Source organism: Anabas testudineus, chromosome 10 (assembly GCF_900324465.2).
Source record: "Anabas testudineus chromosome 10, fAnaTes1.2, whole genome shotgun sequence".
NCBI classification, from domain to species: Eukaryota; Metazoa; Chordata; class Actinopteri; order Anabantiformes; family Anabantidae; genus Anabas; species Anabas testudineus.
In genome coordinates, this window is record NC_046619.1 from 16887946 (window position 1) to 16938738 (window position 50793).

Below are 50793 nucleotides of genomic sequence, written 5' to 3' on the forward strand. Positions count from 1 at the left end.
GCTGAACTCCAAACAGACCAGAGCTGCACAGGTTAGGAAACAAGAAAAGGAATGAATAGAATTGTTATTATAGCAGTCATGGTGTTATTGATGTTTTTATTTTAGTACATATGCATATTTATAGTTTATCCAAGAATATTAGTTGTATTTTCTGCATCATTGTTAGTGATCATGTCATTTTGCAGCTGCAGTTTCACTTTTGTCCAGTGTTACCTCACATATTTTATGGTCATACTACAACGATTTGTTCCGCAAACTCTTTGTGCACCCCGTATTGCAAATATAAAATTATTTTATCTATTATAAAGAATTGGTGAGGATGTGTGAACAGACAGTATTGACAGTGCTCACTTAAGTTATGTTCAGGCACACTATGTTTCACCTCATCTCCTTACTAAATAGGAAAGTGCTGCCATGCAGTCAGTGTCACTATGAAATGTACTAACAATGTCTTGTCTAATGGACAAACTGTATTATCTTATGTTATCTTATCTGCCTGCTGTGATGGCTGTAGTCACCCTGTTACTTTCTAGCACCACACAAGATTTTAGTTAGACACCAGCCATGAATTTTTATCACATTTAAAATCCTTCAACCAACGGGTTGCTGCTTTATCTGCTCTTTTTGAAAAAGAGGTCTTTCTGCATGTCACGTGACCCCAGCTTATGATTTTTTATTTTATCTCCATCCTGCAGCTTCTTCTGCACAGATCTCTCTTTGTGAATTTCCAGCCGTATATTCCCTCTTCACAAAGCTCATTTAAAACACCAGCCACCGCAATAATACCCCCTGCATTATTTAACGTGTGTGTGCCTGGGTTTGTGTGTGTCTGTGTGTGATTTCATCTGCCTGTCCCCTACAGAAACACTGCAGCTATAAGTCCATATATTAACCACACGACAGGCCTGTGTCGCTTTCCCATAAATACTACTTTCCACACACACGTGTACACAGATTCACATCATTGCAGCCACAGCGCACCAAGGTCTCCTTTTATGCAATATTGAAGCAAACCCGGAGCTTTAAGCAGGGAGAGCAGACTTGAGAACCAGCATTTTTCTGCATACACTCATACCTGATGTTATCCCCTTCTGGGTGCACTCACATGTATTTGGCAGGAGGGCTGGACCGGGGTTTTCTGAGGTTATTTGCTAATGATTTCGACTGCACACTGTTCTGTAAACTTTCCAGCCTTTTGCAGACCACCCACCCGATCGATTACAAAACAAGTGTGACTGCGCACACATTTCACACCTAGAAAGACATTTCCGAATGAGCATTGTGTGTCAGGCGAGAGGTAGAGGAGGGGTGATAGCGGGCTATCGCTTAATTAGTGTTTCTCACTCTTGTACATACTGTATAAAAAGCTCTGCTGCAAAAACAGGACACCCAGTGAGAACAAAGTGGACGAGAAGATCAGGTTGTTCTTTCTATCCAGGTAAAAATTAGGACACAGTGTGTGTCTGTACTTTTTTTTATTCTGCGTGTACTTATCTCTGTCAACTGTACATCTGAATCTAAGTATTAAACTTGTGACATTAATTTTAAAACTTGCGGCTCTGAATCAATCAGTAAAAGGATTTCTAACATCTCTACAGTCCATCTTTTTCTGCCACACACACTGTATCTTTGTCTCATCTCTTTCCTCTCCAGTTGTTAGTACATGTACACACAGTACGTGATAAGTGGATAAACTGACACAAACAACAAACTGCATGGATACAAACAAAACGAATGACTATTGACAGTGAATCCTAATGACGTTGATGATCCACTCACTTTTGAATTGTGGTTTTCACAAGTTTAAAATGTAACCTCTCAGTTGAGGGATAGAAACAAGTACAGGCTGATTATAAATTCGTTTAGCGCCAGCAGCGACAATAATCGAAATAGTGTTGGGACTTGAACAAGTGTTCCATAATGCAGACCTTTTCTCATTTGAGTGCCTTGTACTTCTGCTGCCGACTGAGAATTCAAAGAGACTTGATACTTGTTAATCATTTTTCTTGACTGAAAGGAGTTGAACTATAATTTGAAATATTAAAATGCGCTGTGTATCGTGCTGCTCAGAGCACATATAGGGCTCTGTTTTAAGGAAAGGGAGGCCAAGAGGGGCTCCTGGGATGCCAGGACATCTTGTCAGGCTTTATGGATTCTTAATGCAATCAAACATCTGTGGCAGGAGACTTCATGTTGATCCCCAGTGACATTCTTGTCCTTACCCTCCGCTCTTTACTTTATATCAGCGTGGCACTTCAGATCGAGTGCATATGTGGTGGCACAAGAGATGCACTCGATCTGAAGTGTCACAAAGGTTTTGGTAGATACATACAGAGCACTTTTTTTATTCAAGTGGTTGTTCTATCTGACAATTGACCATTTAACAACTATGATTTTCATCTATTTGTCAGATTTTTGGAAGAAAATCACTTTGTTCCTGAACGTCACCTATTTTCCAGTGATTTGGCCAAATCTTATTTGATAGTTCAAAGAAGACAAGCATTTTGGATTCAGTACAGAAATAAATGTTATATATGATATATATTTATAATAAAAAGAGAAAAGAAAGGGATTATTACTTAAAGGCAGCACAATTTACTGAGACGTTTCAAAGATTTACAGCGTGTTGTTTTTTTTTATTATTTTATTATATGTTATTGCAAAGTTTGGGGTTGACTACATATACTAAACATCACTAAATGGCACTTAGTATATGCTATATTCTGCAGGTTTAAAGTAACTATCCCATCTGTTCAATGCTAGAAAAGATAGGACATAAAGATAAAGAGAATCACAGAGAAGCAAAGACTTGATTGTGTATTTATTGTAGATAAATCAGGGTAATTCATTCTTGTATTTGAATGTGTATATGGTTTCAGTTTATGCTTCAGCAGAAGATGTTTTAAATGATAATCCAAATCTCTTTGGCCTCTGGCCGTTGGCAGTGATGAAATGCTGTTAATATTCCTCCAGATTGTCTTTTAATAATTCCTGCAGGGTGCCATGTATTATGATATCTGAGTCTGCCTATAAATAAACAGGAACACCTCAGGGATTCATGAGCTAGAACCTTGATTCAATATTTGTAGCTGTGATAGATCATCACTCATGCAAGCCATCTGATGGACCCCACTTTGAGTTGGTGTGTGTGTGTGGTTTGGAATGACAGGGAGAAACCTGGCTTAAATAAACATAAACCTCCTCGGCTGCTCAATCTGTAAAGACACTAAGTAATGTTTATGTGCGGGTACATAATGCATGCTGCTGTTGTGTTGTGCACTGACCTATGTGTGTGAGAGCGTGTTCCCTCCTGTGCTCCTCTGACTTGTGTGCAACACAGCGAGGTAGGACAACCACAGCAGAATAACAACAATAGGAATCAATAAAGTCTCTTGGCATCATCTGATTATTCACCAGACAAAGCACGAGTACTGCTAAACAACCTGCGCTTTGTAAACAACAGCTGTAAAACACTGTGCTCACCTTTTCTGCAGACACTTGGCGAGTGTTGTTTACTTTATTTATAGGAAAAATGCCAGCTGGTTGATTTTATCCTAAACGGTTCCTATTTAACCTCTTGCTGTCTCATTTCCAGCCTATAGATATGATAATATTTCTTCTCTCTTCTCCTATTCATTTCCTCCCAAGATAAACTCTTGAAGTTATTTTCATCTTGTCGCCTTCATGTCCTTCTTCTCTCCTCCCAGAAACTTGGTGCTCATGACCGACAGACGACCCAGCAAGCAATTTGAATAGATGTCACCAAGTCAGAGTGCACCATCAAGAAACAATGCACAAACATTAATTAAATGTAACTTTTATTTATTTAGCTTTATTTATTACAGAGCTTTGGTTTGAGCAGAACATTCAAAGGGTTTTTTCTGCTCTTCTTGTGAAATATTTTTTATCTTGGGAACATTGTGAAATGTTCTGCTCATTTGACTTGATGTTGTACTTGTTGCCTTCTACGTGTCCCTGACCGTCAAATAGTTTCAGAGAAAATTTGCTGATGCAACTTTTCCTTGCTCCTGGTGACCCTAAATCTTTCCATCTATTTTTGAAGAGAGACAAATCTTAGCTGTTCTGTTATTGTACGTCTGTGGTATCGTAGCTTCTTATTTCTCTATTTCCTGTCCCGGATTTTTACTTTTAACATTTATCTGGTCCTGACCAGATTGGAAAGAGGTGAAGTCGAACACAAGACAACCAACAACGTTCATCTGCAGATTAGTAAGTAAGAAGAGTCTGCGTGAGGGGGAGACAGAAAAGGCAGAGTTCAAGATGCTGCATGTAAAGGGTATTTACTGTAGTTTGGCAGCATCAGGGTCAGGAGCTTCGTCTGAGTCTAGTCAGAAGTCATATAACATCAACGCCAACTTATAACAACACTGACAATATAAAGTGCAAATCAACATCTTACATTTTCTCTGTAATCTGAATAAACCTTTCAAGGTTTACAAGGTTGAGCAGGGTGCTTTACAGAACATAAGTAAAATGCAATAGATGTCTCAATAAATGGAATTTTTAAAACTGGTATATAGCAGCATATAAAAAATATCTAGTATTAAATTCAAATTATAGGGTCTAATACAACTGTTAGTTCTACCTCTGCATTGGATGCTTATGTAAAAGGGGAAACTCAGGACAAGTGTCGTGATGAATGCTCTGACCTGCATGCCAAACAGTGAGTCAAGTGAGTGTGTTGAACGCCTGCTGATTCCCCATCTGGAGTCGAGTGTGAAATAAATATATTCATAAATGTTTTAAAAAGGGTTGGGATTTACTTTATATCCTCTTTCTGATTTCCAGGAATGTTTAATCCTGCTGTATCTGCAGATGTCGTAAGTGTTTGGCCCCAAAGATTCGGCTGCTTTTTTTCCGAACATGGCCTGTGACAAAGCTTTGACTGAAATCGTGCATGGCCCTGAGGTGGCAAATTGTGTCCACATAGAAAATTGTCTCTGGCCCCTCAACGCCAGTCATTGGAACAGGAAATTACTGGAGAATCCACAGGTTCAGGAGCATGCAGACTCCTTGAGTGTGTGTCTCTCTCAATCACACTTACATACACAATTTATCCTATGTCCCAGCCTCCAGAGGAAAGAACTCGATCCTGCAGAATTTACCTTTCACTTAGTGCTGTGCTGCAATCGACCACGCTGTGCTGCAGTAATTCCCAGGACTCTCAGCAGTCTGCAGTTTCATCACGGGTCAAAGTTATATACAGGATATATCAAATGGTCAAATACAATAACATGAAGATGCATTACAGTATGCTCTAACCAAGTCATTGTCACATGTAGTACAACAGATAGGAGCTTTTATTTAACATTAATGAAAAAGACTTTTTGCAACTCATGCTGTGTGTGTTCTTGGACCAACTTGTGTATGAGATAAAAAACTAACTTTTGATTCTATACTATTCAAAAGGGCAGTTTGCATTTCTGTACCTTTGTCTCTGTCTCCTCAGTCTTCCTCTTCCTTTGCCTCTGTTGAGTTGTATGTCTCTATTTCTCTCCGTCAGGTCTTTCTGTCTGTTTCCCCCTCATTAAAGGCCATCCACATCCAACACAATAATCCATACAAACACTTATTTCTATTCATGAGTTTGTCTTCTGCTCACAGTAGTTCCACCCATGCAAATGTCAACACTGAGACTGGTCTCCCATGAGGTGGATTTACACACCACACCTGTGAACAAAAGACACATCCATATTTACCAGGAGCTCCAGACTGATATCCAAGGACGTACTGTTATAGGAATTCACACTTCTGTCACCTGAAATAGATGTACCTTCTCTGAAAAGCTCTGGACATTGTTTAGATTTTTTTTTTTTTTTTACATTTACTTGATGCTATATAACAATAACATTTTGCAGGAATTCCTGTAAGCAGCCGTCAGCTCATCTTTTTGTTTGCACAGCGCATTTCAGAACAGCTATAACTAATGTTGCCTCCAGATGTTATGTTGCACGAGCGAGGTTGAACCCCTCTTTGAGTTGCAGCTGATGATACCTACATGTAAGGGTAAATAATGTGTTTTTTCAAGCAGCATCACAATTCACATTTCTAAGACTATTTTACAAGTTACTGAACTTTACAATTGAATTTATTTCCCTGTAAAAAAATGCCTTACGAAGTAACAAAGCCTAAGTTGTGAATTATATAAATAATCAGGCTGTTAGCATACTCTTTCCTCCTCCATGTTCATCCTGGTACCTGTATGCTGCCAAATAGGTAATGTGAGGTTCGTCAGGTTAGACAGATTGTAGATACACTGTAATCGTTCATGATCCAATATCATCTTATCGCTCAGCCCTACTTACTTTGCTACAGAGCGAGTGGACATCTGGAATGACAGGCTGTTGTGTAATGTACCGATGACAACCACACTCTGTGCATTGGATAAACCGTTTTTAAGATGGATAAAGTTGGATTCTCATCCTGTCTTGATTCATTAACATTTCTTATCTGACGAGAACAACAAGCAAGTACAGGAACTCTATTCTCACGAACCACATTTGAATGCTCCTGCCACTGAAGCATTCCCCCAGGTAATGAAGTGCTGACTGCCCATTTTGCACATGGTTGTGCTAACTGGCCAGGAAGCCTCATGGTTGTGTCCCTTTTAGCAGGGAAAATGAAAAAGTGTGCTTCGACCACAGGCTGTGTCTTGGCCACAGCTAGTTTTCTGACATGTCGTGCTAAGCATGACTGCCTTCCATCAAAAAGATAGGGGATATCTACAGGGTGCTTCATTCTCACCAGAGGGATTGTTTTACCTCTCTGTGTTTCCAGAGAGGAGGAGAAAAATGCCCAGTTAAAGCATCATTTTTCTGTGTTGTTTGAGTTTCCCTTCCATCTGTCTATGTTAGAGGGGAAAGTGCTCTGTATTGGGTTTGGCTTGTACTGAGGCTAAAGTATAAACATGTGAAGCATCTGCAATTTGTTCAGTTTGTTGGATTTATATTTTTTTCTGCCAGTGTTTTGGCCACTTTGAGTCCTCTAATAAAATAGTTTTAATTGATGTCTCTTCCTACTAACACAATTATTTCTGGCCTCTTACAATTAGTCAAGAGTGTTTCTGAAATCATTTCACCAGTTCTGATTTGTAAATGGACAAGTTACCTGGGTTCATGGTCTCTTTCCATGCTTACTAATTGATTTGTTATAGATTAGTTTGGGACTTGATTTGAAGTGAAAGCTGTGAGATGTTGCTTTCAGTACGTTCTACTTGGTAATGCTTACTATTAAGCTGTTCTGGGACTTTATAATAGCACAGGATTTATTAAATTAGTCTGAGCTTCGGTTTTACCCTTTACAATTACATAATTTTTAAACACAAAACATAGAAAACCTAGTTTCTGTTCTTGTACCACTGCAGATAATGGTGCAGGTCCTGCTCCAAATGTGGTGGTAGTACAGTGGTTGTAGTCAGAGCAGACTGCAAATACTGCTCTGTCCATCCATTCTCCATTGGCCAATGCAATGTAAGTATTATTAGTAGTGACACCACACCTATATGTACACGCTTTTCCAAGGCTAAACTGTATTGTCCAATAAAAGAGCCTCTACTTACAACCATAACATGAAAGCAGGGACCCTGGAGGGAAATGGCAATATCAATGGGACATAATGTAGCCCTGGGCTGATGCAGCCTTAACCCGGAGTATACAGGAATAGATGTAATATGTGAGGGTGGTAAGACTCTGCAGCCAATGTGTTTTACAGTGGTTTTGTATCGAGTGGTGGAGGGGATCTATTCAAATAAAATGCTGAGTTCACTGTCTTCAACCTACATGTTGTCCTGGTGGTCTCTTTAGAGAGGGCGAGGAGGCAGACAATAAATCATAACAGAGTTTCTCATGGCATCTTACTTGATGAGTATTTATGATTCTAAATTAAAGCCCACTGGTCTGAACAGGCATCAGAGAACTATGTGTTGGCATTTGAGTAGATAAAAAGTGTTTTTTCTTTGTAGTTTTACAGTTTTGTTTATACAAAACAGGCTCTCACAAAGGAAAAACATATAACATGTACACACGTTAGTGTGCACAATTAATACATGAATAATCGGGTATCAGACGTAAAAACAAACCAAACTGTATAATATTCAGTGACATGCAATAAGTTACCTGTGGAAATATTTAATAATGTTCTTTAACAATGATGTGTAACAGTTCTTGGATGTTGGCTGCCATTTTTTATTTAGTGATCAAGTATTTTTAGAGCGTAGTAGCATATGGAGCTGATGCGTCACACCTCATATGATGTATCTGTGTAAAATTACTACGACTAAGTTTCTCTTGTGCAATAATGTACATGGTTAAATACTAAAAACTATTAAATACTTCAGGATATTTCTGTCTGACTTTTAATATCTAAACAACTAAATCAGAATATATTGTATAAAATGTAAAGGACGGAGCCATTTTTAAGTCTTGTGACGTTTTCTAAGCAATGGAGAATCATCTGTACTAATATTAGCACAAATGACAATGAGAAAATAACAATTTTTATGTCTATATCTATTTCTATGTCTCCAATAATTACATCCTTCTAAGATCTAAAGTCTTTGAGTTAATCAGCTGCATGTGGAAGATGCATGGATCCAAATCACAGTGAAACATGTCGGCTCCTGGCTCTGTTGGCAACACCTGGAACTTTCTTGACATCTTCCTCCGTCTTGATCTATAATTTTGTCCTCCTGATTGTCCACAGCATAAATATATTGCTTGTCTCCATTCCAGAAGAAGGATCCCTCCTTTTTGCTTTTCCTGAGATTTCTTAAAAAGGGTTATTTTAGGGACAACCCAGTGGGTGTTGTACAGTGTAAGTTAAGATGAGGGATTGGATTTAAAGGCCTCAGTGGAGTCAGCTTGTCTGATGTCAGCGGGGAGGTTATTCCAGAGGAATAGGCCATTAAAAGCCTATGCTTACTTCTTCTTAGCTGTGGGATGTGCATTTAAATTTTTATACATGTTATGAATAAAACCACCTTATCTGATCTGACATGAAGTCAAAAGAACGGACAATGAAATCAGTACGATGTGAATGTTTAGATTTAATTTAAACTCTGCATCATTCTGAAGTAGTATTTTATTATGTAGTATTATCTTTTCTTTTTTTTTTATTTTGCTCATCTCATCTACACATCTCTTCCTCACCAGTTGAACAGATTGTGTCTGTTTTCCACACAGGTTTCAAACAAAAGCTACGGGACCATTTATCTAAAGCAGCAAGAACCTGGACATATGGCAGAAGTAGGTTGATGTTGTGTTTTAATCCCTATTAATTAATGAATCTACTACACCTGCATGTACAGGTTTGTACTCTATCTGTATGTAGTTTTATTAAGATGCTGATTTGATGAGCACTTTGAATAAAGTGAAATATTCTTCTTTATTTGCTCTTAATTCTAATACATCAAATTCAACAAGGGACATTAGGCAAAGTTATAGACACTGTAGACACGGGATCATCATTACTGTGATAACTGTTGCTGAGCTACTGAGCTGCAGATAAATCATTATTTCTTGATCACACCTTTAGTAAAATAAATTTTAAAAAATAGTAATGACACAAGTTGGGATCAGTATTTTTGGCATAAAATGACTGAATGTGAATAAAAGTCAGAAGCAGCAAAATGTTGTTTGCAACTACAAAGCATCTGTTGCCACGTTTTGCTGCAAGTCGTGTCTGTTTATGCTTGTAAATCACAAGAAATAACAGCAAAACAACCTTAAACTGTATTATAGAAATGGTGATGCTAAAGAACAAATGCTCCGCTTTTAAAATTTTCCAGTGGGTTGAAGTCCTTGGTGCAGGCAGAATGTGACACAAGCTGATGCTGTGGATATTCAGCGTATCCCGATTTACAGCCAGTATTGAAATTGGATGTTAAATGAGGTGTAAAAGCATGAAATACATATCGCATTGGAAATGCAGATAATGATCTTTACAACAGGCGTAAATGGACGAGTGCTCATAATTAGATTATTCAGATAAAATATCCAGATAACGATCACGTTTTAATACCAGGTGTAAATGCGGTCTTAACGTCATGATGTTCTCACTGAGATTATGGTCTGTGAGGGCTTCAACAAGCAGGTAATTGTAAGTTGTCCTCTGCTTGTCTACTGCTCGGATCTGCTTCATCCTTCGGTGCCTGGAACCATAAACAGTATGGATAGAAAAGGAGGAGAAGGAAATCAAGGTTATCCATCTTATAATATTTTCAGAAACGTTTTGCTTTTTTCATTATTATTTACTGTCAGACAAATGCCACATAAATTATGATGAGGACGGCGTTTAATGGAGCGTTGTGAGTCGAGAGCGTAGCATTGCAGTAGGTGTAGATCTGATTGGCAGGTTTTGATCCACTGAGAGTCCCCTAATGTTTGCACAAACAATATGTATAATGGTGGTATATCGCTGCATGTCAGGCTTAGTCACAGCGTGTTTCTGAAACATTTTCTCTGCTGAATGTCAATGAGGCTTTTTTTTGTTGTCTTTGTGAATATTCATGTACAGTATCAAAAGAGAAAAGTGCTCATTCTCTTTGTCCCCTGCAGAACTATGGAAATGCTAATGAGCTTCCATAAATAGATCTATTACATTAACAAGTTTTCAGAACCGCTGCTGGGAGCCGTCCACCTTAGAGTGTTGAGACATTAATCACACTTCACACTTGAACCCAGAAATATTGATTTGCTGTTAGACAGAGCACCATGCCGCCACACGTGGTTGTTAAGTCCCCCGTGTAATGACAGTAGCCTTTGTATCAGAGATGGAAGCTCACAGGGTGAGTGTACGTTCACATACAGATGTTTAGTCACTGCTGCTGTGAAGCCTTTCTGTGTTCAGCTCCTTTGAGTTATTGTCACATCTCAGTGAGACTGGCTGTTGTTTCAGTCACTATCTGTAATAAGACAAACTGTCTGTGCTCAACACACATCATGGTAGAAGTATGTTTATAACTACATTACAAAATTATGGATGATACGATCTAGACTTGATGTTTGTTTTAGTTGCCTGAAGCAATTCAAAATCCAATAAGTCGCTCTTTATCTCTGATTTGCTTTTCTTGAAAAAAATATTTTATGTATGTTTCTTTTTTTTAATTATCTCTACAGCGGCTGTTTATTCTCCATATCAAAGAACTGCACAATACTTTAACAGCCCTTAATAACTTTACCTTTCATAGCACACTTTTATGAATCCCTGACACTTTTTTAAAAACACTAATGGTGAAAGATCATGGCTGAAGGATTATCAAGCTTTAAATGACTCTGTTAGAGAACAGGCTTATGCTACAGGAGGAAAATCATCTGCACAGGCAAAATGTTGTGTCTCCTTGTGCTCCCACTGATGTGAAGCCTGTTATATCTCTGAAAAGCTTCTCCTGCCCTTTGACCTGGAGCAGGAGTTAAAGAGGACACCACAGTTGGCCTCGTTGTTTTGTGATGCTGCAGTTGAGTTTGTTTAGAAAAGGCCTGAATTATCATTCAGTCATTGTGAGTCACATATGTAAGGAACAAACCTAAGTAAGGTTGGTTTTGTGATGTTTTATTCACTTTGAAACTCTGCAGGATGTCTGGTATTTGAGGGGGGTTCTCTGTGTCGTGAACATTAAACCGTTGGACTCATGAAAGATACATTGCTGTCTCATCTTTAGTTATTTAACATTTTCAGTAGCCTGTTTTAATCTCACTGTCATTTATCTGTAATATATAGTTTCACAGTGCATTAGACAGAGAAGAAGGTCTCTGTGCTCTCCAAAGTGCTAACAGAGTAGATGTGCACTCATTTTGTGTGTGTTTATCAGCCAGAACAAACCAACTGCATCCAGAATGAAGGTCAAAGTATTCTCACATTATTGAAAATGATTTTTATCCTCCTCATAGTGTCAAAGAAGGTCAGTTTACCACATCATTTGTCAGCTACAGCCAGGTGTAATAACCACCAGCTTTTTGGTTTGCTTCCATAAAGGTTACATAGAACAGAGGATTTTGATTATTCAAATGCTTTGACCTCACTTTGTGAGATTAGTAATCGCCATTGATCTACTTGAGAGCATCATTCATACAGTCTGATTAACCTGTGCCACAGTTACTCTCTACAGCCTAGGCATGTATGATTTAATTAGAAAGGTGCCTCTATTTCTACATCCGACAACACTCACAACAAATGAATAAGGTGATAAACAAATACACTGTTGGAAATAATTAAGGGAACACTTAAATCACACAACTTGTTTACTTCTTATACTAAATATGGCTGGTAAGTAAAACTATTTAACATGAACAGACTTTCTAACCTTGTAACTCTTGTTCACTGACAAGCTGTTTTCCTTACAAATATACTTCTGCTCCACAGTGTGCACATTTAACTGCTGATATAGTTGCACTTTTTGGTGCTTGTCAGCAAACAAACAAACACTGCAGGCGTCGTTGTTTTTTAATCCTTAATAGCCCAAATGCATTTTGTGTCCTTTACTCCACCTATTTACACATGGTATCGGTTGTTAAAAACCCATAGGATGGGTGCAGTTACATTACAGTCTACATGACATAGATACGCAGAACACTCTAAATCGAATATTTTAGTTTCTTCAATATGTGAAAGAACTATATACTCTGTTTTATTTTTTGTAACTAGTCTGGAGGTGTAGGAGCAGTAGGTGACTGTAGAAAAATCCTAAAACGCTGTAGCTGTAGACAAGGTTTGGTCGATCAAATCAAACAGTTTCTTACAACACACACACACAGAGCTGGACGTGTAGTACTCCTAAAAGAACCTGTAATCTGATTATAGAAACTCTCAACACAATATGGGTTAAATAAGCTGTGCAGGAACAAAACATGGAGCTAATCTTTGGAAATCTCTTTCCTAACAGGAAGTTGTGCCCTTTAACCATCATATTAGGAGACGGTTTGTTATTATCAATACAGTGGAGCTCTGTAGTGATAAATCTGGTATGTGACAAACAAATAACGCTAAAAATATAAAGTAACAGTAAAACAGCTGAAGCTTGATTTGAAGTTACAGCTGAGGGTCACAGCACACAGATTAATGGGATAATAACCCGTTCTCCTAGCCTTTGTTTGTGTGTGTGCATGCTTGCATGGCGTCTGGGTACATGTTTGTTACTGCTGATAACACTTCTCGCTGGGGAAATTTTGAGAGTCTGGCTAAACTGTTGGCTTTCCTTGGGCACCAAGTTAATAAGACTTGATAATCAATACTGTGCTTCCTGCTCTACTGCCTCACTGAAAACACACGAGCTGGGACTATACAGTATTTTCATAAACCAGTATTTTATTTATGTTTTCGAACGGAGCTTGACTAAAAATAAAGTATGAATTTCAATGGATTTCTAACATAACGTGGAAATGTATATGACATTACTACACACGCTATAATGTGATTCACATATTTGTACAGTAGGTGGGAAATTGACTGTAACTGCATATTGGTACCCTCTATATCATAATTTCAAATTGTCTGTATGGTTATTCCTTCTTAGCATTAATGTTATTGGGTGTCTCTGACTCGACTGTCACTGTAACAGCAGGTTCACGTTACAAATTATTAGATTAATAACAGGTCATGTAGATTATGCTGTTACACCCTTCTCTGTACCATCACAATCAAATTGTTCAGTTTTACTGCAGGTTTGCAGAGAATGAGCCTTTTTTCACACAATGTTTTCAAAAACATTTTTATTTTTATGCTAATGGTGTAGCTTTCTACAACCCCATAAGGCAGTACTTAAAAAAAGGTTTGTCTAAATTGCCATTAAAATAAAACAATTTTCTGTACAAATACCAACTGTTTGTGTTACCAACTGCTTTTCATTTAATTTTCAAGTTATTATATGACTTGAAATGAGCGTGGTATGTGTGCCCTGTTTCCTTAACATAACTTAAAATATTCTTAATTGCTTTCCCAATCATGCTGTGCTAAAAACTCCTACATTACCATGTACCATTACGCCTGTGTCACTTGTTAATTAAACACTTTTCTCATTATTTTAAGAGAGAGCATAATCTGTGAAGATTCTCACTCATGGTTTCAAAGGTGCTGTTCAGTGGTAAATGATTACAATCCAATTATAATTACTGCTTCAAAATGGTTGGATATAAACATAAGGTACAGGGGCACAGAGTTGGACAGTGGGTGTATCAAACATGTGGTGCCAGCGACATGATCATGTCTGATTAGAAAACAACATCACTTTGGTTAAGATTAGGGAAAGATTCTGGTGTCTGTGAGTGTGCAGACATAACCATAGAACAATCTTATGACATTCACATTACATTATGTACTTAAGGAGCACATAAGTTGGCAGAAAACAAATTAAATACAGCCTGTTGTCTGTGACTTATGAGATATTTTAATTACTGTAATACATCTAATATATGTAATGATGACAGGGCACCCTTAAGCCATGAAATGAGATTAAGGAACAACAGAGATGAGTGAATGGTCAAAAATCTGTAGATCATTATTAATAGTTATCAGATTGTAATGTGGTGACTTTTATTGAGTATTAGTTCTTCTAATTTAATTAGTTATCTTGTAAAATGTGTTACATACCCTGTGCACATTTTGTGGGCTAAAAGATAGCCATAGAAAATATTAGCCATATTAGACCTCTGTTGGTGAGTTCACCAAAAAACTTGATTTATTAATATATTAGCTGCGGATTTCAGACCAAATCGAGTTGCACTGAGGTCAAAGTAAATTAAACTTCTTCTGCAAAGTTAATAGGAAAAAAAGAAGAATGCTATTGAAGTCAAAAGCCTATTTAGAGATAAAAGGCACTTTTGCCATTTTTCAAAAGGGATTGTATTTCAGTGCCTGCATGGGAACATCATTTCTTAAAGGCTCTCATACTCTGCATTTTGTTCAGAAATGTAAAAGGAGGAGAATGCTTCTTTGTTTAAAAGTCTCTTGGGGGTTTCTAAACACTTTTTTTCTGTTATTGAGATTAAACCATTATTTTTGCACCAGTGTTATGAAATAATTCATGGTGTTTTAATGCTTCAGTATGAGGTAAAGGAACACACACTTTCACTGATGGAGCTCCCAACAGCAATTTGCAAATATAGTAGTAATGAAAAAAACATGCAGCACTAACTCCAAAACATTCAGGTCTGTGATAATGACAGTACAGTTTTCTGAGGACAAACTAGTAGACTGGATTTAAAAATGGATTCTCATATTCATTTGCATTTTCATTTAGGCAGCTTCAGTGTTGATATTCCTGTTGTGTACATTACACATTGTAAATTCACAGGACTTAAAGAGACTTTCTGGTGTAAACCATCGCAGCTTTGGCTTATCACAGCTGATAATAATCTGTGATTCAATCAAAGATCAGCTCTACTTCACTGATCTGAGAAATTACAGATGCTCCAAGGTCATGACGCTGCAAGTTTTCAGAATATGAAAAAAAAAACAGGGCTGTTGTTTTCAGAGACACTGTCACATTTGTCAGTGGACTACGTTGGAAATACAAATACTGCTGTTAGAACGAATATATGACCTCCTGCACCTTTCTGTAAAGCAGATCGGAAGGTTTAAGTTTAGATTTAAATTAGATTCGCCTGAAAATGTGTAAATGGGAACATGTTGTCTTTACAGGAACGATCTCTGAGCTCTGAGATTCCAGGGGTAAGAGGTCACGCTAGGGACAGTATTTAAGTAAAAGCATGTACAGACTTGGTGAAACGTGCAACATTGCACCAGTGTGTTTTTCCAGGAACCTCTCTGGGAAGTGGGATGGATCATTAGTGCTCTTGCTGCCCCCCTGTTTTGACTGACGGCTTAGAAAACAGATGTTTTCACTTATTCTGGCTGATTAGACCACAGCTCAGGTTGGTGCATGGCTGAGGTCACCCAATTTCACGTGCCAGTTAGGATGATAAAGGTATTTGCAGTCCTGGCTAAACAGACACAGAAAAGCCAACAAGACAATCAGGGAGATGTCAATCATGCACAGTTTGAACACATCCACACAGTCACTCTAATCAGTTTGATTAAGTGAAAGCATCTGTGTGGGTGGACAGTGACTCCAGGGGCTTTAGGATTGATCATGTACTGTAGATCTAGACTGTAAATATGTTTAATGCAGATCAGGATTAAGATGAGTTTAAACTCACATTATCTATAACATGAAGCTTCTAAAACCTGATTATTCTGTTGTTAGAAAGTCAGAAAATGGGGTTAATGTTGGTGTTAATTAAGGATAAATCAGTCATTTAATGCTTTTTTACATACAGTCCCTTAGAGAAGAATTGGAGCCGCAAAGCTAAGGTTGTATCTGTACACAGAGACTTTTTTTTTTTTTAGATGCAATGTACATCTGAATATATTAAATATAAAATCCAGCAGCTTTTGAACCAGATGACCCAAATTTTAATTGAGCAAAAGTACTGGAAGAGATCCCCTTTGCAGTAACTGTGTCAAGCCTGTGACTCACTGACGTCACCAAAAGTTATAATTATTTTCTTGATGTGATTGTCCAGGCTTTTACTGCAGCCTCATGTTTGTTTCCTTTCTTTAATCTCCTGTTTAGCAGGTGAAAAACTTGTTGAGCTAAGGTTTGGTGACTGACTTTCGTCCGTCTGATAAGATCAACCTAGGTTGTGTTTTGGATCTTTCCGCAAGATGAATCTCCTCCCTTAGTTTTGATACATCTCTTAATTATTTACAGGCAAACCTTGACCTTTATTTTGTTAATGTCTGAGCAAAGAAAGTGGTCATTGCATTAATCAGTGATGAAAATAATCTTTTGTCCAACTTTGGTATATTTACTGTTGTTGCCTTGTATTGCACCTTTAATACTGAATTCTTTGCAGCATCTACTCACATTATTACACTTGTTTTACAGACATTTACAACATGAACTGATGTTTGATCACTGCTGGCATGTGTTGATGCAAATCATTTTTTTGTTTTTCAAATGAACAATAAATTTGGCATTTAGAAATAAATTACACCGTTAAAATGGCTAAAGTGAAAAAGAAGTCCCATTGTACTGGGCACCAACATCGAAAGCTGCAGCTTTAGGCCATATTTAATAGAATAATACCCTTAGGAACATTTAGCAATTCACTTGAAAAAAGAAAACACTTCCTCAGGCGGCAATCCACTTTCTGATCACCTGCTGTGTTGTCAAATAGCCCCAGCTTGCAGTTAGTCTTCCTTAAGAAAATAGATATTGTCTTGTCAAGGCACTGGAGCTTTTCACCACTTCCATCTCATTTGACAAAGTGCATTTTAATTGCCTTTATAAAATGTGTCTCCTGCACATATAAAAACATGAGTTGACAGTTTGAGCACTTAGCTTTTTTCCCAGTGTGAAATCCAGTCGTTCTATTACTACAGATACATTTATGCTGTCTGCACCTCCATGACACCTCTCGAATGATCTCTAGGAGAGAATTGATGTTCACCTTGAAAACTAAAAGACATTTATATTGTCTTTATTTCAGCCTTTTCCCTAGTTACACCTTATAAAGGTAATTTCTCTTTCCTCAAACCTTTTTCACACTTGATAAAATATATAGCACATGTCATGGCAGTAAGCTACTGTATACATAACAAGCTGAGGGTATATCCAAAAACCCATGTAATGGTGGGGAGTGAAAGGCATTTTAGCATAAAGAAAAACATCTTTAACCTCTTTGGCTGCAAAATATTACCATCAGCAACAGTTTTCTGTCAACTAAACAATGCTGAGTCTTACAAATTTTCCTTTTTAAGATTTACCAGTGAGAGGTCGACTGGGCACATCTGTTGTTTTTTCCAACCCTGCAGATTCCCATATACACATTAAGATGAGGGGGCTGCAAGCAACAAACTTCTGCTTCTCACCTCGTCTGATACTCCTCAGACTCAGGGTTCAGGAATCTTGTAGAGATTTACCTCCTTTTTTGTCAGTACAACATTCAGCACCAAGTGCAGCAGTGATTGTTCTGATTTTAGTGCGCAGTGCATCTTCCACTTGTAGACTTACGTTTAAATAATTGTCACTGAATACATACCTAAAGAGGTATTAATCATGTTTACTAGATCAGGAAAGTGTTTTGTATTTTTGTTTCCTACTTTCTCTCTTGATAGGAAATATGGTTGGGCAGGTTTAGGAAAATCAGACCTAGGCTGCTATAATGGTTACATTTACACTTATCTAAGACACAGCAGCGTGATCAACACGGAGTTCACATTTTTCATTAGATTTTCAAATAGAGAGCACCTTATCACCAAGTGTAAACTCCAACTTGATTACATCTGGCCAATTTTCAATTTCAGTTTTCCACTTGTTATCCAACTACACACACACCAAGCACCAAATTCTTACTGTTAACACGTCTTTGTGTGTGTACGTATTCAGTCTGTTGATTAGCAACTAAAGTAAAAACCTACCTGTCATATTTACAACTCAAATATGATGGGGTTACCTGCATGACCTTCTCTGTTTCTATTCCAGTTTGTGATCGTGTTTTCTCACTCGACCACCATCACATTGTGAGATATGAAAACTGGATTGTGATATTGGCTACCTGGTGTTAGCTGTGCTACCTCCTCTGCAAAGTGCATGCTAAAAATAACACTTAATGCAGATCAAATACACTAATTGGATCATTTAATATCTAGGTAACACACACTGAAAACATATTCTTACAGCTCCATGTGAATAAGGCCCCAGATATGCAGCCAGGAGCTAATTATGTGCAGGTCTGCCTTACTGACCAGCTGAATCACTCTGGGCTGTGTCTCCACACAAGTGCTCGGTCTTCACCTCGCTTGACACACACTGCACAGCACCACACTGTAACTGATGAATTGTTCAGCATAAATCAAGGCAGTGTGGGAACCATTATTTTAGTGTTTTCCCCAACAAGAATCTTACCTTTTGATTTGCTCTAGTTGAGTTCGGAGCCTCTCTCTTGCTACGTTTCATCAGTCGAACATACTCTGCCTCTGTACAAGCTGTTGCACTGGTGAACCACGAACAGTGAACCACTCGTGTTCTTCTCTTCATGTTTAGCAACTGCAGAGAATGAGATGGGAGTTGAAGGAGCAGGAAGCGGAGCTGGAGAAGAGAGTTGAAGACAATCAGCAGCAAGAACTAAATCCATAACCTCGAAGCAGAAAGGCACTTACTGCAGATGGTGCACACACACACACACACACACACACACACACACACAGGTCAGAAGAAAAAACAAACACCCATGTTAAGTCAAGGAAAACTTCTGTGCTTTTGTGAGTTAGAGCCTCATCTGTGATCAACTTATTAGTCATTACTTCATAATGGGTTTCACTGCATGACGAAAGGAGCATTTTGGGAAAATGATCAGAAACACCACTGCCTGAATTTTAGAGATTAGATTTAGATTGTTGTGCATTTGAATTAGTGTCTATCGATTTGTTCGTGCATCAGCCTGTGAATTAAAGATGGAAGTTTGCCCTAAAGGCTGTGATAATGAACAGGTAATCAAGATTGCTGGTATTGACCGTGACTTTACAAATGATAAAATTACTCCCTAAAACACCAGGTCATATCATTTAGCATTTAATTTAGGCTTCAGGGCAGAAAACACTTCACCAGAATACAAGAAAATGATCAACAAGAAGTTTATCTCTTTGACCTGATTCAGCGATATGTCTTTCTTTTACAAATCTGGTGTTTGCGGCTTCAAACAACTCTGGTTTCAAAAGTTTTACCATGAAGGAACACGTCATCCAGTAGTGTGTGTCTGTTTTTAGTGGACTGTGGCAAAGGCAGATAAGCTAATCCAGGTTTCAGACTGATGAATAATGACAAACCTTTGATTGTTGGTTTTAGTGTCTGTGTGGGGACTGTTAATGTAGACCAAACTCTGACATTTGACCGATTCCCTTGTGCCTGTAAAGGACTCGTGAAGCACACTGAATGTCTATTACAGAGAAAATCTGACCTTAAGTAAAATAAATGTTAAGAAGGAATCTATCAAGACATTATGTTTCTTAAGAGATATTGTTTGTTTGTTTTGCACATTTCAGATTTCAGGCATTTGAGGGCACTTAAAATCCTTGAATGAACTTTTACCCTCATGAGATTTTACAGCATGTAGTTTTGAAGCGAGGGAATGTCACCCTGCGTACTTTCATTGCCATCACTGCCAGTTCTTCCATTTAGTTCTTGTAATGCTGAATGTTGATGTTACATCATAAAATAAGAGATGGGACAAACGCTTGTCTTCCTCGTCACTGGGAGTCAGCAGAAGGAGGAAGAACTTTAGAGAAGTCACACCAGGAGGTTAGCGATTATTTCTGGACCAGTTTTGACAGGAAACGGGAAATAAAGTGTGTGTGTGTGTGTGTGTGTGTGTGTGTGTGTGTGTGTGTGTGTGTGTGTGTGTGTGTGTGTGTGTGTGTGAGACGTCCTTTGTATAACAGCTAAAATCGAGGTGCCCTTGAGTGAGTGACGTAAGTCATAAACAACTCTAACGAGGCTGCTCGTACTTGGACAGGAGAAAACTGTGATTAGACTTCACACAAACTAAATCTACGAAGAGGCTAAATGACATGAAATCCACTTTTCTTCAGCTCCATATGAGGCAGGGACGTCTTTCAAAATACCACAAAGATATCATTTCATTGCACCCATTGAAAAACAACAAATATCTTATTCGGGCGCCTGTTTGTTCCACCGACCCCTTTTCTGTTTTCATTCCTCGCTGGCCTATTTTAGCTCAGCATGGGAACAGGGGCAAGAGCTGACACAAGTATGAGCTTCAAGTTCAATCAGCTATGTAATTGGATAATGATGAGTCTAAAATGGTGCTGTCAAATGGCGCCTGATGACTGTGGTGCCTGGCATCCTGCTCTCTGGTCAACTTTTTGATCCAGAGAGCTGCTCGCGTTGGTCTGCTGCGAGCTGAGCGAAGGTCACTAAGCTGCAGATATTTGAACTGGGAATGTTTTCCGTTTGCCCTTTAACAAACTCTGAGGCAGATCTGTGCACCTGCTCCGACAGTGAGGTCCAGAATTATTAAAAAGTGGCTGCAGCTTATGTTGCAGAGCAGGTTTTATTAGAACAGCAGAGGAGCTCACCTGGGAGTGGCGTGAGTCTAGCTCAGCGGGGGACAAGCCTGCTCCACAATCATCACAGCTGTGCTTGTTTTCCAGCTATCCCAGCCCTACCTACTAAACTGGAAGATACTATCATTAGGCTGCTGTACAGACAAGAGATGATTAAATGTGGTGATGTCTTTAATTGTGGCTAAAACTCTTTATTTAGGATGACCATCTCACAATGTGAGTGCTACTGCGACCTCTGTCTGCTAACCAGCCGTAGGAGAGGGGAGGAAAAGTGAATTGATATCTTCCAGAGCTTATTTCAGCTTGTCATGAACAGTATTTATATCATACTAACATGTCAGAATACTAGTTTTAAAGCGCCCGATTAAAATGCAAAACACAAGTAAATAGGAGAAATGGGTTTTTTATTGCTAAGTGTGATTGTAGACCAAAACAAGGACAAGGAAGGGAAACAAAGATACAAGAAAACAAAGTAACTACTAAAACTCAGCAAGTTAGGCGACTGGGCACAAAAACACAAAGGAGCATGAGAACTGTGTTGATATGCTGGAGCAATTCAACACAGGACAACCCAACTAAACCAGGCTTAACTTTTGCTGCAGTGTGATGGCAAGACACTGTGTTAGCCAATCAAATATGCACAATATGTCCACAGTATTGTATTAATGTTTCATTTGACTTGTTCCTAATATCCTACTAATTTATGAAGAGAAATCTTTCCTCAAATGAGCTACGTATCCTGATACTACAGAAAGGAAATACAGAGAAGAGTTTCAGCTGGGTTATTTATAATTAATTAGTTCCAATTAATCATGAGTCAAACCTAGAGAATCTACTACTCGGTGTTCCGCTGACCTGGCTCCACAAACATTCATACAATTTAAATGAATTCATAGTGTGTAAGGAGAATAAAGAGTCCAGCATTTAAAAAACAATTAAGCAGTATTTTCTTGGTTTAAATGGATTGTTAAGGAAAATTCCTATATCAAATCCTCCTAGAAATAAATAGTATTTGTATTGCATGTACAATATTTCTATATTTCTATTGTTTTAGTAGGGAGGGGTTCTTCTTCCTTATTCACGTCTTTATGTCTTCCTGTTCTCAAGAGGATTATCTCCACATGCAGGGCTGTACCGTAACAACACTTCATCATCTGGACCTCAGTGTGGATGCTGACCTCAGGCGACATTAAGGAAACTATTCCTGGGTTCATCCCATGAGACAAACAGTGACATTTTTATGTCACTTTTAAATCCTCCTCTTTGAGTAAAGAAGAATATGATTGCAAATGATAATGATTGCGTGCACCATTATTTTTGTATTATTGATTTTTTACCCTACTATCCCCCTTTGTGTCAATTATACCAATCAATTAGAAGAAAAGCACAGCAGCTTACAAAAAGCTGTGTGTATCCAGCATTTCCTTTATTTAAGCAATAAATGATTTTTTACGTTTGAATATTGCAGCATCTTAATGCACTCTGATTTTTTGATGTGTGTATAGGAGAAATGAATCATCGCTGAAGACAAAAGTGGCTCAGCTGGTGGTGACAGAAAGAAAAACAGAATTTCAGCAGCAACATGAACACAGTTGGTCAACAGGGAGACACAGGAGCTCATTGTTCCACTTATTCCACCGTAACAACCAATGACATTTGTGCATCAGAGAACACTAACAAGTTTATTTTTTAAACATGTGCAAAAGAGCCGCTCACCATAGATGACCAGGTTTGTGAACATGGGTTCTCAATTGTCCAATTTACACAATTTGAATAAACACCTGAAGGAGTCAGGTGACAAGTTTGAAACTGTTAATAAATAATTCATAAGAAAAAACACGCATAAGAAAAGTCTGTCAAATTATCAAAAATAGAACAGACAGTTGCAGACATGGCTATAGACTCTCACTGCAAACTAATTGGTATTTAATTCTCAACCGCCACGTGTTGGAAGTCATCAATTCAACTTACAATATGACGGGATTGTTCACTGTTTACTATGGATGTGGGATTTAAAAAGATCCATGCAAACATTCACTTGCTGTATGCATTCATAGAGGATTGTAGCTGCATTATTTCTTAATACTGTGCATCTGTTAAATAATGTAGTCACCATATCGGTCCCATACTGTCCTAAATCCTCTCTCAAGATGTCATCTTTTGTCATACACCTGTCAGCTGTAATGTCATAATTAGCACCACATTCAGCCATGAAGGAGAAGCTGCAGTACTTTAATCTTAAAACAGTGTGTCGTCCTAACAGCATGTTTCTACTCTTGGTGTGGATTGAACTTATTACATGAATCAGTGACTGTCTATGCAGCACTATAGAGCAGAGGAGCTGTTATTGTGGTTGCTACAGTACACTGGGACGTTCTGGGATGTAAAGCCACATATTCACATAAACCCTTTTGTGACTGTGTTTCCTAAACGTGAAGAGAGAAGTGCCTCTGCTGCATGTGTCTGTGTCGGTGAGTGTGTACTGGATGTGCAGAGAGAGAGAGAGAGAGGGGGAATGGAGAGTAAGTTTTGGTGTGTCTGATTGCATTAGAGGGTGACTTGTTTCTCATTGACGTTTCCTCTCATTTTTCTAATTGACTCTAGCTGGAGACGTTAAAGTGAGATGACAGAGGGAGCGAAGAGAGAGCTAATCAAGTCAGCGTAAGTGGGAGAAAAAACCTCACAGTCTATACTAAATATTTGTCTCCCCCTTTTTTTTTTTTTTTTTGCATATTTCTCCTTCCCTCTTTTCCTCTACTCTCCTCTTCACTGCTCTCCTCCCTTAACTCTTCCACTGACATGACATATCATTACAGGCCAATCATCACAGGGCCTCTACTTGTCACTGAATAAATCACCCAGACACAACTGGGTTAGAAAATGAAGGACCTGCGCTGTGGCTTGCGAAGACACGTATGCAGCAAATGTGCACACTCGAATAGATACTTGTCATGAGACGAGCCCGCTGTGTCCTGATTAGACTAGGTGAGACTCCAGAGAGAGCAGGCCACCGTGCATCTCTCTGGCCATCATCATACGAGACACACATACTCTTTTTCTGTCACACACACACACACACACACACACACACACACACACACATCCCCTGCTGTCCTGACTTCTGTGTGTCCGTCTGCCACATGCTCACAGTAAACACCAGCTCGATCGTTGGCATCATTATCACTTGCTCTGTTCTCGCTTCGGTGTGCTCCTCTGTCAGAACTCGAGCTGCTGGATTAACTATGTCGCTCATTGTTTTGTCCTTCTTCTAATGTACATTTGATGTATTCTGTCACAGGGATTCACTGTTAGTTACCCACCCTGGAATCCTCTTTTTTTGCATAGCACGCTTTTAACATTTAAGGCATGTATATTATGCACCAAGGAGGTATCAGGCATATCTATGGTGTGATGCAAAGGCTGAGCTATTTTAGCCTTCACAGTCCATCTTGACAGGACATACTGTGTTCCTGTTGATGGACACAGGAATGTTTTGGGTGCAGATTCTACTGGAAGAAGCTCAGCGCCTTATATTACAGTCGGTCTGTAAGCTGTGAACATCCTGACAGACCATTTTCATCTTGTTTCCGCTCAGTTCGGGGCTTTTTGCTCTGGCAGTTGCTATGGAGTACCTTAGACAACCAACTGTTTTAATCATAAACCAGGCAGATGCTCTATAGATTCAGCCCAAACGACTTCAGTCAGAGTGGTTCTGAATCTGTTGAATTTCTGGCTTGTCAAACTTTTGGTCCTCTGTCTTGTAGTTTGAGCAGCTGAGCCGCGGCTCAATTTACCACATGGCTGCTGTCAAGGAGGTCTTATAAAACTCTAGAGAGCTGGTTTTAATAGTTCTGTAGTAGTACTTTACAGGTTTCACTGAGAGCCGTAGTATTGAGGCAGCTGAACATCGTCTGCTCTCCACATATTGTGGAATTTCTAAGTAATGTCAGCGTTTGCTAACACTGACAACACACTCATATTTTGAGTAAACATTACAGAAATGATCAAGAGGTTTTGTGTTTACGTTCAGTGTGAGACACCATAGCGTCAGCAGGAGCAGAGATGCCACAGACTAAGTACTGTACAGCGTTCAGATCAATAAAACTCTTTACCTCCCCAGTGTAATTTACTCCAAGTGCAATAAGCGGTTTTAGGCACGTTAATGACTCTGGAGACAACACAATCACTTAGTCAGTTCACCTATTTGTTTAGACTGAAATATCTGACTATTGGGTGCATTACCATGAAGTTTGCAAGAGGCACCGTGTCCTCGTGGTTTCTGTGGCACCATGATCAGATCAGAATTTTACTTGTGTAATATTTTGATTTAAAACCAAATATTTAAACAGAGCAGCGTCACAGAGCAGCCAGCGTAGTCGCGTGCACACTTACTTATTTAATCTTGCTCGCTCTAAAAACTCGACTTTTATATCTTATCTTATGTTTTATACACTCGAGCTGTATGATGGTGGTGCTCTGATATCAAGAATTGGTCCTCTGGGTGTTATTTGGGCTGTTCCTATTTCATGACAAGAATAAAATAAAGCTAAATGCAAATTTCAACCACTGCTGACAATAAAGTTGTAATTTATTCTATTGAGTCCAGCTACACCACTGTTTGCACACCATCAACCATGGACGAGGAGCTGCCATTATAATAAATAAATGATGATAATGATAATGTCTATGACCCTGCTCTAAAAATCTGTGCCACCAGAACACTAACAGGAGATGTGCACAATCACAGGACAGCCCTTTAACATAAAGACATTAATTTCACAAAGGTGGGTACTTACCAAAGCTGGTATACAGTGATGTACTGTGCGGTTTCTGTATTGTCCGTGCCTTGTATGACACACACACAACATGTACTAGCAGTGCCACCTGTACCACCGTTTCTGATGCGGTGCATAATTACATAGTCATTAGAGTTAGAGAGGAGGCAGATAGAGCCCATTTTACTCATTAGATTACACAACACTTATGATAACAGCACATATTACTAATGTCTCTTGTGTGTTTAAAAAACTAAATTCTGAATATAAGTAAACTGAAGCATGAAAGATAAAACAAGTGGAACGAATTACACATAATGTCATAATGTCCAATTCTACCAGCACCAGAAACACCAACGTTCACCGTCTCATCATATATTGTGTGACTGACCTACAGATAGTTAGGCAGCCAGTGGTGCTTGTCCTCTGTTTGTGGAGAAAGAGGTGAGTCACAGGTAAAGATCCTGGCACCTTCTTATGTCCGAATCACTCTTCTTGATGTCTTGCTTGATGTTGAGTTGTGTGAGCACTGCAGGAAAAAAAGGGGACGCTCTGCTCCTAAAGGAAAATGTTTCATCACAAAACAAAGGGTTCAATCTCTTTGTCTCTTCTCTTCCTCCACATTGTGAATATAGATGAACACGTTGCATAATCTTTGAACTGTTTCCTTCGAGAAAAATGAGAAGTTTATGTCAGCTTGTGTCTTATTTTTATAATCTTGGCCATCGCTGCTGTCAATAAGTAACCACTAAACACCAGAATTTTGGAAATACTGTCCTGATCCTGCCCCAGGTAGTTTATTTCCCTTAACTTTTTCCCTTCTTGTTCCCTGCCTTGTTCCCCGCTTTGTTCCCTAAATTGTTCCCGGACTTGTTTCCAGCCTTGTTCCCTGACTTGTTTCCAGCCCTGTTCCCTGACTTGTTCCCTGCCTTATCCCCAAACTTGTTCCCGTCTTGTTCCCCGCCTTGTTCCCTGCCTTGTCCCTAAATTGTTCCCTGACTTGTTCCCAGCTTTGTTTCCTGACTTGTTCCTAGCCTTGTTCCCCGCCTTGTTCCCTGCCTTGTTCCCCGCCTTGTTCCCTGCCTTGTTCCCTGTCTTGTTCCCTAAATTGTTCCCAGCCTTGTTCCCTGACTTGTTCCCAGCCTTGTTCCTAGCCTTGTTCTTGTTTTTGACTCTCTATTTGTCCTTACTTTGCTCCTTGACAACATTCTGGTTGTTTTTTGTTTTTTTGTTTTTTGTTTTTGTGCTCATTCACTTCTTTTGTTATTTTGTGTTTTTGTGTTTTTGTGTTTTTGTGCGTAGTCATATGTTTTGCTGAGTTTTGTTACTACTTTGTATACTCCCATGTTTCTCCTGTTTTATATTTTACTTGTGTCTGGCATTATAATTCGTCCTTTAAAACCATAATTCTTACATGTCGAGTCCAAAATGCTTTGTTTTTGCTTTGCCATCATCCAAACACTATGTGGTTAATTTAGCAGTAATTACCTTTTATCTTCTTATTGTCTGTGCTGCAATTTTCCTTATCACTCACTGTCATAACCCCAACAATATTATATGATTTTTTGATTTAAAGTGGGCCATTAGTAGGCGAGAAAACCTCTCCATCATCACCATCTTTCTCTGTCACTTGCTTAAGACTTATTTGTGTGTTGAGCACATGAACACGCTTCACAAATGTACAAGACTTGTGTTCAGATTTCATAAGTTAAGACAAGAGATTCTTAATATGTAATGCAAATTCATTTGTGGTAAGGTATGTCTTTGCATTTTAACAGTTTAATTAACACGTCTGCATGACCTGTTTGTTCAACCTTGCTGCATGTCTGTCTGTTTGGAGCCAGCATCGAGTACATCTGTTCCTAGCTGCAACGTTTGGACACCAAGGTTACAGACACACACACACACACACACACACACACACACACACATACACACACACACACACACACACACACACACACACACACACACACTAAACATAGTGACATAGATTAAATCTCCCTGTAGACCCGACATATGGGCCTGCTGTTTGCCATTTTAGACTCCTGGCACACAAACAAACCTGAAGAGCCTTCAATTAAAACCTGGACACTTTAACACACTTACAAGAGATATATGTAAATAAATATCAAATTCAATTAATGTTTACTGTCAGCTAAATATCAGTTGAGTTTTACCTTATGGACTTGACGCATTATGCATCCAAACGACTTCCTCTTTTTTTTTCCATGTCCACTGCTTTCAGTTTAATTTTACGTAACTATAAATCATCTGTAGTTACTGTAGGTCTTTTTCTGTTTCCCCTTTCCGGATGACAAAGGGAATGCTGGTATGATATTTTAGATATTTTTAGATGAAGGCAAAGCGAGGCAGCACAGCAGTCAGTCTAAGTCGCCTCCAGTTCTTAGATGTCCAAAAGGCAGCTTCTAGTTCTTTGGTGTGACTGGTGGAGAGTCCGAGTATTTATGCTGTGTGGAGTCATTAAGTCAGTAACATCTGAGGGTCAATGACCCTCAAAGTTTTAATGACTAGACGACTTCATGGATGCTAAATACCAGTCAGTTAGTTCCCCATCAGTTACCTAGAAATGAAGAAGTAAAACATCTTCTAGAACCTTAAGAAAGTCCAGTCGAGCAGCAGCGAGATGAGACGTTTATTTATATTTGCAGTTCTGCGGTGAAGTACTGCTGACCTTCCCTGTGCTCTCGACCTCTGACAGACTTCTGCTCTTACCTTGTAAATGAAGAGAACTGTCTCTTTGCTCCATCCGTGTCTCTCTGTTGCTGTTATCACACATCCCACTTGCACAAAGTATTGATAAATATATTTATGCTCTGCGTCTGTCTGCCATTGCCACTTTAGTCATCCTGATTTCTCTAAACAAGGCAACATGTTGAGCTGATTTCCCGTTTATAACAGAGCTGAGCTTTGTCGTCACTATTCCTGCGAGGCTGTTTTGGATTTCGAGACGAGCTCTCATTATCTCCTGCCACTCATTCTCTCACATCCGACTGCCACCTACATGACAAGAACTTCCAGCTAATGTACAGAAATTTTGTTAAAGTGATGATCTACGAGAGTGTTACTTCTATTTATTTTAGTAATAACACTAAGTGGATTCATTTAGTCACCAAAATGTCAGGAAGTAGTTGAAATTGTTGCTGGAGCTTATTAATATATGCCTTAAATGTAGTTTGTATTTGTCCAGATCTGGATTCATTCTTCATACAAATAGATTTAAGAACAATTCAACAATCCTGTGGGTCAACATTTATTGTGCATGCTTGGTTTTGTACAGATTAATCAAATGAAATATATCATGTTCATTAGTGAACTATAGAGGTGGTGGTAGTCTTAATGCTGAACAAAGTTAAACATCTTCTGCCTCAAACTTAAGCTTCCACATGCATTTAAAGTGCATTTCCACTGCTGTTAACATCTATTAGTGCCCTGTGCCGTGCATAGAACAGCCCAGCAGGTCCCAGTAGATTCTGATTTTGGATCACGATGGCAAGAGGGAAAGATCTAAGTGACTTTGAAAGAGGGCTCATTGTTGGTGGCTCGTGGCTCGGCTGGACAGTGTTTCAACAGGGACGGTGATGAAAGTACCATCTGCATTAGATCTATGGAAAAGACATCAGTCAGTCAGTCTTGTGGCCAACTTTGCACATTTGATGGCCATGCCGCTCGTTTTTTAGTGCGATAAGGGAAAACAGAAGAACTCCGGAGAGCAGTACAGGCTTGAATGTTTGACCCCCTTAGTGAGGGGTTCTGGCTCTGTTTTTATAGTGTGGGAAGCATTTCACTGGCATGGTTTGGGTCCACTTGTTCCCCTTAGATGGAAGGGTCACTGCAAATCAATACACAGTTGTTCTGAGTGGTCACCTTCATCCTTTCGATGAACGGTTTCTATTCTGATGAAAATGCCCCCATCTCTAGGGGTCACTGAATGGTTTGATGAGTATGAAAATGATATGAATTGTATGCAGCCTTGATTTCCCAACATCTCAGCTCTGTAGCATACCGGTGGGAAATTTTGGACCATGTGAGACAATGCATGCACAATTCATCATCAAAACACCAGATGACAATATCTTTTGGGAGAATTGTGTCCCATCACTGCAGGAAGGTTCAGACACATTTGCAGAATCAATGCCAAGGTTCACTGAGGATGTGAAGATGTTGTGGTGGCCCAGCACCTTCATTTCTCACCTGTCTTTATCATTGTTCTCTTGATCTACCTCTCTGCAAAAAAAATCAACAGTGTGTTTCCCAAAATGTCAGATTCATTGGTTTAAATATGTATGTGACATTTCTGAGTTAATTTCTAGTTGTTTGTGTGTGTTTGGCATGCTTTCTACATGAGTGTGGGAGTGTCTGAGTTTTTGTTAAAGTCTGTGTGCAGCTGTTTGCCTGTGTAGCTCTTGTTTCAACACTGACTCTGCACATCAAGCAGCCCACAGAGTTTTGTCAATACCATTGGCTGGACTCCCTAAAAACAAGCCCAATCCTCTCTGCTTATCTACCGGCTCCACACACAGCTCCATTGTCTGTAATGTCACACCAGTCCTATCTCCATGATGGACCTTAATGCATCCTGACATCAGCACAGGGCTTGAACAGTCTAGTTATTAATGCAAGACACTGTGGGTTGTCTGCAGCAGCTCGTACAGTGGATTTCTGTCGCTATTGTCACCCTAGCCTTTCTGGTTCGCCTCAGCCCACTCAGGTGGTGTGAGCCAGCTAAATCCTGCCATGTACTGTGGCATGTATTGTCTTGATCCTTGGCCTATTCATTTGATTTAAGTGAAGGTGTGAGAATGCTTGAGCATAATGAAAATGAAGAGCAGAGGTGCGAATGCTGGAGGTGTGAGGATGTGTCTGTGTTAATTTGTTACCTATGCGTAAAAGCAGTTCTGAGTGGCGTTTAACTCTTGAGCATTTGCACATTATCAGCAGCACTGCACCTTCAAACAAGAGCAAATCTGGAGAAACACTGGAACTTCTGCAGCTTCTAAGGTACCAAGAGCACATAGACTCTGCTAGTGACACTACAGGAACATGGCAGAACTCACAGGTAGACGTGGCTACACAGGTACACCAACCTCATTCTAGAAATGACGGAGTGGCTGCGTTCTACCTAACTACAGCTCTCGCATCAGGACGGGGTGCTGCGCGTAGGTGGCGAAGAGCTAAATATACAGTGGTTTTATGATGGCAAATTAATTGGCAGTATCTCCTCGGTGAATGTCGTATCATCTCTGTCATCTCTCAGCCTTTATCTAAGTCACAGGATTCAATTAAAAGTCTCTTCTCAGAGCCTCCAGTTGACTCAGCATACTGATCCACCTCGACTCAAAGTCTGCACAGAAACGTCAACAGGGGTTCTTTTTACCGCTTCTTGATTTTGTATATACGTGTAAATTAAATTCTTGGATTTCCTTCTACTTCATGTGCAGGCTATTAAAAGTGCACACAGGACAGATGCAGTGATGCAGAGCATTTGATTTTATTTTTTTTTTCACGTCTCCAAGTGTTGAATTATGCTCCTATTTTGTGCTATGTAATTGCACTGTCAGTTTTCAAATGGACAATGAACAGCAGAGAGTAATGGAAATGGAAAATGCTGCAAATGTTCAAATTAAGAGGACAGACCATGTTTTCGCCATTGTTTGATTGTTTGTCAAAATGTGTTTCTAATTTGATAATTTCAGTGTGATCATACATGTCATTTTTCTATTATTATAAAGAGGAAAAAGAATATATTGGCTCTTGAGGGCGTTCACACCATGTCTCCCAGGTGTGGTTCATTTTACGAAGCCACACGAAGAGACAGCTTTTTGTGCTATTTAATTCCAAAGTATTGAATGCAAACTACAATAAATAGTTTTCTTCTGCTGCATTCATGATAACATTTTCAGCCACAGATGATAATTGTGTTTACTGTTTGTCGTGGCACATTGTGAATATGAGCTTCCTTTTGTTTGTGAGTGGGCACAAACTAAAATTGGGATTTTTTTTTTTCTGCAAATATTTTCAAACCACTTTGTTCAGACAGTTAATAAATGCCTAGAAACACTCACGATGAATTAGTTGATACATCAGTTGTTGGGAAACTATTTTGAACACAGCAGAGTTAGTAAAATGCATTTTAACGAGAGCATCAAGTGGTTTGTTGGCTTACAGGACATAGCGAGTGGAACATTATGTGATAAAACATGTAAGGTTGGTCATTTTTCTAATGGTCTAATCTTCAGTGCATCGTTTTAGTTTCTCCTGCAGAATGACATGAATCTGCCTGTTTTTGTTTCAGTCTATTTATCATTTGCCAAACATGAGCTCACACTGTGCTGAAGATAAGCTTCTACTGCCATCTATTGGAATTTATCATTTTAATTCTCAGCTTTCCTTCATTGCACTGCTACTGTGTGTGATGTGGGCTACAGTCATACATACAGTCTCAGGGGACTGCATGTTCAAAATGAACGGATTTCTGAAAGGGGTCAAGCAGGTCAAGGTGCCTTCCTCTAAACCAGAAATGACAGAGTTTCCAAACAGAGTTGCACAGTGACACAAAAATACATAAAAATTAGCATAAAACTGTTGGAAAATCACTAAAAATATACATATAATGGCCACAACGAGAGCTATGATATCTCAGAGCGGTGCAGTGTAATGAAAATTGTGCAGTTATTCTATTTAAGTTGTTTTATTTGTTTCACAACAGCTTCATTTAATCCCAACACTGCAATGCACTGAACCAATTACCATTATAATAACATCCTTCATCATTTCATGTGATTCCTCGACTGAAACAAACACGTATCCTATGATACTGAGCTCCAGTGTCGTTGATTAAAACTAAAACCACTGTGAGGTGACATTCTGTTAAATGATATTTTTCTGTGCCGATGATTTTAGGGCATCTTTGACCACCTCGTCAGTGTCATGCTTTAAACTCAGCTGAATGACAGATGCTTGTGGAAAAATAGTAGCAAAACACAAGAAACTCCTTCAGGACTATATTGTTAAACACACTAAAGATGCGGAACTGTTACTTATTAAAAACAATGATCTTCAACAATGAGAAAGCTAATTAGGAGCATAAATGTTCGACTGTCTCTAACAGTGCTTGCATTGAAATGCATTTCATGAAGTTATTAAGACAGTGACTGAGTTTTAAGTCTTTTCTCCTCCCACTGGAGTAAAGGGATCTTTTCTTAAGCACATGTTATTCTACATGTGCTGTGCATCCATGATATCCAGATACTTGGCATCGATTACTCTGGGAAGCAGGCTGGTCCTGAGGCAAAACACAGACAGGTGACACGTGATATAGTTGTGTATAATTTAAAGCATCAACATCAATTTTGTGCAATGATGACACAATGTGGGCTGCCTCTTTAAAAGTTTGAACTAATGGCAGTTCTCTACAGGTCCCACTCTGCCCACTGTTGGTCTAGGCCGTCTCACCTGACAGGTACAAGAAGGATCATCAGAAGGGGGAAGACCATCTTCATGTACGGCAGAGGATGCATCCCAAAGACACACACAACCACCAGTTGGATTATCTGAAGCCCTGTGAAGTAGTGGACTTTCCTCTGAGGCACGCGCCGGATGTAGTGGGTAGGAGGGTACGACGTCTAGACAGACACCAGAGGGAACATGGTTCAAAAGGGACACTTTGCATATTAGCAAACAGAGCAATCAATCAAATCGCAGCCTTGCGTCACCTGTTCCTTAAGCAGCAGGGCCATACGATCCACCATCTGGTTCCCATCAAGCGAGGTGGCTGCGATGTAAAGGAAGAGGCCATAGAGGATGGGCTTTGGGATCCACTGCAGCGGGATGGGCAGCATGAAGGCAGACAGGCCGATCAGGATGTTGGCTGCCAGTGAGGTCAGACGCGTCTCCTTCACACTGACAATGCTGTACACAAAGGAAAACCAGTGAATACTTCTTAAAGGCGAGAGAGCATGTGCAGTATCTTACTTACTGGAGGGCAGTTGTTGTGTGGACATGATCTGATGGAAGTTCAGCAAAAGAAAATACAATCTCTAACAACACCTCACTCTAAAATCTGTGACTTGTTCATTCACTTGCTTCTTTATCAAGCGCTCGCACACTGCTTCTGCTGCAGCATGTGCAGGATTCAGCGGCATAATTTATGGCTTCCTGCTTGTAGGTCGTATTTCGGGATGCAGCAGCGGATTGTGTAAAGCGCTTGTGTCATGCTTGTGCTCTAAAGGTATTCACTTTTCCAAAATACTCCTGAGACTATGTTGCTCATATATCATGCTAACATAGCGGTTTGTCATTGAACGCTGCCCAAGGATCGAAAGTTTGTGTGCATTCAGCGCACAGTGGTTTCCACTCCTAGCTTTTAGACACTGATTTCCCTGGAGTCCTTGAATCTATTCACAGTGTTACTGTAGGTGGTGAAATGTATATTTTTGGCTGTTTTGTGTTTGTCTTGTCCACCTGGCTCAGTCCTACAGGGACCTCTGTGCGATATGATCGAATTCCCCAGAACAAGTTAGTAAGTGGTTCTTGAGTTGAGGTTGTTTTGTTTTGTTTTGTTAGATTTAGAAATATACAATACAGCAAATGCACTTCAGAGGGAGAGAGTTTAGACAAGCGGGTGCTTCTCAGTCAGCCAGTCTCTTTGTGTTTGTGTCCTTGTTTTACCCACGTTGAGTAGAGGTGTCCGTTCTCTACGTGCTGTTCCACTTTGGCCAGCTGACGGGCATGAAGAGAGGAGTGTGGGAAGGCAGCGTGCATCCATGGCAACCCCAGACAGGACATGAGGATGTTGATGAAGCCAGTCAGCATTAAGTCCCAGTGGAAGGCTGTGCCTTTTAGCAACCTGGTACAGACATTTCAAGTTGTTTGTCAATGAAAGGGTGCAGAAGTGTTTTTGCTGTAAAGTCAAGACAATTCATGTCCGACTTCTTTTCATCAATGGACATTCAAGCATTGATATTCGGGTCTTACTTGTGTTCTGGTACATGTGTGAGTGAGATGACAATGTTCTGGTCGATGAAGATGAGCAACGAGAGGAGAAAACCCAGCCCGACCGCACTCAGTGTGCTCATTCCTGTCAGCTTTTCAAACGAAGGGAAGTTGAAGATCGGCCCATCGTGGACACTAAACACAGGAACTAATAGGAGCATACGATTTATAGAAAACACAAAATAGAGGAACTCAAATGGAGTTCTAACACATTACAAATAGGTCAATATCAGACCTGCAGTGATAAAAGAAATGAACTTTGCTGCCAGTAAGCTTTGTTTTGTAAGCAACATTGTCTATGACCCACAGTGAATCGGAGCTCAGAGTGGGTTGAAAGTTCACTGGAAGCAAATATTTTCCTTTCTCCCTGCCATCACAGGATTCACAGAACAGCCAAGTGTGTTCCCTGCCAAGGTTGTGACTTTAAGTCTCAAGGGTACTCTTCTATCACTTATTTCATTTGAGAGACGTGTGTACTCACGCTGTATGTCAAGGAAAAAGTAGGAGCCAATGAAGGAGAATATCACTACAGAGATAGGCAAAGCACAGTCAGACACCACCTCTCTGATTTTGTCATTCAGATACAGGCTGTAACGAAAACAAAGGCACATATTTCAACATTTCTTCAACTTACTCAACTCTGATGTAATAAATACTGCAGTTTTACTACAGTAAAATTACGTTGCCGTTCACGGAAAAGAACAATGACATCCCAGGAGACACACACAGGTATGCACAATGTCAGAGTCACATTCATCTACCTCATGTGTTACAGTATTATAACTGAAGGTTGAACATCATTGTGGATGATTTGTAACCTTCTGTCTGGCACATGGGACACAATCTCCCCTTATTCTACAACTTCTACCACCCTTTGTAAAAAGTTACATATATACAGTGTATTTTTTAAACTGACTATTCTGCTAAGATCCAGTCAGTGAGCATACCTCCTCTTGATGAGGAAGAGGGCATAACCCAGCCACAAAGTCCCCAGCATGAGCAGCAGACAGAGGATGGGCCTTTCTCTTGTGCATGACACCAAAGACTCAGGCAGGAACACTGAAGTGTGTCCTCCAGCCTGTCCCATCACTGACACCGTCTCGTTATGATGTCCGAGGGCGCCTGCCGTCTGGTTTTTGGTCTTTTCCAGAATCTCGTTAATCTGATGAAGCACCAGTGTGCTGTTCGTGGTCACCAGTGTGGGCTTGTGGTAGAAGAGTTCAAAAACTGGGAGGAAGGAGGAAAGAAGGAAAGAAATGAGGCTTGGGACAAACTGTAAGATCGGACTTACACATTTACTTTTATTTTAGGATATACTGTTTAAAAACATGGTTATGTACATGTTTATGTTACACTCCTTATCACCTTTAGTATAAAATATCAGTATAAATCCATTATTATTCTCAGTACATTTATTCAAGCCCATTGAAGCATGTGAACTGTTCACTGGATTGAATCTTTGCTCAGTTTTACTGTAGTTTAGCAGAAATTATAACAGCCAGAGGGTGAAAAATGCAGAAAAGAAATACTCTAGAGAATCCACCATATGCCCATTTTTCTTCCTATTCTCTGATAAAGATACAAACAGAAGCAAAGTGAAAGACTACACTATATTAACATTATAATACAGCACTCAGGGGGTCTAGTTTGATTTCATGCGTGCCTTTCCTCTAAAGACTCTGTGATGGATATGTATATTTGCTGGGCTACATTATAGCAGGATATTTAGGCATTCCCCCGCAGTTCAACGAGATGGGTTTACTGCAGAAGCATTCAAAACATGTTTAATGTAGTCTGACCTTGGCTCGACTCACTTTTGATGGTGCCTTTCACCGCATCGCCAACAAATGCTATGGAGATGAACAGTGCAATGACTTCTTCTGTTGAGCTGGGAGATAATGGAAATAAAACAAGCGTGGAGGCATCATTCATGTTTTATCACAACTGCGTTTGTTTGTTGTTGTTTTTTTTTTTTTTTTTTTTTTTTTGGAAGACGCCGACATAACAATCCGTTCGAGTCAAAATGATGACCGAGATAACAAGAATGTACATTAAACAACATTAATGATTATAGCTGAAAATAGGAAGTCATAACAGATGTGTCTTTTCTTATCAGTGACCTCACCTCAGTGCATGGCCACACGGTTCAATGTTAAATGACATATATTACAAGTGTGAGGCGTCTGCCTGCGATATGTCATAGTAACAAATGCTGCATGAAAGTCGTGTTGTTTTATTCACCGTTTGAAGAGTTTCATGAGCAGGCTGACATTGAACAGGCCACCGAGGAGGAGGAACAAACTGTTCCATAGACCAATGCAGGCGTAGAAGGCTTCAAAGTCAAGGTCATAGTCATCACAGATGCCCCTGATTACTGTAATGACAGGCACAGATGAGATCACATCAAAATATCAATATAATTATTGTGAACTAATTAAATCTTCAGACTTCAAACCTAAAAGTAGCTGTAGTAACTAGTGACTACCATTTTTAATAAAATATAGTGGAGTAAAAAGTGGATTATTCTCCTCTATACTGTAGCAAGTAGCAAAAATACAAATACTTGAAGTTTTTTGGCACAACTGTTTAAATTAATAGGAAATGATGTCCAGACAGGTCTATTTAGGCTAATGACATTTGGAAGACTCATGTTAAACTGTATCCAGTGCCAGAAGAACAAAAATAAAAACAAAATAACACCACATGCAGCAGACAGGGGCACAGTGCTGACAAATGAAAAGGCTGTAAAGCTATCACAGATAAAATGTAAACAAAAGGGTGCCGTAATACAACATAACACGTCCACTGCACACAGTTCATCTAAGGCTGTGTTTCTGAAGAAATCTAGGACCCACATAAATAGTACGCAGTGTACAGTTGGTTTTCTGTAATACAATTATCTTATTGAACAAAAGCAAACAAGCTGAGTTTGGTCTGATCTGTGTGTGGGTTTGAGTTGACAAGTGACATCTGTGATTAAACACCATTAAATGCTCTTCAGCATCATCAGAGGCAGTGAGCGACCTGTCGGCTGCCTAATGATGACGGCAAAGACTGAATTACATTTGTGCATTACAATTATTCTTTAACTAGTAGCACTAGCACATGATACACACCACTTATGAAGATGGCCAGTGGGGCGGTGGTCAGTGGAATGACAAGAGGTGAACCAGCAAACAGAGCGTAGATCACTCCTCCAATGCTCTGACCAACAATGGTCTTCTGAACATCTGTCAACCAAAAAACAACCAAAATGGTGAAAAATGTGTTGCTGTTTTTTACACGTCCGTTAAAACAGCCGTATAGTGATGTAGTCGGATGTAGCAGATGGAGACAATACAGAGGTTCATACCTATCTGCCCTCGGGTGCTTTCATCATTCAGTGAGCCAAATGCAATAGCAGGCAGCAAAATGGCAATGTAGAGGAAAATAGCAGTGGTCGTGTACTTCAGCAGAGCGCGGTCTTTCCCCGTAATACCTTGAAGAATTATTCACATTAGTAACAATCAAAGGCACAACAAGAGGAAGGTTAGATATTGTGTGATACCATCTGTGAAGTCTGACGGGTAGAGGGGGAGTCTGCGACACAGGTCATCGTAAACACCTTTACCAGCTTTCAGGAAATCTTTGCACTGTGAAAACAAAGATAGTGGATCCTTCAGTCAGGGTGAACAACTGGAGCTACTTAATCACATACTGCGATTCTGATTAGAAGATAGACAGAGAGCACTCTGTTGTGGCTGTTGTACTACAGATGTCTTTTTTCTGTGCACTGAAATTTGTGATATAGGCTGAAGGGACCATTGTGACGTTCACTTGGACAGTAGCATTATAGCTGTGACGTAAAATCTTTAATAGAGTTGTACATAGATTGGATAAGGGGACATTAAATTAATGTAATGACACTTCCAGATGAACGGAGTCTGGTAAAATTTGGGTGTTTTTCATTATTTGCTTTGATATAATGCAGTTTGGAATTGAAGGAGGCGGCTTTAGCAGCATTCAAACCTTCACTTTTTACTGTTCAGACCGTCAGGTGCCACAACCTGTCGTTAACTTCAGATATTTACAACCCTGATGGATGCCTTCTCTCTAGGCAGTATTTGGCTGTTCCCTCCTCTCCAACTTCCTGCTGAACACACATTTCCTCTTAATTTAAACACGGGACTTAATGAAATACTTTATCATCACATGGAGCTGCACCTTCTGCCGCCAGCTCCACGGAGAGACTTGGCAGTTTTTTCGCTCTGTTGCCCAGGTGCTTCCCATTCCTCAGACCTGGCTGATTGTGTGTGGAAACAGAAAATCCACACGATCTGGCTCAGCTACTTTACTGCGAGTGGGAAAACACGAGGGTGGTCACCACATGTGAAGAGACCCAACAGTCACCAGAGAGTATAAATGTTGGTTTTACAAGTCGGTGTGTTCTGTCTGGTAGGTTTATGTTTCCCTAACGTTGTTTATTAGCTTTTTAGGTTAAAGCTTTTTGGCATCACCATCGTTCTTATATAAAAAACAGCACAAAGCTCATATTAGTCGAATAACCATTTCTTATTATTCCAATGGGTGCTGCACACAGCTAGTGTGTCAGTGTTTAGTGACTTCTCCATCTTTCACACCTTAAGTGGTTTGGCTCTGCGTGGATCCGAGTCCTCCACTTCCTCTCCATCTGGCTTCTCGATGACTTTAGACAGCTGCTGTCGCTGGTGGACCAGCTCCTGCTTGAACTCCTCCTGAGTTTTGGTCTCCAGAAGTTTCTGTCTGAAGGAAATATCGGAGAACATCGTGGCAAATGTTCTGCCGAGTTCAATGGCCGTCTTGGTGCTTTTCTGAAAAGAAATGAAGAGAAAGTTAAAGAGAAGAGTGGATTCTTTTGCTTAGAGTTCCTAGAAGGGTGTGGAGAAAGGTGACAGAGGAAAGAGCGATATCTGTAAAAAAGACATTTGTTTTTTCAGATATTGTTCAATGTCTGATCTTCTCTGAGCAGCTCTCTTAAGTCTAAATGTGTGTAAACATGAATTTTGTGTGGCTTTTTTGCTTGACAAACTGTCAAAGAGATTCATTGTCAAAGTGGACCCAGTTGTTTAAGCCACGTGCTGTGAGTCACCAAAAGAAAAACAAAGCCTTTTGAATAACAGAACTGACAGCTGGGTCTCACCGTTCTAGGAGGGGCCAGGATGAGGATGATGTAGCGAGCCTCACAGCAGTTAACTCCCCAGTTCTGTGGTTTCTCCAAGCGGGCGATGCAGACATGGCGTCGCTGCAGACTCCTCACATTGGAGCTGAATCCATAGAAAAAGTGGCTTATTAATGACAGATTCTGCTTCTATATTGACAGATATAATCAGGGTTCAGTCAAATAAACTGATCAACAATCAGGAGAGAAATTAGCCTAACATTTATATAATAAATGTTATTGTAGATATACTTACAGAATACAAAGCCAGGACTGCTGATATCGAACGCCCGTTGAAGTAGCTGTCACACCCTGAATGGTCTCTGACAGAAGGTGAACTGTGGGAGCATAAAAACAATCCAACAAACAACCAAACATCTTGTGTTGTTACATCAAACAGGCTTTGAAGCAAAATAAAAAGGTTCTGCACAGTGCACTTCCAATACGTTTTGCTCACCATTAAACTCCTTCCCTCCCGCGTCTGTGAACAGCGAGTTCATGACCTCGTCCACACAGCTCCCCTGCCCGTCCTCCACCACGTGAGTTAACATTCGCCTCAGGACCTCGTCCAGAGTGGTGGCTTTCTCATCCAAAAGGATGCTTGCTTGGGCCAGGAAGCTGTCCAGGTCTCTGTGGGCGCGCACTTCTTCCTGGAAGTTCATCGGCTTCACATACTGGTGAGAGCCAAGGGAAATGTGATAGATGGTGGGAAGTCATCATTGAACAGTACAGTGGATGCAGCAGCTTTGAGGAAAATAACAGAATGATCTTTTCTTTGTTGTATATTCAAATATATAAATTATAAATATATATATATATACATATATATATATATACATATAAATATATATATTTATATGTATATATATGTATATAGATAGATAGATAGATAGATAGATAGATAGATAGATAGATAGATAGATAGATAGATAGATAGATAGATAGATAGATAGATAGATAGATAGATAGATAGATAGATAGATAGATAGATAGATAGATATCTACATATAAATAATGCAGTTATAACACAGAAATGCTGACTGGTAAAGTCTTACTTTTCTTGTTGTATTTAAAAGCCCAAACCCAGGTCCTTTGGGATCTGCAAACAAAATAGATAAACAAGGAACAACAACAGGAATCTGTATTTAAACTTATCTTTGCCATATCCCCCGTTGCTCAATAATTGTCCTAAATCAATCAGAGGTATTAACAGTGTTCTCTAACAAGTTCTCTGTGGTCCTGATAATTTAAGATAACAGGTAGCTGCCAGTTTGTGTCCATGAACTGTGTCTCAGTTATCCTCACTCAGCAAATTGGAGCTGGCACACATGACTTCCTAATTGCAGAGACTGCAAATTGTTCTCACACAATAAAAGTCACAAGAGTCAGATGCAGAAAACCACTACAAGAAAATATGAATCTAATTGTTGGTGAATGACAAAGGCTGTTTTCTTTTCTTTTACTTATGTGTATTCTCAGAACTAATCCCACCACAGATTAAACATCTTCAGGTGTAACAGTCCATGCATCACACACCCGGGGCGCTGATGTGGATCTGGTTGTCCAAGATGTGGCCCCTTTGAGTGACAGGTGAATCTTGCCCACAGTCCTCCTGTTCCCCATCCTGCAGCTCTGTGGATGAAACATTAATCATCACAGCTAAATATCAGCCAGGTATTTGTTTCTGTTTAACAATAACCATTTCTTTGCTGCAGTGTTAAAATGCGCAATAAATAACTAGTAGTAATAAAGATCATCAGAGTTTGCTGCATTATTGCGACAAACTGCAGATAAAACTGTACTTTGTACCAAGGTTAAGATGCTTTTTCCAGCCACATTAACAGTAGAGACAAATTATTTTGCCCTCCCATCACTCTGCCATCTGTTGACAAGCAGCCAGCAAGAGGGAGCAAGAAAGAGCCAATAAAAATCCCCCTTAAACCAAGCATGCAGCAATATAACAATAGCAGCCTCCTCGTAAATTCCTTCATTGCATAGAGGATAAATATGGCATCTTGATTGCAAGTTTTATGAGCGGAGAAGAAACCGCCTTAGAATCAGAGGATTAACCTTAACCATTCATGAGCAAAGCTTTGAGCTATGATTATTCCCTCTTCCCATCATTGACTCGGAGATCATTTGTCTCGTTATTTACCCATTAATTAACCTCTCAATGCACAGCGAAGGGACTGGCTGTGCTCATCAGCATGTAAAATGGGTCATCAGTGAGAAGCATTGCCATTAGCATAAATAACTGCTGCAATGAATGTACACGTGTATTATCTCCAGTATCCTGAAGGGAAAAAAATTAAATGATGTTATCCATGTTTGCATAGCATCATATCAAGTGCAAAAAGAAAACAGGAACCCTGCTGAGAAAAGTAATGAAAGTAAATGTAAAATGTATGAGCAAAATATTTTATAAACACCTTTATAGTCTTATACCATCCACTTGAGTGCCTTGAATTGGATTTTTTATGCCATATTTCACCCATGAACCTGAGCATATACCTGTACTTTTGTAAGTATTAATGACATTAACATGTCATGCTAAATATACACACCCATCTCTTGGAAAATGTGTCCATTCTTGGACCTCCCAGTGGTTGCAGCGTCTGTTGGAGATGCAGAACAAATATGATATTTTAACATTACAGAAAGTGTAGCATCATATGGAATATAAACAGTGAAGACAACAGAATAAAGAAAGAATTTCACAATAAATATTGTTTCCTTTAAAGCAGCACAAGTACATTTTTGGCAATTTGGGGGAAGAACAACTTGGCTCCTGCGGGAAATATCTGCTTCTTTAGCTGATAAATGCACAAATATATTTGGTGCTGGCCAAAAAACAGCTGCAAGTTGTGTCTGGAAACAAAACAAGAGATTAGTAAGGCTGGACCAAAAGCAAACAACCAAAACAAGCTGAAAGATGCTAAAACCCTGCACAGACTAAATAAAACTGTAGTCTGGTAATACAGTAATGAGCCTGAACCTGTTAGCAACCTTTATAAAATATTTCACTGTACAGAAGTGCTTCAGAACTACTCTTATACATGAGATGAGGCGTTGTCAAAGCCTCTCACAACACAGACCCACAAAACAGCAGAAGAGAGTTGACCGTGGATATTCGAGTTTGACATTGGACGGATTGATTTCTGGACTCATGCTACAGCTAGCTAAAAGTTTAGAATGAAGATATGAGAGTGGATGAAATCACTGAAATCTTTGTGCTGCAGCTGTGCTGTTTATTGTCATGGAGATGTTTGGCACAGTGCACCTGACCAGTGCATGGTGAGAAAACAGCGTGAAACTGGATTCAATGTTGACTGACACAGTTTGACTTTGTTGTCTCTACACTGTGCAACCTTCCCCTCAACTTAACCTAAAACCTGGTTGCTCGGGTAGAAATATATTTGAGTTCCTTAAATGGTTCTGTTACCTGGGAAAAGTTGCTAATGTGGAAATGCACTTTGTATGAACTGAGTGGTCCATTTAGTCACTGTGTGATGTAATTAACTATGAGAGTGGGTTGACAGTGCTATCAAAGCAGTATCATACGGTTATAGACTTCTTCAGCACAACATTAGAAATCATCTATGTGGTCAGTGTTTTACAGGCTGATCTGATATTTTTAGACTAAATACACGTTGTATTTCCCTTTGCAGTGTCAAGAATAATTTAACCAACAGAAATGCAATTAAAAAATAAATGTTTAAAACAAAATGTAAAATTAAACAATTATAGAGAGTTGCCTTTCTTTCTATAGCATGTGCTTGTAATAGTTAAAAAAATAAATCCAGCTAATAGTTTTCTGAGCCATCAGTTCCAGTCTAACACTGCTGGTTAAGAGGCTGCAGTGGCTGATCCTGGTCTTCAAGAGCCTGCTCGGTTTCCATTACCTAGATCAGGTGCATTCAGCCAGTCAGTGGAGAGGAGAGGACCTGAGCCATCTCTAACTACAAGCTTTATAAAAAAGAAGAGTTTAAGTCTAGTCTTACAGGGTGTCTGCCTCCCGAACATGAACAGGGAGCTGCTTCATTCTCAGTTACAACACAAACCTGACACCACCTATGTCAGATGTTTGTATAGGCGGCCATGTATCCGATGCTGCTGCAATCGTACAAGATGAGTTTTTTTCTTGCCTGAGGCAAGGAGGGATGGCTGTATCCCAGCAGATTACACAGAACATTCCCAGACCTCCTTCACTTCACAGCAGTCTGCACAGACAACAGTGTCTCACAGCTTATGCAACAAGCAGTTTGTACCTGTGCAGGGTGAGTGGAGGATGATTTAGTCTGTCTGACTGGGACATTTACAGTCTTGTCTCATAAAGGGAAAGGTCATGTCCAATTTAAGTGCTCCCGACTCGATCTTATCCCTATCAACAGCACTATGATCAACAATAGAAACCACTTACTGCTCCCGACAGGTAACGTCAAAAGTTAAAGAACAATTCACACAACATAATCAGAGTGTGAACTTTGGCCTGTTTGTCTACTCTACAGTCACTGTCAATCAGTACTGACTGTGAAATGTGCGCTAGACATAACATAACATCTTTGTGCAGACCTCAGGGTTTCGATGACTCACTCCTGTGGGTTTCCTGTTGGCAGAAGGGTTGATTTCCTCATGCTTACAGTGCAGCCTGGTGGCACTGACACTGACAGAAGTGTAAGTCAAGCTTTAGTCTGTTTTCTGACCCTGAGCCTGTTTGTGAGCTAGTGAGAACAGGAAATCTTTGATGCACTTCCATGAAGGTGAAATTAAAAATGCATTTTCAAAGATCTAGCCATGCATCTGTGTTTATTATATATGTTAAAAATAACTATTCACTGTGTGTAAAATATAGAAAAATCCTTCTATTCTCTAACTCTAAGAAACAAAACATTGCTCTGCTAATGCTGGAGATTTGATGTTTGTAATTCCTCTATCTCCCTTGATAAACAAGTCCAACTTGAAGCCTACAGCGTGTTTTATTAATCCCTTCCACCATGCTATCTGTGGGCAGCTGATGTCCTTGAGCAACAGCAAACTAAAGATTCCTTGTTGGGTCTCTGGAAACAAGAGCAGCGATCTGCAAAACTGAAAACTCTGTGCTCAGTCGTACAAGGTGAAAGCATCGCAGTATTAAGTAAGGAGATCAAATATAAGGGGTCATTTAAGCTTTTTTTATGGCTTTTGTGTGGTTTGTAGACACATTGCACATCATACCAAGACTTAATTCAACCGTGGTAGGTGCACACAGCTGTCAGTGGACATTTATATATTTAAAAAAGCTAATAACAGGAAGAAGGAACTGCAGCTGAGTCCACTTCAATACCTGACGCCGGAGATTACCTGATGTTTGCTTATTCACCGCTGTGCTTGTGAGCACTGGACCAACAATAATGACATATGTCAATGTCATACAGGTTATTATTAACTAAGTGCTGAAAAGATACCATAGGTTTGATACAAGTCCTGAATTTATTCTAATTAAATTAATGTTATAAATAGTATTTGTTAAAAAAAAAAAAAAAGTTGGACAAGAAATTTCAAAAGTGCACCCAAAAAGTCAATTTGGACAGATGCAATTTTGGAGTGGCTCAGACTTTGCTAAGAAGATAACTCAAACTCAAACTGCAGAACCACAACTAAAACTAAAAGTTTCAGGAGCTTCAATTTCCCAAAAACAAATGTTCTGCAAAATTCCTTGAGAGTTTTCGTCTGTTTAAATCTTCTAGTTTGAAGACAAAATATTAAAATAGCCGAGAAACAGAGAAAATAATAAGTAAAATAGCAAATAGAAGAAATTAGTTATGCTATAAAATAATTCTACTCTTTTCTACATGCATTCACTCATACTGTAGAGCGAGTTTCTCCAAGTGTCTGACACAGTTACCTCCGGCTGACAGACCTTCTCACCCTGCTCCACCCCTGTAAAACTTACCAGATGGCACAAAATGGAGGACCTTTTTGGCATCCATGTTCTTCAGATGTTTTAGGTGAGATGCTTTCCAAAGTCATCCCATCATCATCCTCTCTGCTCCCACAGCACCTTGCATTTACCACTGGTCTACTCTCACACACACACACACACACACACACACACATGCACCCGGCGCCTCCTCCAGCAATACATGTTAGAAGAGGAAGCAGGAGGGCAGGAAGAGAAGGCACGAACGCTAGACGTTTGTTTCTGCTGGGTCCTTGCGCCTTTGAGTAAAGTGGGTAAATTAATATAAATAAATAAGTAAAAGTAGAACTGGGAATTTTACTTTGTTTACATATTTTTTACACACTGTTGTTTTGCTGTCAAATATTGTTGCTTGAATTCCCTCAATCTCACCTATTACTCATTTTATTGCAGATCTCTACACAGAGTTGCTTGGACTTCATGGTTTGTTTGTTTTTTCCACCTGACATAGTTCAGACCACAGTTTGGAGTGGCACCGCATAAAACATGAACATGAGCTGCTGTCCTTCAGTTTCAAATAATAAGCTGAATAATGAACTTAAATTGAATTCAAGTTTTTAAAAAATCATAGTAAAATTGCTGACCATTTCAGCATGTTAAAATTCTTCTTTTTTGTAGGTTGACAAAAACATCTGAGACAGAAACGTTAAATCAAGTAAGTGGTGGTTTCTTTTCCTAATGAAAAAAAGTTCCAGTCCTTGATTCAGAGTTAAACAGAAACTACTTCACTACTCTAATAGTCTCCTCATTTTGTTAATTCATGTCCTTTCTGGAAAGATGTGCACCTCATAATAGTGTTTCCATATAGTTGTATTATACATGCATCTACACACAATCTTTCCAATGAGAAGCATGTGAAATACAATACAATAAGAGCAACAACATAGAAGGAATAAAACTTTTTTTTATTTAAACAAAGTAATAAAACTAGAAATGAGACATTGTGGAAATAATATTTGTCCCATTTCTGGCACACAAAGGGAGTGGGAGTGACAAACAACAGATTGAGTGGCTGTCCTGAAAATTCTAGTAAGTCTTTATCTGACTGAATAAAACTTCAGCGATGGGATTCATTTGTTTACACGGGCTGTGATGTTTTTGATTGAGTTTGGCTCCAGAGGAATGCTCCGTTTAGCCTGAAGGAATAAACTCCTCTTATTTCTTTTGACTGGCATGCATGTAGGAGGAATTGCAATGCAATGTTTTTATCTGACAGTTTGGGAGACAATTTTTGTTGCCAGGGTGGAATGTTAATGTAAGCAACAAAACAAAAGCACACACAAAACCTCAGCAGGAATATGTGACTTCCTGCTGTAATTTTGCGTCCTTAACAAACATCTCTTTTCTAGGCTTTTGACTTTCTCCCGGTGGATTTCTTCCACTGAATTCCTGATTGTACTATGTTATTACTCACATTATACCTGCTTGCTATTTCTCTGCAGATTACAACCCTTGTAAAACTTTACTGGCCCATTTTAATTGACATCAAAGCAGCTGAAGGGATCACCACGGGTGCTCAGTAAATTTGTATTTCATACAGGACAGCTTTGTTTTTGATGGCTGGTTCTGTGGAAATAAAATAAATCAAGCTTTTGAAAAGGAGATGTTTGTGTTGATGATTAGGAATTGACTTTGGACGCTAGGTGAACTGGCAATTTTGAATTGCTACCAAGATTAAATAAGTAGTAAACAAAAAGCTGTGACTGTTCCCATGTCTGCCATGAGATGGCAGCACAGCACCAGCATGATGGGATACTAAGGATTTAATAACTAGAAGCTGTATTTCTTATGCTGTTTACTTTCTTTAAAGGTCACATAACTCACAGCCCTACTGTGTGTGGATAGATGTGAATGTTCTTTTTGAAAGAGGACAACAGCTGGACAGTAGATGTGAACAAAAGTAAACATTACTCACTCTGCAGTCCACCTGAAACTTTGTGGTAATCAAGACATTTGAGCGCTTTGTGTTTTCCCACCTTGAAGACCTCTAAGACCTCACTGGCAGGAAGCAGCAGGTGAAGCTGGGTAAACATGGCCATTATTCTCTAACCATCACCTCCCCATACCTCTACTCTTCTCCCTGTTCGCCAACACCACCCTTGTTGGGCTTATTGCTCAGGGTGAGGAGTCTGCATGTGAGTGGGAGATTGACCACTTGGTGGCCTGGTGTGGTCAAAACCACTTAAAGCACAATGCTTTAAAAACAGTGGAGATGCTTGTGGATTTAAGAAAGTACCCAGCACTACCCGTCCTAGAGGAACCTGAAGCATGCAGTGGAGATTATAGTCAACACCCCTGTTTGATCATTTCACTATCAGAACAAAAATCTCTTGGTACAAGAACAGTTTATTTCCGATCCAGCCAAGGCCCAGTCCCCCACTGACACAAGCCCTGACTCTAACCCTAAACTGCACATAACTTTTCATACAACAGTATGTAATATAAAGGAATAATTTATTATAATATAAATCTGGTAAGAGACTGATAATACCATAGAAACAGGTTTCTTTTTACAGTACAGTTTCAGTTTACTCATTAAATAACTTGTAAAACATCAACAAGAACATACCCCGTATTTATTTGACCATGACACCAGAGGAAAACTCTTCCTGCAAATGTTGCTACCAAGTAAGTATTAATTACCCCTTTTTAAATGGCTGTAGCCACGAACAATAACTATGTAAGAAAAAGTAATTTATTGGAAAGTATTAACATTTCTAGATATTACATAATTAAAGCTGGCTATTATTGACATAAACCTTGGGTAATGGTGGAGGTTTTTTCAGGAGTGTGAAGTATTTCAGGTGTAGTTTCTCTGCATTCACCTACTCATTACATGTGGCAATTATGTGTTACAATACTATAAGCCTTGATATATTTACTGGGTAAATGCTCAGTGATAAGGGAGCTGTAAAAGAAAATGTTACCAGCTGATTTGAAGTGTAACTAGAACTATAAATGTGTGACAGAGTGTATGTCAGTGTGTTATCTTTCCCAGAGTCAAACAGTAAAGGTGGACACATGTTGACACACTTTGTGATAAATCACTAGATGCTTTCAGGGGCTGTAATGTCTATTTATCTATCAGTAACTGAAGATATAACTTCTATTTGCTGCCCATCACATTCACGCCGTGACCTCTCTCCATGAAGGTGCTCACATCTGCAGCCAACAGATTGATTGCATATTGTATTCAACGTACATAATGAATAAGTGCATCCAAAGTAGGCAGAATACAGCCCTCACATACACACAAAGCACAGAACAAGTACAAAATATATCTCCAACATAGATTCATCCTTACCTTCATCAGAATTAATTACTCCTGACATCTGCTCTGGTGCTTCTTCTTGGTCTTCTTTGGTTTAGTGCAACTAAAAATTTCTGATGTTGTAGGAACAAAAACACAATACAGAGCTGAGAGTAAAGACTGTGATTCATGTGTGTGAGCTGCAGCATGAATGGTCATGCAGGCAGTCCTACAGGGAGTGGACTAAGACTATGAATGAATAACACCTTAATGTCCACTTGCCAACAATCTGTGAAGCTGATTGTGCGAAAGGTAACAAACATAATTGAAGGGTCTTTACTATTCAAACAGCTCTATCTAACATAACCTCTGCTCATATAGATAAAACAGTTACAGTAAATATGATGAATTATGTCACATAGGCTTTTGTTTTTTTGTGTAGGCTTCCTCGGACAAACGCCACGTCTCTTCTCTACATAGCAGAAAACCCTTCTTGTGCCAAAGAAGTCTGTGTGCGTTACTTTTGAGCACAATTTTATCCAATTATCACCCTTTTTACTTGGTTCGCAAGTCAGTTTTTTTTCTTCTCACTTTTCTCACTTTGCAGTGTTGAAACACAGGTTTCATTGACTGTCAACAGAGTTAACCAACACTTATAAATCTCAGTGACTGCTTGAACTTATTAAGTAAAAATTAAAAAAAAGGCCAACGTATTAAAATGGGATGTGAAAAAGCCTTTCACTCCCTGTTTTTAAATTGCTCTTGAGATGCTTATGGCTCAGTCTATATTATAAACTGCTTGTACCATTTTGACTGCAGTGTCAACAATAACACATTGGGAAGAGATCCTTTCTTGGTGAGCATCCCCAGTAATATCTGACACATGATTTTAATAGTGGGAGAAACACATGTACATGTGCAGGAGGGCTTTTGGGTTGTGAACTGTGAGTACAGGCTAGACTTGTGTCGAGCATCCATCATCAGAACTACATGACACCCACAATAATACAATACCGACATTAGTTCAGTCCCACAGCTTCATGAGTTCACATGGAAGTATATAATTATCTGAGTCATTATGTGATTATTGCTCTTGCACCTCCACCTTCTCACTTCGAGCCATTACACAGAGGGGAGCCCACAGGAGCGGTTCCACTCAGTGTAGTGCCATTAGTAAATCTCACTTACTGGAAAATTGTTTGTTAGCTCAATTATGTGCATGAAATACAGCAATGAAAAAAGTTGCTAATACATTCTCACATATGATCTCATGATAAATCATAAAAAGGCTGTTACCATTTGAGCATAATGAACATTTATTTATTTGTGTCTCAATACATTTCAAATGTTCAGTTTTACTGTGAATATTGTGCATATTCACAATATTCAAGTCAGAGTGCATACAGATATATGTGCAGGAATCTAATGAGACAACTATTTCAGACAAAATATTTTGGGGCTAGATGTTCATATAATCTGTCTCTGGAAATTGAAATGAGCACTTTGTTCTGTAATACAC

The 50793-nt window shown here is 39.4% G+C and overlaps 1 protein-coding gene across 3 annotated transcripts; it reads right to left on the minus strand.

The window, feature by feature from the left end:
• Positions 1-32264: 32264 nt before the first annotated feature.
• On the minus strand, positions 32265-46197 carry LOC113160493 (sodium bicarbonate transporter-like protein 11). 3 transcript variants are annotated; one of them, XM_026357779.1, is made up of 20 exons: positions 45998-46196; positions 42630-42680; positions 41602-41697; positions 41121-41164; positions 40523-40739; positions 40322-40403; positions 40048-40171; positions 39509-39718; positions 38437-38521; positions 38242-38367; positions 38006-38119; positions 37131-37263; positions 36704-36777; positions 35837-36116; positions 35371-35477; positions 34872-35037; positions 34570-34743; positions 33611-33806; positions 33351-33520; positions 32265-33180 (listed from the first exon to the last, which is right to left on the minus strand). In XM_026357779.1, the coding sequence occupies exons 1-20, from the start codon at positions 46032-46034 to the stop codon at positions 33114-33116; spliced, it is 2553 nt and encodes an 850-aa protein (XP_026213564.1). In that variant the 5' UTR covers positions 46035-46196; the 3' UTR covers positions 32265-33113. The 3 variants fall into 3 exon arrangements, with proteins under 3 accessions (XP_026213564.1, XP_026213565.1, XP_026213566.1); XM_026357781.1 differs by lacking the exon at positions 32265-33180 and having other exon boundaries at positions 33382-33520; positions 34566-34743; positions 45998-46197; XM_026357780.1 differs by lacking the exons at positions 42630-42680; positions 45998-46196 and having other exon boundaries at positions 32267-33180; positions 41557-41697.
• Between the last annotated feature and the right edge of the window lie 4596 nt (positions 46198-50793).

Excerpts from the sequence above, each read along its gene's own strand:
- LOC113160493 (XM_026357779.1), bottom strand. The coding sequence starts at position 46,034 with ATGGATGCCAAAAAGGTCCTCCATTTTGTGCCATCTG. Across the intron at positions 39,719-40,047 it reads TCCTGGCCCCTCCTAGAACG|AAAAGCACCAAGACGGCCAT; the intron begins GTGAGACCCAGC and ends ATTTCTTTTCAG. Across the intron at positions 33,807-34,569 it reads AACGGACACCTCTACTCAAC|CATTGTCAGTGTGAAGGAGA; the intron begins GTGGGTAAAACA and ends CTTTGTGTACAG.